This window comes from Monodon monoceros, unplaced genomic scaffold, assembly GCF_005190385.1.
Source record: "Monodon monoceros isolate NGI ecotype Baffin Bay Population unplaced genomic scaffold, NGI_Narwhal_1 Super_Scaffold_18, whole genome shotgun sequence".
NCBI lineage: Eukaryota > Metazoa > Chordata > Mammalia > Artiodactyla > Monodontidae > Monodon > Monodon monoceros.
Genome location: NW_021703774.1, coordinates 92,375,914 through 92,448,002, shown reverse-complemented (window position 1 = coordinate 92,448,002; position 72,089 = coordinate 92,375,914). Strand labels below are relative to the sequence as shown.

Genomic DNA, 72,089 nt, shown 5'->3' with positions numbered 1-72,089 from the left:
ACACTTAGCATGAATTTACACTTAACGCACTTAGTAAATGTTTGGATAACCAGTGAGTAAATATTGTAGACAGCAGTGGATACACAAGTAAGGACTGGGGACAGGTAAACCAGTAATTTACTGTTTATTACAGAAGACATCTCAGCTTTTCTTTGGCATTTTTGCACACATAAGTGAGTTTATATTCACTTTGGCCATTTTTTTTTTTTCAAGTAGCCCTCTAAGCTAGCTGCTCCTTCATTTTAATACAGGAACAGTGGAAATATCGAGATGTTTTCCATTTTGCATGCTGTTGGACAGGAATTTCGTAGAACTGGGACTGTGGAACCTGGGTCACTTGAATTTTTATATTTTGTATAGCCAAATGAGAAACCACACTCTCCTTTGTTTTTATAGAAAATTGCCATATTCCTATTACTTTAAGGACCTGTGTATAACATTCTATTTCATTTATCCCAGATGTATTTTCATCTAAAACTCTTTCAAAGGTATATCTTGAAGGTACTTCTATAAAAACAACACTACACGTATTCATTAAGTGATTTAAACATTCCTAAGATAGTTTTTATCTTCTCTGTCTTTTCCCCTCTAAATACTAAATTTCAGTAGAGCTTCTCTTTATTTCTTTACTTATTTTCCATTTCTTTTCATTGCTTCTGCCAATGTAAAACTTCCCTTTTTCACTAGTGGAAAAAAAAAAGCTTTATTTTGAATTTTAGTATTTGAGTTTTATGTATCATATATCATGCATCGATTAGGCTCAATGAAGATTCTGTTCTGAACTAGACATATCCTGTCAAGAGCTTGCCAAGTAATCATCTCATTGCTTCCTCTAATAGCAAATTCAGTGATATCTCTGCCCAAGTGATATTTTGCCCCAACATTTGTGACTTTGATCAATACACAGAATGGGTCTTTTATATCAGAAATACTGTGAATGAAAAATTGCCACATCCTATTCTAAACACCCCTACAACTCTTTACCTCCCTGTCTTTAATGGTTTCTAAACATATGGCCAAGTTTGAATTTGGGTTTGATTCCTATGGTGAAGAGTATGGCATCAAAACATTTCTAAATAAACGTTTGAGTACAAGGCTAGGTTGGAATGTCAAAGACTATGTTGTAATTTGGTTTGAATATGCTAAAGTGAGCAATTATGATTTGCCTAAGAACAACACAACAAATTCATAATGTATATTTCACTTTTTTCTACTTGAAGACATTCATGTATATATTTTGTTTAACCTCAGATGTATTTAAAAAGAATGATAAACTATTGTATCAAAATTCTTCCAATAAAATTTCTGTTTAAAAATATTTACCTGAATTGTGTCTATTAGTTTGATGAACTGAAAAGAACACTGTGAATTTAACAGTTATTGGAACAGATTCTGGAGGACTTAAGGAATGGAGGGGAAAGAATGATTCTCAGGGCCCAGAAACAGCAAAGTTGATCAGGAAAGAGGAGATGGCAGGAGACTTGGAAATGTCTTGACATTGTGAAGATCCTCGTTGTGGATCCTCATACTCATTATTTTACCTCATAAACAAGTCTTAAAGTATTTCCAGACATTACCATTAACCCCAAATTGTTCTCTCACCTCATTCCCTATGATCTCAGCTTATAGGAAATGAAGACCAAAACCATCTGACATGAGCCTCCATTATCCTTCCAAATTTTTTCCCTCTAATCAGAAGAAATTCTTTTATTTCAGTAACTTCTCCACAAAACCCCAGATCCCACTCATCCCACTTTCTGAAACATACTCTTACAATGCAATCTTTGCCACACAATGAGGGCTTCATCCTCAGGGTGTCTGTTGTCAAGCATCTTACATGTGGTCTACATGTGCTTCTTCCACTTCCTTTCTAACCATTTCTGTAGCTCCTAGTACTATTGCTTCACTCCTCCCTAGTTTGTGGAGTTAATCAAAGGCCATGGGTGGCTTGATTCTTGTCACAACTGTGGCATAACTACCAGCATCTCAAATTCAACAAAAAGAAAAGAATACATTTACCTTTCCCACTCACATCTCTTTTGAACTACCATTTCTGTCAGAATTCCTTACAGAATTCTTAGAAATCTAAACGTCGCCTTTGCCACACCCCCGTTTCCTGAATCCCTATCACAAAGTCCTCCTCATTCTGTTAGGGGAAACACTGACTGAAACCGCCCACCCTGGCCAGGTATCACAGCAACCACTTGCATGAGTTTTCCTACAACAGGAGGTCCTGGTAAGGAACGCGGAACTAACAAGCTACCACCAACCGGAAGAATTCGGGAAGGGTCAAAAGGAGAGAGGAGATGCCAGTCCGTTTATGTCCTACCACCCTCCCAGAATCCTCCTCGCTGGAATCCATCTTGGCTGAGCGATGCACGCGCCACCAGGAAGGACCCTGAGGCAGAGTGACTGGCCAGAGACAGCCCAGAAACTAAACTAATTACCGTAAAACCCGAGCCGGCAAGCCACGTAGCAGAGCAGTTCTCCTGGGTTCCCTTACCCTGCTGCTCTCCACCCAGGCGCCCCTTCCCAATAGTCTCTTGCTTTGTCAGCACACGTGTCTCCTCGGACAATTCATTTCCGAGTATTAGACTACAGCCCTCTCTCGGGCCCTGGAAGGGGTCCCCCTCCCTGCAACAATTCTTTGCAAATCTTTTAAATTCACCTTTCCATTCCCACTGCCCTACTCTAGTACTTCATTGATAACTGTACGCAGAGTCACTCTGAGGAACTGTCTGACTTCCCATCTATTCCATGCCCAGCTCTAGCCACCTCCATTTCAGCACACACACACACACAACACACCACAAAAACAATTCTGGCCTTAGGCAGGAAGACAAGGAATTTCTGCTGAATCAGACTCCTGTCCAGGCCCTTTAAAAACATTTCCCCTAACCTGGTTTCCTGATTACCTTCTGCTTGCCCTTCTGCATAGTGGACTTTGACCTGCTAGAGCTACAGCACCTGCCAGGGACTCCCTGCCCTGCCTTTCCTGTGTTCTCTGGAATTAGCCTCTGGCCTAGTGGAAGTCCACAGTGGCCTATCAACGCCCCTTTAGAGCAGCCTCTTCTGTTTACATACAGGTTTAGGCAAGTTATTTACTAAAATAGTTCACTACCCAATCTTTCTTTATCTAGAGTTTTTGGCTTCCCTCCCCCCAGAAGCCACCCTGTGTTATACTAACAAAGTAAGCTTCCCAGTTTCCATTGTGATTCCTTCAGCTCAGGAATCGAGTGGCTGTCTAAATGCTCATCAAATACAAATTCCTCTGAACAACTTTAGCAACTCATAATGCTTTGCCTTCCCTCCTTATTCAATCTCATTTCCCATGATATGGCAATAAGCAAACTTTTCATTACTCTAGACCAGAGAAACAGCAAAGAAAGAGAGAAGCAAGCAGGTCTAACAGATGTAGATAAAATGACAGCAATTTAGTATTTTTCATTCTGTATGCAGAAAAGAAAAAGAAAACATCATTTTAATAGGATTCAATCTCATTCAAACAATCTGTCAGCTCATCCAGCTCTACTTCCAGACTTAAAAAAAAATCTACCATGAAGTTCAGGCTTAGCACAAGCTACCAACATGTAAATGAATAATTCTACTGTATCTAATAAATTCCTATAACCAATAGGAGTAATAATGGTAACAGTGTGACAATACTCAAAGGCATCAAGTCTGGCACCGTTTAAACAATCAATATTTATTGAAAACAATGGATGAATTATGCTTACAATATAAAGGTTAGCACCTTTTTGAAAAATGGTTCTGTATGGATTGTTAAAGTGAATTGTACTCTTTGAAAGACAGTCCCTGCTAAAGTCAAAGGATTGAAAACAAAATAATATGAAAACAAAAGCATTCCCCAAAGTATTTCCTGACTTTAGGTACATATAATATTTTAAAAGGGTGACACTCACTGTACAAGTAAACAAGAAGTTAAGATTCACATCCTAGCATAGGTATAGTTTCACAGCAATTAGAACCCTACCATTTGGCCTGGACTTCTGAAAACATTGTAACTGCTTCTAAAATTATAAATAAGGTCTGTCTGATTAGCCATCACTGTTTTCCACCCTAGGCATTAAGTTAGATCAGATTGTTGTTCAACTTTACAGGGGTTATCTGTCCTGTATGTGCATCATACTACTTCCCCTTGAGCAATAATTTGTACACAGGTCATATTGATTTCCTCGGAACTTCAAATCAAGACAAAGTTACTACATTTGTAGTTATATCATTTGGAGCAAAGGCTTCCCATTGGCTTCCAAAGACTTCCCCTAGACAATCCTGTAGTAGTGGCCAGCAACTATGGAAACCCACAAGAACTACAACTGAGAGATGAGAATTTTTCTGTTTGACAGAGTTATGTTTCAAGAGGGTAGCGAAAACCTCTCTTGCTTTTTTCCTCTATCCCCACTCCATATAGGTCAGGATGTAGGCCCAGTCATGAAGGTATGAGACACAGAACAACAGAGTAAACAGAACTCCAAGTTTCTGGCCAGAGGACTAAAGAAAGGGAGCCTAGGGAACCAGGAAGTAGTGAGGAGATCATAGAGAGGGAGGAAAGCAACGTTGTGAAGTTGATTATGAACCCCAAAGTTCACTCTCAAGTCACTAATGCTTGGATCTGATCCTATTTAGCATACCAAAAGAACTTCAGAACTAAACTATCCAATTGACTAGGTCCCAGATTGCCTAGGTTCCAGACCAGGTCACATAAATCTTAGATCACAAGAACTGCAGTTCTTGAAAACTGAACTGACACTGGAACCACAGTCCATAGAAGGTGGACTGGTGACTGCATTCTGCATCTCATCAGGTTCATTGCCTGCTAAAACAAAAAGAATGCCATTCACCATAGAATCTAAACAAGACCCAGAATCTCATGATACAATATTCAAAATGTCCAAGCTACAATCCAAATTACTTGGTAAAGTGACACAAAAATTTCAACTTCCAGATGAAAAACAATCAACAGATACCAAGGCTGAAATGACATCAATGTTGGAATTATCCAACAAAGACGTTAAAGCAGCTATTACAAAAATGCTTGAACAGTCACTTACCTTGCAACAAATGTTAAAATAGGAAATTGAAGGTATAAAAAAGAACCAAATGGAAATTTTAGAACAGTAACCAAAATAAAAACGTACAAAATGAACTCAACAGCAGAATGGAGAAGACAGAGGCAAGAGTGAGTGAATGGTACTGCCACAAAACCAGAAATATAGATCAATGGAACAGAATAGAAAGCCCAGAGATAAACCCACACATATGGTCACCTTATCTTTGATAAAGGAGGCAAGAATATACAATGGAGAAAAGACAGCCTCTTCAATAGGTGGTGCTGGGAAAACTGGACAGGTACATGTAAAAGAATGAAATTAGAACACTCCCTAACACCATACACAAAAATAAACTCAAAATGGATTAGAGACCTAAATGTAAGACCAGACGCTATAGAACTCTTAGAGGAAAACATAGGCAGAACATTCTATGACATAAATCACAGCAAGATCCTTTTTGACCCATCTCCTAGAGAAATGGAAATAAAAACAAAAACATATGGGAACTAATGAAACTTAAAAGCTTTTGCACAGCAAAGGTAATCATAAAAAGGATGAAAAGACAACCCTCAGAATGGGAGAAAATATTTGCAAAAGAAGCAACTGACAAAGGATTAATCTCCAAAATATACAAGCAGCTCATGCAGCTCAATATCAAAAAAACAAACAACCCAATCCAAAAATGGGCAGAAGACCTAAATAGACATTTCTCCAAAGAAGACATACAGATTGCCAACAAACACATGAAAGGATGCTCCACATCACTAATCATTAGAGAAATGCAAATCAAAACTGCAGTGAGGTATCACCTCACACCAGTCAGAATGGCCATCATCAAAAAATCTACAAACAATAAATGCTGGAGAGGGTGTAGAGAAAAGGGAACCCTCTTGCACCGTTGGTGGGAATGTAAATTGATACAGCCACTATGGAGAACAGTATGGACGTTCCTTAAAAAACTAAAAATAGAACTACCATATGACCCAGCAATCCCACTACTGGGCAAATACCCTGAGAAAACCATAATTCAAAAAGTGTCATGTACCACAATGTTCATTGCAGCTCTATTTACAATAGCCAGGACATGGAAGCAACCTAAGTGTCCATCGACAGATGAATGGATAAAGAAGATGTGGCACATATATACAATGGAATATTAGCCATAAAAAGAAATGAAATTGAGTTATTTGTAGTGAGGTGCATGGACCTAGAGTCTGTCATACAGAATGAAGTAAGTCAGAAAGAGAAAAACAAATACCATATGCTAACACATATATATGGAATCTAAAAAAAAAAAAAAAAAGGTTCTGAAGAACGTAGGGGCAGGACAGGAATAAAGATGCAGACATAGAAAATGGACTTGAGGACAAGGGGAGGGGGAAGGGTAAATTGGGACGAAGTGAGAGAGTGGCATGGACATATATACACTACCAAATGTAAAACAGATAGCTAGCAGGAAGCAGCTGCATTGCACAAGGAGATCAGCTCGGACCTTTGTGACCACCTAAAGGGGTGGGGTAGGGAGGGTGGGAAGGAGACGCAAGAGGGAGGGGATATGGGGATATATGTATATGTATAGCTGATTCACTTTATTATACAGCAGAAACTAACACAAAATGTAAAGCAATTAAACACCAACAAAGATGTTTTAAAAAATGAAAATAAAGAAAGAAAATATATCAATAAAAATTATCCACACTAAATAACAGAGAAAATAGCTTGAAAAAAAAAAAAAAGAACAGAGCTCAGAGACCTGTGGGACAATAAGCAATGTCTTAACATTTTGTTCTCAGAGGCCCAGAAAGAAACGACTCTGCATACAGTGATGAAGCATACATACACTGCTGAAAAAATATTTGAAGGAATAATGGCTGGTAACTTCCTGAATTTGGTGACATAAACCTACAGATTCAAGAAGCTGAGCAAACCCTCAAAGGATAAACCCTAAAATATCCACATGAAACGCAACATAATCAAATAATTACAATCAAAATTCGCAAGCTTTATATAGATGTCAAGAAGCTAATTCTAACATTTATATAGAAAGGCAAAAGAACTGAAACAGATGCAATTTTGAAAAAAGAAAGAAACTAGAGGAATTACACTAGCTGTTTTTTAAGGTTTACCATAAAACTAAGAAATCAAGACAGTGTAGTATTATAGAAGGGAAAGAGACATAGACTGACAGAATAGCAAAGAGTTCAGAAATAGATTCACACAAATATGGTCAAAACAAATATGGCCAACTGACTTTTGACAACAGGGCAGAAACAATTCAATAGAGACGGGCTTTTTAAACAAATGGTGTTGGAGCAATTGAATATCTATATGCAAAACAAAAACAAAAAGAAACAAAAGATGAACCTTCATCTAAAACTCACACTTCATAAAAAAATTAACAAAATGTATTACAGATCTAAATGTAAGCTGCAAAACTGTAAAAATTTTAGAAGAAAACATAGGATAAAATCTACATGTCCTAGAGTTTGGTGATAGGTTCTTATACATGGTAACAGCAACATGATCTATACAAAAAAAAGTAATAAACCGGATTTCATCAAAATGAAAAATTTCTGCTTTGCCAAAGACATGGTTAAGGGAATGAAAGGACAAGCCAGAGATTGGGAGGAAATATTTGCAAATCACAATCTGACAAAGAACTTGTATCCAGAATTTATAAAGTACTGAAAACTTGGGACTTCTCTGGTTGCCCAGTGGCTAAGACTCCACGCTCCCAATGGAGGGGGCCTGGGTTCTATCCCCAGTCGGGGAACTAGGATCCCACATACTGCAACTAAGCCGGCACACCGCAACTACTGAGTCCACGTGCTCTAGAGCCCATGCTGCAACTAGAGAAAGCCCGCACGCTGCAACTTGAGAGCCCATGCGCCACAATGAAGGGCCCATGTGCATTGAAGAGCCCATGTGCTGCAACGAAGACGCAACGCAGCCTAAAGCAAGAAAGAACACTCAAACTTTAACCATAAGAAAACAATTCAAATTAAAAGTGGGCAGAAGGCATGAACGGATGCTTCATTAAATAGGATATAAAATGGTAAATAAGCACATGAAAAGATGTTCAACATCATTAGCCATTAGGAAAATGCAAATTAAAACTAAGATGACATACCACAACACACCTATCAGAATAGCTAAAATAAAAATATTGCCAATATGAAGTGCTGACAAAAATACAGAGCAATGGGCATCTTACACTGCTTGCAGCAATGCAAAATGACACAGCCACTCTGGAAATCATTTTAGCAGTTTCTTACAAACTTAAATGTACATTTACCATATGACCCAGCAATTGCACTCCTGCCTATCTTCTCTAGAGAAATAAAAACTTAACGTACACACAAAAGCCTGTATGTGAATATTTTAACAACTCTATATGTAATTGCTAAAAATTGGAAAAACCCAAATCTCGTTCAAATAGTGAATGGATAAACTACAGTGTATCTATACATGAGACTACTACTTAGCAATAAAAAATAAAAAAGAATGAACTTTTTATACATGCAATAACTTGGATGAATTTTAAAAGCATTTTGTTTTGAAAGAAGCCGGTTTCATTTATATGACATGCTCAAAAAGACAAAACTATAGAGAAAGATCAACTCAATGGTTACAAGGGATTATAGGTGGGTAGAGGGGTGAATATGAAGGGATAGGGTGAGGGAGTTTTTCTGGGTGATAGAACTATTCTGTATCTGGATTATGAGAGTGATTTCACTGTATGAATGTTTAAAATAGCATTAAAAATAATAGTATTAATAGTATTAAAGGGCTAACAACTATTAAACAAACAAATGATTGTAGTGTTTAGGTGTTTCAACTTTAATGGCCAAAACACTGGGATTCCACAATAGTAGAGACCAAAACCAGTAACATTCATCCTTTTTCTGCTGATGAATAGTGTACAGTTTTCATTTTACAATTTCATTTAAATTGAGGTTAAATTATGTACAGATTAGAGTTACCAGATTTAGCAAATAAAAACATAGGCACTCAATTCAATTTCAATTTCAAACAAATAATCTTTTTTTTTTTTTTTAGTATAAATGTGTCCCAAATATTGAATGGGACATATTTGTATTTAAAAAAATTATTCATTGTTTATCTGAAATTCAATTTAAATGCATACCCTGTGTTATCTGGTAATCCTAACACAGAAAAATGCACAGATCCTAAATCTATATAACTGAGTGAATTTTGATAAATGTTTATACCCATACAACCAAAACCCCATCAAGATACAGAAACTTTTCATGACCCTGGTTCCTTTCTGTCCCCTTCCAGTCACTCTCCACTCTCTCCATAAGTAACCACTGTTTTCTTTTAATTAGTTTTGCCTGTTACTGTACTTCATATAGATGGAAGTGTACAGTACAATTTTGTGTCTGGTTTCTTTCACCTAACATGTTTTTGAAATTCACTCATGTCTGTGTGTGAGTCAATAGCTCATTCTGTTTTATGGCCAAGTAATATTCCGTCGTAAAACACACAATTTTTAAATGCATTCTCTTGTAATGGACACATGGCTTGGTTCCAGTTTGGGGCTATAAATGAATAAATATACAAAGTTATAAACATTCACAGACTATTTTTTGTCAGTGTGTTTTCCTTTTTTTTTTTTTTTTTTTTGCGGTACGGGGGCCTCTCACTGTTTTGTCCTCTCCCGTTGCGGAGCACAGGCTCCGGACGCGCAGGCCCAGCGGCCGTGGCCCACGGGCCCAGCCACTCCGCGGCGTGCGAGATCCTCCCGGACCGGGTCACGAACCCGCGTCCCCTGCATCGGCAGGCGGACTCCCAACCACTGCGCCACCAGGGAAGCCCTTCATTTCTTTTGAGTCAATACATAGGACTGGTTTTGCTAGTTCAGGGAGCAAGTGTATGTTTAATTTATAAGAAACTGCCAGTTATTTTCCAAAGTAGTTGTGCCGATTTATATTCCTACCAATACTGAGATTTTCAGTTACTCCATATCCTGGTAGCTTTCACTACTGTTAGACTTTAAAAATTCTGACATTCTATTGGCTTTAATTTTCTTTACTGTTTGTCCATTTCCTATTTCACCAATTTCTGCTCAGTAGCAAATATGTTCAGTATTTGCTTCCTTCTAGTTAGTGCTTAATACGCTTTTCTTTTTCTAGCTTTCTAAAATGAAAACATTATTGATTTTAAAACTTTCTTTTCTATTCTAAAGCAATAAATTTCTAAGCACTGCATCTGCATAAATTTCGAAGGTCTGCATCCCACAAATTTTCACATTTTATGTTTCTGTTTTTATTCAGTTAAAAATAAATACTGTTTTATCTCCAAATATTTGGGACTTTTATAGACATCTTTTTGTCAGCAATTTAAAATTTAATTCCATTGTGGTCAATGGCCAAGCATATGGTCTACTTTGGTGAATGTTTCATATGTGCTTGAAAATAATGTCTAGTACCACTGTTAGCTGTAGTGATCAGTTTGACCCAAATTGTTGGTGCTGTCCAATCAATATTTTTACTGGTTTTGTTTACTTCTATCAGTTGCTGAGAGATTGTTAAAATCCCCAACTTTGTAGATTTGTCTATATCGTCCTTCAGTTTTGTCAATTTTTGCCTCATGTATTTTCAAGCTGGTATTCAATGCATACACGTTTAGGATATGTCTTCTTCATGAACTGCCCCTTTCCTCTTTATGAAAAGTCTTTATCTCCAGTATACTCCTTCTTTTGAAGTCCATTTTGCTTTATGTTAATAGAGCCCCTTGTTTTCTTATGCTTACTGTTTGTATGGTCTATTTTTTCCCCATTCTTCTACTTTCATCCTGTCTTTATATTTCAAGTTTAATGCTTAGAGACATTTAGTTGAGCCTTTAAAAAAAAAAATCTAGTCATTTTCATCAGACTACCTAATTTACATTTAAGCAATTATTGGTTTGTTTGAATTTAACTCTACCATTTTACTATTTGTTTTCTCTTTGTCCTGTGTTTTTTGACCTTTATTTCCTCCTTTCCTGCCCTCTTTTAGCTAACCATGCATCTTTCAGTATTCAATTTTAATTCCTCAATTTTTTTTTTACTTCTGCCATGTGTGTTTTTGATAGTAGTTGACAAGGGATTATAATACATACCCTTTACCTTATCAGTCTACTTACAGTTAGTATTCTACTACTTCAAATAAAATGTAACAACCTGCATAATTATAATGATGCAACTGTATAATTCCCTTTACCCCCTGCAACTTGTGTTATTGTTTGCATATATTTTACAGCTACATATATGCCACAATGCTGTTAAATTGTCAGTTGTCTTTTAAAAACATGAAGCAAAGAAAACCTGATAGTCATTTATACTTACATACTTATTATTTCCTTCCTTCTAGCTGATGTCATTTACCTTCAGCCCAAAAATTCTCCCTCGGCTTTCCTCGCAGTGCAGGTCTGCTAGTGACAAATTCTGTTTTCATGAAGATTGCTTTATTTTGCCTTTATTTTTGAAGGAAATTTTTACTGGGTATAGAACACTGGATTGATAAGCGTTTTGTTTTGCTTTTGAATTTGTGTAAAGATTTTGTCTTTCCATTGTCTTATGACCTCCACTATTTCTGATGAGAAGTAGTCAGTTTTTGTTATTCCCTGGTGGGTTCCCCAATACCACTTTTGGTGGCTTTTAAGATTCTCTCTTATCTTTGGTTTTCATCAGTTTTAACTATGATGTGTTAGGTGTGGTTTTCTCTACATTTATTCTGCTTGGAGTTCACTAAATTTATTGGATCTGTATATTCATAGTTTCACCAAACTTGGGTAAATTTTGGCCTTTACCTACTTGTACTTTTTCTACCCTATTTCCTTTCTGTTCTTCTGGGGATCCAGTTACATCTTTGTTGGACTGCTTGATATTGCCCCACATGGCACTGAGGTTCTGTGCTTTTGTTTTCTTCCCTCTAACCTTTTTTCTTTATTCCTCAGATAGATATCAATAATTTCTATTCATCTATCATCTGCACTCTGTTGTTAAGTCCAACCATTCGGGGATTTTTGTTTCCAATTCTCTGCTGAGCGTACAATTTATATTAATTCATTACAACCACTTTTCCTTTTCATCCTCAAACATAGTTTTAATAGCTGCTTTGAAATCCTTGTCTGAGAATTCTAATATCTGGATTATGTTGGGATCTTGTTTTACTGTGTGCTTTTCTCTTTTTGACCATAAGTCATATTTTCCTGTTTCATTGCATGCCTCATAATATTTTATAGTATTCTAGGCATTGTTGATAGATTGATTCATTTTGTTATGCTCCGGAAGTAATAAGCTTTGTTCTAGCAGGCAGTTAAATTATTGGCTAATCACCTTGATTTTATGGAAGCTTGATTTTACATTATGTTAAAGATTTTGTCTTTAGTTTTAGCACAAATCCTTAGTGCTGGGCACAGCCTTTTCTGATTAATACACAACCGTTCTAGGGATTTGAGGGAAAGCCTAAGGTACTTACCAAGCCTTCTAGCTTGTTGGGATTCAAATTCTGTTTTCTCTTGCAACCGAGAGCAACAATCTCTGCTCAGCTTTTTCAGCCTTCCAGCTATGGCTTTCCACCTGGTTCACTAGAATCTTCCCTGCACATGCACAATGCAGGAGTTAGTCAAAGACTTAAGAGGAGGGCTTCCCTGGTGGCACAGTGGTTGAGAGTCTGCCTGCCAATGCAGGGGACACGGGTTCGTGCCCCGGTCCGGGAAGATCCCACATGCCACGGAGCGGCTGGGCCCGTGAGCCATGGCCGCTGAGCCTGCACGTTCGGAGCCTGTGCTCCGCAACGGGAGAGGCCACAATAGTGAGAGCCGCGCGTACCACAAAAAAAAAAAAAAAAAAAAGACTTAAGAGGAAATCATATGCAGATTGGAAGTCTCCTCCATCAGTGCCACCTTCATTTCTAGAACTTCCTCCTTCAATTTACAGCTCCTCAAGCAGCCCCCAATTCCTCCAATACCTCAAGTCATTAAGACTGCAACTTTCTCTTCAGTTCTAGTCACCCCCTCACCAGACAGACTGGTGAATGCCCTGAGGGAAAAGTCATATAAGCATAGTTCTCAGGCTGCTTCTGGTCACTCCCCAGTGCCTTTAGACAGTTATTTATTATATTTTTCCAGTTTATAATTGGGAGGGTTTGTACATTACAAGCTATTCCACCACTACCAAAACCAGAAGGCCTTCACTTTATAATTCTTCATTGTTTAACACCTTAGAAAAAAAACAATACAGAACTGGTACTTAAATGCCCTTGTTTCTCTCCTCTTTTTCGTCCAACATAGTGAAAACAGAATGTTTCACATATATTAAAATATCTTTTATCTCAAATGAAATGAAACAACTCAAAATAATCTCTTCTTAATTGATGCTTTCAGAAAGTAGGGAAGTAGTTGCTCAACTTCCTATGAATCTACTGAACAAAGAGTTCAGATACGTTGATTAGGCCATGAAAACACAATTGATTGACCTTGAACAATGTTGGGGTTAGGGATACTGACCCTCCATGCAGTTGAAAACATCCCTGGTTCCACATCCATGGATTCAACCATCTGAGGATTCAACCAACCATGGATTGTGTAGTACTGCAGTATGTATTTAGTGAAAAAAAATCTGCGTATATGCAGACCTACACAGTTCAAACCTGTGTTGTTCAAGGGTCAACTGTACTCAGAGTTAGACCAACTAAACTAACATGTAGCAAAGCTATTTCTGTTATAAACTGACAAAAGTATGAGACTTCATAGTCATGAAACATAGTAAATGGAGTGTGATTTACAACTAGGAAGAAGAATGTGGCTACTTGCATACATACAGAGGCATATAAACTGTTAAGAGATATGATAAATCTTGACCAATCCACTGTTGTTTTCAAACGTAAATTTTTAAAGATTTTATTTTGTAGTCAGCAAGTTTTCCATTTGTCAGCTTGGATGTGAAAGATGCTACTTAAAACCAAACAGCAACTGTACATGGCTGGCTGAACATTTATAATTCAACAATTATATAACCTCCAAAATAGCAGAATATGAGGCACATAATTAGGACATCAGCTAAACAAGACAAGGCAATTCAAAAGGATGTCATGTTGTGGCATGTGCTCAGCTGAGCTTTAAGTAAGTAGGACTGTTGGGTAGGGACTTATTCTTCCTACCTCTGTTTATATGCATTAATACTGTCAGGACAACTTATCTTGCAGTCAGGACATCTGACTTTTTAAGAAAGAAGAAAGTTCCACCTTGTATCAACTGATTTCACAAACAAAAATTGCTTTTAAATGATTCTGTCGATGGATGTCTATCTCTAAGTTTTCCAGCATGGTCTGCTCCATGTATGTACATCCTGAAAAACTGCCAAAATAGCAGCAAAAACTGATGACATCATAGGGAAAAAACTCATTGCCAAAGGAAACCAAGCACTGTTGAGTCAGCATCTTTCTTCTTGGTCACTCGTTTTATACATACTAGGTAAACCAAAAGACCTGTTTGATTTGTTATACAAATATGTGTATGTGCATATATAACTGAAATTAACATCTAACAATAAAATGCCTATGTTCAGAGTCCATCAATGCTTTGGGATTCTGAGCTCTTTTCTGGGATGGAAAACAGACTTAGCATCTCCATCTCCAGTGGATGCAAGCTGCCTCCTGTGATAATCAAGGAATGTAATGGTCCTCCCAAGTCCACAGTACACATTTGCTGCAAAGTGCCTGCTGCAATTTTCTGGTCTTCAGCTCCAACCCTGGCTAAGCCAACACAGAGTGTCTCCTCGGTGACTGCTATTAAAAAAAAAAAAGATACCACCATTCAATTCAGCAAATGCATTATCCTGAATCCATTCAAACTAACACTAGTACCAAAGTACATTTAAAGAAGACCCAAATATATTACATCTCCTTAATCACTCATTATGGACACACTATCTACTGATTTATCTAAGGCTTTTCTAAATTATTTGTACTACCTGACATACTTTAGTAGTAGTACTGCCTAACTTTACCCTTTCAGAATTCCAAAGACTTACCTTAGTAGTACTGCCTAACTTTACCCTTTCAGAATTCCAAAGACTCACCTTAGTTTAAATTTTTAGGACTTGAATAATTCCTGTATCCATACTCTATTGCATAGTGTTTGTCTTCAAGTTCCGAGTGAACAATATTTATTACATGTTTTTATTTATTTATATATATATATATATATATATTTTTTTTTTTGCGATACCCGGGCCTCTCACTGTTGTGGCCTCACATGCTTACATTTTAAATAAAATGTTTGAGATATATTCACATTGGCCAAGATATACTGGAAAAACCAGGGTATTATAAGCTAAATACACAGATTTGAGTCTGTGCTTGGCCACCTAGCTATGTAACAAACTTCAGTTTTTTCTTTTTCTTTTTTTTTAGTGGAATACTATCTGTCATAAATGGTGGTTTAAGGGCTAAGATAATAGATATGAAAGTACTTAGTAAACTACATAGCCCTTAACAAATAATAGGCATTATGACATTCCTTATGCTTTTTTTTTTTTGCGGTATGTGGGCCTCTTACTGTTGTGGCCTCTCCCGTTGTGGAGCACAGGCTCCGGACGGACGCACAGGCTCAGCGGCCATGGCTCACAGGCCCAGCCGCTCCCCAGCATGTGGGATCTTCCTGGACCGGGGCACGAACCCGTGTCCCCTGCATCGGCAGGCGGACTCTCAACAACTGTGCCACCAGGGAAGCCCCCTTATGCTTTTAAGTTCAAAATAACCAACACTAGTGAACTTTAGTATTATTCACTGTGGCCTGACAGCTGAAGGGCTGACGCTCTTGTGGTTTTGTTTAGTTGGGAAAGCTGTCCTGATTGAAAAATGGTCAAAATGGGGCAAATGATTTCTACAAGGACAAGCTGGCATGTAAGGAACTCTGTGCATAGGTATGGATATAGAGCACCCTTGCAGATTATTTGTTTCATGACTTTAACAAGGCCTACTGAGGCCAATGTTATTCAAGAATCTCTTCATGTATCTTTTCTATCAAGAAATAGGTGCTCAAAGCCAGTCAGCACCTTACAACAGAATATAATGACAGATTCATTTAAGAACGTCTCAATAAAAACCTACTGACAGTGAACATTTCATGATATACCACATCTATTAATACTATGTCTAGATATTAGGAATATAAGGATAAATTCTCTTGTCTTTATCCTGAAGAAAACTATACCTGGTCTCATTGCTGAAAATGAGAAAAAGTAGAATAAGTATACTTTTACAGGACAGAGTTTACCATAGATTTGGGCTAAAATGGAAGTTCTGTATTTTACCAAAATATTTATATGTTAACATATTTACATAAAAGCTGATTTATAGTTAATTTGTAAAAAATCCTTACTTTCTAGAATGATATTAATTTTACTAGAAGGAACTCCATTATTTTTCTTTCAGTAGAACATTCAGCTTATGAGATTTAAGGTAATGTTGAAAAAAAGTGACATGGAAAAATACAATGCAAACACACTGACTCTCACTTCAGTGGTGTTGGTATATATATGTGTGTGTATGTCAGACGTTACATACACATCTCAGTGTAACAGTAGGGGAATACGAGAGCCCTTTTAAGGTTCTTCAGTACCTGGTTCTTCTCCTCGTATTCGCTGATTCTGAACAATCTCCAGAAGTTGCTGGGCTGCTTGGTTTACACTCATATAACGAGGAGGTTCATAGATCTTTCTTCCCCTGTAAGTGTAAAACTAGATGCCACTGTTCTTAGCCATGAAATTACACAATACATTTTTAACACAGTTACTCCCCCAGGTATACTCAATTACCATAGTCTACCTTATGTTTGAAGCGGTCGCTTGTTACCCACTTTAAGTATACATTAAAGCACGGATACAGTGATCATTTATCTTAAGTTTCTTAAGCTTTCTTCATTGTTCTACTTCAAATGCCCTCTCATCTCACTGAAATGCTGGCAGAAATAAAAGTCCAACAACTTAAAAGATAAATGTTTAAATCAAAGTTACTTTTATTCAAAGTGATACTTCAGGCAAAAATAATTCAAAATAAGTGGCAATCTGTTCTATACCTTAGTTTAATCAGGTTCTATAGTGTTCATTTTTATTACCATGTTTAAACCACATATTCCTCTTTTCACATCTTCCTCTAAAAAAAGTAAACTAAAGAGATAAATATCTCAAAATCTTGGAGGATAAGATGTTTACTTCCATATGCCTCAAAAGCCCACCACATTTGCCCAATGATCAAAATAAAAACAGCTTTTGCAGTTTACAAAACAGTTCATATAGATTATTTTACTGACTCTCAGAACAATTCTATAAGTCAGCACTCTCCAAGAGGAATATAAAGCAAGCAGTAAACATAAATTTAAATTTTCTATAGACTCTACATTAATAAAAGTAAAAAAAAGAAAAAATTAACTTTAGTATGTTTATTTAACCCAATAGATCCAGAATGTTATATTTCAACATTTATTCCTATAAAAATTATTAAGGATTGCTTTTGTACTAAGTCTTTGAAATCTGGAATGTATTTTATATATTAGCACATCTTAATTCAAATGTTAAATTTTCATTGGAAATACTTGATCTGTATTTAGATTTCATAAAATTCATGGTTGTAAAAGTAGATTTACATACTGAATTGTTCTAAATATACTTAAATGTTTTCTATTAACTAAGTTGAGTATGTTTTAATTTAATTAAAATTAAATTATAAATTCAGTTCCTCAGTTACATTAGCCATACATATTTAAAGTGCCCATTAGTCACACGTGGGTAGCAGCTACTGTATGGGACACTGCATTTACAGGCAAAAGGGGTTAGTACTCGCATTATACAAATGAAGAAAATACAGCTCAGAAATGGAAGTAACTTGCCCAAGAGCACATAACCAGAGGCCAACTCAAGACTCAAGCCCGTGTCTTCTGACTCCCAATTAACTCATTCCACAAATATTTACTGAGTGCCTATCCGGTGCCAACCACTGTTCTCAGTACTGACCCAAGAAATCTATTGCTATTTCCACTCTATCTATCACACTGCTTATCATTTCATAAGATTGAAAGTATTTAATTTTGCACTGTTACTGAAAACTGATTTTCAACAATCTTTAGAACTCATGTTATTTAAGTAGAACTTATTGTTCACGGAATTAAAGTAGATGTAAGCATTCTCAGAATAACTTACTTGATTAGATTTTCCAAAGACTGCTCCTTTACTTTGATGTCTGTAGGAAGTAAAAAATAGTTCTCTTTTAATTAACTACTTTATCCAAAATCCTACGTGTAAACTTCAACTGAGTCACCTAAGTTTGTGGTAGACATTATTCTCAAGTCTCCAAAATGCTAATTTGATTGAGTCTATGACAATCGTTCTTCACACTTGTATCTGGCCACTTTTTAAAGGAAATATGAGGAAGAAGGGAAGCTTGTGGTTGTGTAAACGTCATTAGTTAGAAAACAAACATGAAGTTGGCCCTGAGACCATCCTGAAAGGATCGAATTTCCTCTTGGAAAAGAAGACACAGGAAAGAGTTAGATAAATATTGGCATATACACTACCAAACAGCTAATCAAAATTTTTGTGTTCATTTCTATTAGGTGGTAACTGCATAGAACCAACTGAAAAGTCTTGTTATGTTCCTCTTCTTACCTATTTTTCAGGCACTAGAATATAAGCTTCAATGCATGTAACATAAATAAAAGAAAATTCTTACCACATTTTGAAAAGAGACTTTTGCTTTCTTGTGAATGGTAAGACATGCCTAAAAACTTATGAATACTTTAATACCAAGTATTCATACTTTAATTGGGATTTCCTGAGCACTGACTGGTAGCCAGGTACAGGGCTACCACAGTGGCCAAAACCCACGTAGTCTTTGCTCTAATAAAGCTTGACAATGCAAGCATCACAAAGATTTGATCCTTTACGCTTTTTAATCACTGATGCTCAGCTAAACAATTCGGTAGAAGGTAAAAAAGCAGAATCACTCTACATCCTCACAGGAACTCAGCACACAACAGCAAGAGCGACAGCTGCTTCCTGTTCTACATGCTGAAAACAAATGGTTCAGTCAAAGTTTGTTTTTGCAAAAATAAATATAGTGCAACTGAGGGGTCTTTCTGATAGACTTCTACAGCTTTCCCAAGTGATTATAAAAGTTTTTCTCATAAAGGATACTAAGTATTTGCTTGGAAAATACTCCAGAGATAATCCTTTACATGTATTGCTAAATGTTCTTGGAACCAGCAGTGAATATATTTTTCAGGTTCGAAATATCATTAATTATTTAATATTTCCAGTTGTCTGGCACATATAGGAAAAAATGTATATCTATTATTGAAATATGGCCTGCAATACAATTAATGATATATAAGTCGACTTTGAGCTCCTTTACACAGTAGTTGTAATATTTTTTAAAAATTAAACACATTTATTAATGTATTCACCTTGAGCTTCTGAAATGTTGTCATACTTAAGTTTTTAATTTAATATCCTCAATATATTTACTTTTTTACTGATATGCTCCACAGAATTTGATTTTAAAAATTAAGAGGGTTGGGGAGAATTTTTACAGGCAAATGCTTTTTAATTGAACATAAGACTGCATTAGTGAATTAATCTCAAGCCAGACCTATCTTGATACTTTTCCCTTGTCTTCACACAGGCCATAATTATTCCTTTCTACTTCTACTTGCTAGTATGTAAGCCTCTCCTATTCATCTTAGTACCAGCACCTAGCATAATGCAAAATACCTAGTAGATACTCCATAAATTCTACTGAATAAATTTGTTCACATGGCTCTACTACCACCAGCCCATCTTAAACTATCTACCCTTTAAGTAGAGTAAAAGTCCCAGCTCCTTCAGAAAGTGTTTACTGACTTCCTCTTAAATGCTCTTTGTCCTCTGAAATATCCATACAATTAATGCTGTATTTTATTAATCTCCAATTACATTATATACAGCAGTCTTATCCTTCCAAGTAAATTTTAAATTCTCTATGGTTTCATACCATGACATAATCCCTACAGTGCATGGCCCATAGCAGGCATTCAATAAATAGGTACTAATTTGAATAATGAGAATTCCAGGTGATTAAATGATGAGATCTATGGTTTGAGAATTTGGAATCATGATATCTTATACTTCACACCTTGTTCCTGTTTTTGTTAATGGAGCAAGGAAGATATATTGTTTAACCTTGTTTGTCTTTTCCCAGGAAAGCCAAGAAAAGAGGCAGCTCTTAGAGAGAGTTCAAGAGCCAAAGTTCTGGTCTGTCCTTCCTGCCTCTCCATACAATAGAACTTAACTGTTCTATAAACTTTCATGTACACAGCACATTAGTTCCAACTAGATTTCAAAACCCTGAGGGCAGGACCCATGTCTAATACTTCCTTAGTATTCCAGAAGAACCTAACTCCACATTGGGCATACAGTAAATACTCAATAAATAGTGTAAACTGATTTTCTGTCCTTCCAAAGCTTCCAAAAGATAAATCCTATTTTTCCTCCTTTCCCCCATTTTTTATGATACATGAAGATGTTATCAGGTAGCTTGCCTCTTAAGACTACTTTTCTCCCCGTTCTGTTTTAAAACCTCAGTTCTGTTGTAAAACACACACACACACACACACACACACACACATGCTTTTTAGTACCTGAGTTCCAATGAATCCTTGTTTTTTATCCCTCAGTTGCATATACTTCTACTTCTGCCTTTAATAAAAGTCCATTTAACAGCTGTCCTTCTCACATCCTTCTAGTTTGACTTTCTACCATACTGCTGGCCTTAATTGGATCTAAGTTTAAGATAACATGATGGATATATCTAATGGCATATTCCACATGAATTAACAAGTGTGTTACAGTCGGCCTGCCAGTAGGAACTACAAAAAAAGGAAAACTAGTATCTTTCCACATGGAAAATCTAAACACAAAACTATAAAGCTAATTAATAATGAATTACTAAACTGCCCTGATAATAAACTAAAATAAGAAAACATTATTATACCAGTTAATTGTGGGATATAGCCATAAGCCAAAAAAATGTTAGAGAAGCATGCATGGCCTGATCTAGATCTAGAATTAATTAGATGTCAATGTTAATGGAGTAAAAGGAATGTATTCTAGCTGGAACTGAATGAGCTAGCAAGACTTAAGTCCCTGCTCTTATGAAGTAGGGAAGAAAACCAACAAGTTAATAAAATAATTCAGATGGATGGTAAGACTTAAAAAAAATAATACAAGGTAATGGGAAAGAGAATCACTGGGGGATACAGGGTGTACCACATCTGATTAGGTAGAATTTCACTTTAGATCAGGAGTCAGTAAACTTTTTCTGTAAAGAAGTAGGTAGTAAATATTTTAGGTTCTGAGGGCCACAAGGTCTCTGTCAAAATTACTTATCACTGCCAGTGGAGCATGAAAGCAGCCACAGATAATACATAAATAAAGTAGCATGGCTGTGTTCTAATTAAACTTTATTTATAAAACAGGCAGTAGGCTAGATTTGATCCACGGGTGCTAGTTTGCTAACCCCTGCTGGATAATTTCTGATTTCTACCCTATAAGAAATGCTAACCATTAGTAAAACTTTTCTACAGTCTTCTCTTTTAAAAGAGACATATTGATTGAGGTTCTGATAATGTACAAATTATATATCATTGAATAATAGAGAACTGTCTATATTATACAAATAACTTAAATGCCTTTGGCAAATAGGAGTCTTTTCTAATGTTCTGAATATCTGTACTTACTACAGAGGCCAAAACCATGGGTTCATTCTTTGCCCTGATTCTGTGCTATGTGGCAGACATTCTTCTGCTGTGACTTCACACACAGTATCACTAAAACAGTGCAATTCAATGTATGATCTGAGGACTGATGCCACTATGCGAGAATTCTGTTCCCAATAAACGATAAAAAAAAAAACTACAGGAGTAAGAATAAGTGTTTACAAACACCTACAGGAATTTGACTTTGACACAAAAGATTAGAAACTTAAAAGTAAATAAATATATGTATTTTTACATATATTTATTTTATGTATGTGTGTATATACACACATATCTACACACACACACATATATAAATAAAAGAACAAAAACTTGGTCCTTCACCACAAATTGAGAAGTACTGCTCTAAACACTTCCATGAGGCAAGAAAAGATTATTCCTATTTGATAAAAATGAAGGCAAAGGTAAGGACTGTTGACAATATTCTCTAGCTAGTATATAGTAGCACTCAGATTTTGTCTTCTGATCCCAAGTATAAGTGTCATTTCAAAGTTATCAAAGATGCCAGTTATTTCTTTTCTGTTGACTAGCCACAGATTATAGCTCTGGTTATAGCATTTTTACAATACACACTGTAGAATAGGAACTGATAGCAAATGTGAATCAGTACAATTCCAGTACCTCTGCTGACAAACGCAGCCCATCCCTTCTGAAGCTCTATCAGTACCACCAGCTTAGTGTACAAAGACAGTGATCCCAGCCATTTCCACACTAGGTAGGAAACAGAATTTGGCCGCATAATACAGTGAAAAGAGCTGTGAATAACAGGCTATCTGGATTCTACGAATTCTGCAACTAATAATCTGGGTGACAGTGGGAAAATGATTCAATATCTCTGGGCCTCAACTTCATCTGTAAAATAGGGCTTCCGTAAGATGATGTCAAGAGTCTCTTTCAGATCTATAATTCTGTGATTCTGATAGCATTAATACTGCAGTATTCAAAGGACACCGTAAGGAAGACAGGGTGGAACGTGGTAAGAATAAATGCTCAATATGTCTACTGAATTGCTGTAAATTGACCAGAACAGGGTCTTAATGGACCAATGGGTAAAAGATGGAATGCTGGCGAGGATCTATTAGGGCGTAAGTAGGCAGCAGCACGAACTATGGCACGTATGTAGGAGTAGCCATGTCGTATTTGAAACAGAAAATTCATTTCTCCACAGAGTACGGGGAAGAGCATGCCATGCATAGAGTAGCTAGCCTGTATCCCACAGAACAGTTTCACCTTCACACAAAATCAAAATGAGAACAATATGACAACTCCACATTGTCACCCTAAAGAAACTCCACAGCCCTTACCTAGTAAGCATAACGTGTGCATGCCGTTTTGTCTGTTCTTCTTCACTTTGTCAAAAAAGCTTTCTGGTCTCCAAGTGTCTGTCCAAAAAACAACAGACACTGTCTCTCCAAACCTATACAACTAGAAAAAATAAAAACTAAAATTAATTAATGATGGAACAATTCACTAACTACTATTTCATAGACAACAATAAAAATAAAAAGCGAGAACCAAACTTGAGATGGACTGGGTATCAAGTCTGTCACACACACAAAAAAAGGTAACAAAAATTCTCTTTGATCCACAGCAGCTGGTGTCATTCTGATGCCCTTTCAGTTAGAGATTTCTACTATTTCTGCATTCAGTATGGGAACATATGTAACCACTTCATGATTTAGCTAGGTAGCTGCTAAAAATACTGAAATACAAAGAAACCAGAAGGAAGCCAAAAAAAAAAAAAGACTTTTGAGCAGTCAGAGCACCGTTCACAAAGTTAATATTATCCTCACTTTACAGATGAGCCCACTGCCAAGATCAACTGACTTGCCTAAGGTCACACAGCTAGTTAGTAGTGAAAAAGAAACTCAGACCTAGGTCTGAGGAAAAGCTCCTTTCTACCATGACGTCTCAGTAAAATTCATGCACTGTATACTCACTGCAGCCATATCCCCAAACCTACTCCCTTACTTTACCCACTGTTTATTCCCTCACTACAGAGTTCAGTGATAGGCCTTTTCCCAAACCTCCTCCTTTCCCCCCAAGAGGCCCACCCACTCCACCTGACCATCACACAACCAAGAAGCTTGCTTTGTTCCAACTTGCTTCCAGGCTGGCTGCACATCTCACTTAAGTGAGTCCAACTCCAAATCTTATGCTGAGAAAATCAAGTTTTGAATTTTGGTTCCTCAACTTGTTAGCTGTGTGACATTATTCTTTCCAAGTCTTAATCCTTAAAATAGGAACAGTGATAACATATGCCCTTCCAACCCACACGGTTGTATGAATCAAATAACATGTAAAAAGTTATTCAAACTGTGAATAATATGCTTATATTAGTTCTTATCTAGGTACTGCACAAAGGATTTTATTTTCAAAGACTTAATACATGGTAAAACATAACACTGAAGTTGTTATGTAACGATTTAATTATTCAATTTAAAGAGTGCCTGAAAGAATTTTTAGTAGAGCTGGAAAGCACTAAATGCTGGAAATTACATCTAGTCCTCTGCTGTAAATTAGCTGTGTGATAGAAACAGCTGTGTGACTTCAGGAAATCACCTAACTTTTCTAAGCCTAAAATTTTTCATTTGAAAAATGAAGAAACTGGTCTGGAGAAGGGATTATTGTCCCCAGGCTTCTCAGTTTTCAGAAGCTGCTGCAAGACGCATATAGGGAGGAAAGAGAGAAGCTAGGACATTCAAAGTCCTCCATCCCCCCATCACTGAAGAACCTCAACTTTTCTCAATTTTTATATGTTCAGGTCTTAAAAACTATCACCGATATTCATAATGGTGACTTTGAGATCCCAAGGGAAGGTTCATCGTATTCCTCATATGGCCACAACCTCCAACCTACCTACCAATAGGCTTTATTCCCAAAGTCCATTTGAAAATTGTCTGAAAAGGTATTTCCCCATAGAAGCCATGCTATCCAGTGGCAGTCGAATTCATAGTGTACAAAGATGCATGTAACTCTCAGAATTCAGTCATAAACCTTCCAGCCACACCTAACATGGTTTCTCTGTAATAAATGTATTTAGAGTTCCAATGTAAGATCCCTGGAATACATGCACCCAAGCTACAAGGACTAAGCCTAGCTCTGTTGAGGGCTTCTGTTATTGTTGTTGTTCTATAAGAGGCAAATCTGTCCAACAAATATTTTATAATAAATTTATTATAAATCATCCACTATGTGCCAGGCATTATGCTATGCACAGGCATAAAGTGAGAAGCAAAGCAGAGCTCCGGTCCTCATGAAGTATGCAGTCTCACTTATACCTTACATAGCAGGCAAAAGCTCTGGAGTCATGGCTCTGGTTCCTACTAGTTGGATGATCATGGTGACTAGTTCGGTGACTTTCCGGAGGAACTCCCTTGCAAAATGGATATAATAATTATAAACCTAATAATGTGTTTTGTTAAGGATTAAATGACATACTGTATGTAGTGCCTAGTGCCATAGTAAAGACTCAATAAATGTTAGGAATTTGATAATATAACAACGATAATGTTTATAATGATGATATGAAGATGTTCTAAAATGCTGTGTTGTGCTATAATCCAACTGCTCTCCTTACTGGAGTGAGCTCAAAAATATTACCAAACATTTGAAACTATGTTTATGATTTAATTCTGATAAGTTCAATCGTTTACATTCTTAAAAGGATTTTTGGCATCTCTGATCAGATTTTAAAATATTAACATTACTCTATTAAAAAAAACTTTAAAGGAAAACCATTAAAGTTAAAGAAAATTTCATATGCAACCATATATAAATACTTTAAATAGCTTTTCAATATTTTAAGAGTCATGAAAATATAGTCATGGAGGTAAATTCTTCATTCAGAAAGAAGGGGATAGATGATTTAAAAGAGAATTGAGATGCTAGTCACATATAAACATTAGTTGAAACACTTTATGTAAAAGCGTCTTTCAATTGTCTAATTTGGGGGATTAAAGAAAACCTCACATAAGCACTGCTTTCTAGGACCCTGATTTATAGACTGTAACCATTTCCATGGCTGTGGTACAAACTTCTTCAATGAATTCTGGAACATTATGCAAACAGTTTCGCCATTTAGATGTCTGTACCTCAAAGAACAGAAGGGCCAATTCCTTTGTGTTTCACAATTCAAGGACTTACCAGTAAATTACAAAAAGAAACTGGAACAAAATCATACAGTGACGAGAACTGAGGTTACAGAAGCCTAAGCACCTACCATCCTAAAAATGTAAGCCTTTGTGCTTGTGATCATTTTCCCCCAAACCATTATTGATGCAGATCTACATTTAAAGATTACAAAAAGAACTGTTTTCAAAAACAGTAGGTAAATACAGGCTTTTTGTGTGTGTTTTAACCTAGAGTAAGTTATAAGGAAAGCAGTTTATCTAACTTGATACTGGATCATGTTTTTTATCAATTGAAGACAAAAACTCAATTCAAAATGATTTACTTAATTATATATAAGGCACTAGTTACGAGTGAAAAGATGCACAAGAAAGACAAATATGAGGTAATAAATACTAATAAAAAATTAGATATAAATTGTGTAAGAGTTCAGCATTTCCCCCACCGAGAGCGCACCTGAAGGTAACTTCTGAATAGGATATAAGCTGGACCTTAAAGGATGGGTAAGATTTAGCCTGGGGAAGTTGAACATGCAGAAGAATGAGATGATGTGAACAAAGTAACAGAGGTGGGAAATCCTGGGCAGTATTTACAATGGCATTAACCAAGTATCTAGAAATAAGTATTGCCTGACTTTGCCTCTAACAAGTATCTCTAATTCCTGACACCTTACCAGGTACCAATTCCTGTCAATTCTAGCTCTACAGTTTATCTAGAAACTATTAATTTCTTTTTCCTCTACCTTAGTTTGAGTTCTCAGTACCACCTGCCTGAATGACCTTAATAGTCTTAATTCCTCTCGCTGCCAGTATTTCCTTTCTTTCAGAAGCACAGGTGCTATGAAAACTCCATTTTATAATTAGATTTTAATGCTTTGGTATTTTATATTGAAATGAAAATATTTTGTGATTTTTAGATTAAAAAGTATCTTTTCTGGATATGGAAAAATTAGAAAATTTAACTTGCTAAGAACTCTATCAAGTCCCACATGTATCTTTTATATATGTATATCCTAATCAGATCACTTAAATCTGTGAGGTAAAAGAAAGCTGAGCCAGCAGTTGTCAAAAAATGTACTACAAAACCATATAATCAAGAGTTACTAGTTTTTTATATAGAACGCTTGTTGTTTTTAATCTTCACATGCATTTTGCTTAACATTGATAAAACACTGACTTTTGCTAACAGTAAGAAAGATTATACACATGGCTATACACTAGGTACACAGATAAAGCTGAATGACTATGTAGACAGAAGAGCAGCTAGATTTATATTTTCACATATAAATGAGAGAACCACATACAAATTAAGTGAAAGAATTACAACTTAAAGCATACAATTCCAAAGACAAGATCCAACTTGGGGTAGGGGGTGGGAAGGGGGGAATAAATAAGCAATTCAACTGAGCAAATATTTGTTACACATTATTTGTTACACATTGATTATATGTGCATGGCACTGCAATAAAGTACCATGGAAGATGTGAAGATAAGTAAATTAAGGAGTTTATAATATGGTAAGCACATAAACATATGCAAGCAACTGAATGCTCTTATAGGATAGAGATTTACCAGGATTGTTTGAGTAGAAGAACGGCACAATCAGATCTACGATTTAAGCAGAAAACTATAAAGTGGAAGAGAATGATGGGAAGGTGGCTATTAAAATAGTGACTAAAAAAAGGAAATGGAAAGGAAGGAAAAAAATTTTAACATGCTCATGATTTAACAGGTGGTCAAAAATAATTCCAGTGACTAAAAGAACAGAGAACTTATTAGATGAATTCTTCTAAGGTTACATGGTAATGTAGAGCTCTAATACCTTTATTACCTAGTTAAGTGTTCTTTGTACTCATTAGGTTTTATCATTTCTACAATAGTGCCTGGACAACAATGAAAGCAATTTAACGCTTCTGAAAACTAACAGTAAGAACTACTACAAGGTCAAAAATGCTGACTATCACAATGAGTGTTGTGTTATTTAAAAAAAAGGAAGGAAATGAGTTCTTATTTTTTGAAAGTAATATACATTTTTTCCCGAAGTAGATATGTATTATATAAACAGAGGAACATATGGCAATAGTCAAGGTCGCTCATGCAACAGTCAGCGAAAGCGGAAGCATTTCATAATGATGAGAAAATTATACAACCTTTTTCCCTGAAGTCAGCCACAACTGATAATGCAGTTTTCAGTGCAGAAATCATTGCTACCTGGTTTCAAACTGTCTTACTTATCTTTCCTTTAAAAATGTCTCAAAATCATTTCAGTCACCAAACTTTTACAAAATAATTAACATATTCTATCACACAAATGGCTAACAATAAATGAAGTACCATGCAAAAAAATTATCTTAGGATCTGTAATTCTTTTTTAGCCTGTCAGATTCAGGAGAATGTACACACAGTAAGTGCTAAGGAAAAAGACTGAAAGAAAACATACCAAAATGGTAACTATGGTTACCTTCAGGTGGTGAGACTACGGATGCTTTTATTTTCTTCTTTATACTTACTGTATTTTCCTGATTTTCTATGCGTATATATGGCATTTGTTATCAAGAAAAAACGTTATTTTGTAAGTGGCTCTTCACAAGCAGCAACAATAATAAAAGCAATTCTGATTCTGCATGATTAAGCTGCTAAATGCCTAACTTGAAGATTTCAAGAGAAGGACTTGTTCCTCTTGTCTTTTGTGTACTGAGAAAAATCCCTGATTTTTCATTATCAGGAATGTCTAAATACAACCACCTTGCCTGGCTCTCGACAAATAAATGGATTTTTCTTTGACTAGAAAAATCCTCAAAATACAAATAAGTGTTAGAAATATCTGTTACTTAGGAATTTCAAGTAACATGATTTTAAAGTATACATGTTTATAACTAATATTTTAATTGCAAAAAAATCTTAAAATTAACTCAATGAAAATTTGAGTATCTAACATATCTTGGTCTACGTATCCTTTGCCTAAAACTGGAAAACAGGCCCGCTTTTTTCTTTTAATAAATCTTTTTTTTTAAAAAGTATTTATTTTTGGCTGCATTGGGTCTTTGCTGTTGCACGCGGGCTTTCTCTCCAGTTGCTGAGAGCGGGGGCTGCTCTTTGTTGCGGTGCACGGGCTTCTCATTGTGGTGGCTTCTCTTGTGGCAGAGCACGGGCTTTAGACACGCAGGCTCAGTAGTTGTGGCACGTGGGGTCAGTAGTTGTGGCTCACGGGCTCTAGAGCACAGGCTCAGTAGTTGTGGCTTAGTTGCTCCACAACATGTGGGATCTTCCCAGACCAGGGCTCAAACCTGTGTCCCCTGCACTGGCAGGTGGATTCTTAACCACTGCGCCACCAGGGAGGTCCCAAGAGTCCAGCTTTTTAGCTTCCAAAACTACAGGATATTAGAACTTAGCTAGTTTAGTATTCTTCATACTTTTTAGTGACAAATCTTTTTTCCAAATGAATTCTTATATAGAACATCACTGATGCTAAAAATTGAGTTAAAGATAATGACCTGGCTCCTCAGGGATTTATTCTTTGTGTTTTGGTGTCAATTACTTCATTATCTTCACAACCCTAAAGCATCTTCATAAATCATGGTACACTCTGAAAACCACTAGTTTTGTCCAACATTCCTCCCTGTTCCTACCTCATCCCCTTGTAGTTAAGAAACAAGATCCAGAGCAGTTAGATGACTCCTTAGTTACCACCTGAGTGAAAAGTAAAACCAAAACCTTTTAATTTACAGTTAAACACTAAGCCTTTTCCATTATATCCATTATACCTTTCCTTTACTAATTCTTCCCAATATGTAGTCAGTTTTTACCCAACATACGTACTGTAAGTCTTGTGTTAACTAATCTCTAGATAGCCAAGGTTTCTGTGGTATGTATGTATGGATTCATTTGTGTTTCTGTAATACCTTGCAGATGCCCCAAAGTGCCTCCATGACTCTCTAACTCTACCTTTCTCTCTTTTGGGAATGTCTTTTAACTTCTTGTCCGTCTAGAAAACCCCTTATAATTCCTTTTCTAAACCATTTTATTGAGGTATAATTATCATACCATAACATTCACCCATTCCAAGTGTACATGAAATGATTTTTAGTAAATCTAAGTTGTGCAACCATCACTATATCCAGTTTTAGAGAATTTTTATCACTCCAGATCCCTTATGTCCATTTATACTTAATCCTGTTCTCATCCCCAGCCTCGGCCAACCACTAATTGCTTTCTGTCTCTATAGATTTGCTTTTTCTGGACACTTTATGTAAATGGAATCATAAATTATGTGGTCTTCTATGTCTCACTTCTTTCACTTAACATACATACACTTATTATCTATGCTGGGACTACCAATTGTTCATAAGAGAAAAGGAGATACTTCAGGGAAACATCATGCCTTCGAGAGTCTGGGAGTAAGACAAACCCAATCCTATTCTTCTACATAATCAGTTCTAAGATTGATAATGGTCCTGAAAGCATAGGAAGACTGGCACAGGGTTCTTAGGACAGGAGGCAACTTCTCTAGAAATGACAAATTAATACAACCAACCAAAAAGAGAAAACACCTGGGCAATGGTGTTAGAAGGGTCCAGCCCCGTGGACAAGTCTATGGGGGTAAGGACCATGATAACTGTGGTAGTGAGATGGTAGGATCCATTAGCATACAGAGTCCGTTTCCTTTCCTAGGATTATCCGTAAGGCACAAATGGCTCTCTACATCTCCCTAAATCTCTATTCTCTTAATAGACACTGCTCCTATGTATCTACTTCTTTTAATCGTCTATTGCACCCTACCCTCTCCATGAAGTCCAAGCCCCCATCACCTCTTCTCTAAAAGACTGCAATAAACCTACTAATTGATTTCCTCACTTCTAGTCTTCCCTGGCAGAAATTCAATCCCCACATACCAACCAGATATATCTTTTTAAAACACTTACCAGATAAAGTATTTGCTCTGTTTAAATCCCTCTAAAGGCAGTTAGTCTATATCACTTAGAATAAAATCCAAATTCCTGACAGTGTATTAGCCTAGTGATCCAACCCTACCCACCTATCCAGCCTCAGATCACTCTTCTCCTTGCCTACTACTCTCCAGTAAGCCTTCCTTTGGTTCCTTTAACAAGCCAAGCTCATCTCCGCTTTAGGGTCTTTGTCCAAACTGTTCCTTCTGACTGGGATATGGTTGTTCCTTCTTGATTAATATCTAATCTTAAATGTTACCACCCTGAGAGACCTCCCCTGACTACCCAACTACAGTAGTGACCTAGTCACTCTCTAAACTAGCAGTCTACTTGAATTTCTTATACTTACCACTACCTGACTTTATTTTTTAAATTTGTTATTGCCTCTCTTTCCTACTAGAATGTAAGCTCTTTGAGAGCAGAGACCTTCTTGGTCAGCTTTACCACCATATTCAAAGAAACTCAGTAGGCAAACAATAAGAAGACAAACAGTATTTGTTGAATAAACGGATCACTATTCCTCTTAATGATGTCTAACTTGGCAACCTCTAATATACTTTCCATATAACAACAACAACAATTTCATTAGGTATATGAGGTTTGTGGTAAGGAAGTGTATTTATGGCTTGCCTAGAATAGAATGCATATCAACTGGCTAAGTATGTGCGTGTGTGTGTGTGTGTGTGTGTGTGTGTGTGTGTGTGTGTGTGTAGAAGTGTTAGTCTATGCAACTACTTACCTTCATAGATACTGATAATCAAGAATCTTCTGTTGGTTAATAAACTACAAAGTTAATAAAAAAAACTCAATGGTCGATTCTGAACTATGCTGCTTTAGAAAACAACAAAAACAAAAAAGATAGTTCAAAAGGAGCTGATAAATGATAGCTAAAAAAACTGTACCCATTCTCAGGTTAGGAATTTCATACTACTCCTCTTTAACCTAAGGTAAAGATGTTGGAAAAGTATATACCGTTCAGGTCTGTAATCTTACCCAAGTAGAACTTCTGTTTAACAACTCGATGGCCGTTTTTCAACTCATAGGAAAGCTCTTTCACATAAATGACAGAATGCCTTTTGAAAGTGGTGCCCACTTCCCTTTTAGAAAATTGAGCAAGAGAGCATGGCAAGGTAACCTGTTAACACTCTACATTTAGCAAGCGTATTTCTGGGAACTAAAATCTACTTTTCCAATTCTGCCATATTAAAAGAATGACAGTGCAGTTTTTAACTTTCTAAGAAATTTTTTACCTTTCTAGGTTGATGAATCTCAAAGTGTGGTGCCTGTACCAGCAGCTTCAGCATCACCTGAGAACTTGTTAGAAGTGCAAACTCTCATACCCCTACTCCAGATATACTGTATCAGAAAATCTGAAGGGAAGGCCCAGGAAACTCTTTAATAATCCCTTTAGGTGATTCTGATGAATACTGAAGTCTGAGAACCACTGGTATAGGTTATTGTTTTTCCATAAATGCTAGTCCAAAGAGTAAAGAGAAAAAGACGAGCTATTATAAGGAAGGGGACTTTGCCAAAATTTTTGCATTATGCAGGATATCCATATACATTTATTTTAAAATTTAAGTGTGCTATGCATATGATTTTTTTTATGTCTTTTATCTTAGAAAACTATACAAAGGAATCAATAATTACCTCCTTCTCCTGGGATAGGAATACCTTGGGTGGTACAAGAATTATACTTCCATAGAGATTTCATAAATACAAAAGACAGAAAATAGAAAGGTACTTCCTGTTTTTCACACTAGTAGTAAGTCATTTCATATCCAGATTAGGGAACAGAACCAAGATGGGGAAATAGTACTTTGTGGCTGCTTAGAGAAATCCCATATAAAACTGAGAGAAAGCTAAATTTAAAATAATAATAATATATGTAAATGTGCATATGATCTTGGGGGCTTATATGTATGGAGACTGTCAATTCTCATAGTAAATTCCCTCTCAAATACCTTCACCCATTTTAAATATGAGAACAATAATACTGTACTTCTTTATCAGTGTGGGGATCAGAGGGAAAGGGTCACCCTAGTCTACCTTTACCCAGTCTGGATAACAGATTTACATAATAAAGACAAAGATCTTTTAAAATATTTATGCCTTATACCCTGAGAAAACCATAATTCAAAAAGAGTCATGTGCCACAATGTTCATTGCAGCACTACTTACAATAGCCAGGACATGGAAGCAACCTAAGTGTCCATCAACAGATGAATGGATACAGAAGATGTGGCACATTTATAAAATGGAATATTACTTAGCCATAAAAAAAATGAAATGGAGTTATCTGTAGTGAGGTGGATGGACCTAGAGTCTGTCATACAGAGTGAAGAAAGTCAGAAAGAGAAAAACAAATACCGTACGCTAACACATATATATGGAATCTAAAAAAAAAAAATGGTTCTGATGAACCTAGGGGCAGGACAGGAATAAAGACAAAGACACAGACACAGAGAATGGACTTGAGGACACGGGGAGGGGGAAGGGTAAGCTGGGACGGAGTGAAAGTAGCATTGACATATATACACTGCCAGATGTAAACTAGAAAGCTAGTGGGAAGCAGCTGCATAGCACAGAGAGATCAGCTCGGTGCTCTGTGACCACCTAGAGGGGTGGGAGGGAGACGCAAGAGGGAGGGGATATGGGGATATACATATGCATATAGCTGATTCACTTTGTTATACAGTAGAAACTAACACAACACTGTAAAGCAATTATACTCCAATAAAGATGTTAAAAAAAAGTACGCTTAAAAAGCAAAAAACTCTAAATAATAGATTATTAGAAGATAATTTAGAGCAAAATATGATGGAAAGGGGCTAACTAACCTTCTTCACCAGAAATAAAATTAAAACCAATATGAAAAAATATATATAGTCCCTTATATATAGTCCATTAGCTTAAGATTTACACATTTTTGTCTATCACATAATTTATTCCTCTCTTTTTTTCCTTTCTCATGGCAATCATTCTTAAAGGATTAAAAGATAGCATGTCTAGAGGAAAGAATATTGGACTGAGAATCACTCATGAATCTGAGAGTCAAGAATTCAATTTATTCCAACACAGAAATGTTGGGAAAAAATTTTAAGTGTAAAAAAGACTGAATTGGCAAGGTTTTTTTAAAGTATGCATTTTATTAGAAGACAAAACAGACAGCAAAGTTCTTTGCCAATTTAGACGTAGTCATAACTAAGAGGAAGTAATGAATACTGAAAGGTGAATCATTTATACTTTTTCTCTGGTTCTTCAGAACCAAAGGCAGTATTTCTGGGATGCCTGGCCAGGATTAGTCAATTAAAGTGAGCTACTCTTCACAGGTAATACAGAAAATACAGGTCCCTCTAAAGCCACAGACACAGCATTGGGTACCAAGGCTAATGTAGCTTCTTGCTGTAAACAGCTACTTTTTTTTTTAATGGATGAATTAAATAGCATTTTATTGACCCTCAGAACAAAAGAAAAGAAAAAGTGTTTTTTGAGATTTCCTATATATACAACTAGCAATTGAATTCAGAGTCTAGGTGATCCATTGTGCGCTGTCTCTTTGTGCCTAATAATCAGCAGCTCTTATTCTGTGTGGTATCACACCTTTAATTTGGGACATCTAATTAGTGTGTAGAAAATTAAAAACTGCATTTATCAGAATAATCATGCCAGTACTTCATAACTGATAGTAGCTTTTATCCATGGGCTTCACTAAAGCATAGAAGTATTAATTAAATTTTATGGGATTATATTTCCTTTAAAATACCTGTGTAGAAAGGATCAAGCTATCTTTATATTTCCCAAGAGATTAGAAATACATAGATGATTCCCAAAAAAATCTTTACTATTTTTTCTTTTATTTGATTTTGAGAATATCTGAGAGACTCTTGACTACTTTTCTAATGGACTCTCCATATATATGATCAAAATATTTAAGATTTCATTAGAATAAAATGCCTGTTTCATATTCCCAGAGAGGAAACCAACCAATACAGGCCGATAGTTCTCAGTTCATGCTGTCCCTTACTTTGTAAACAGCTATTTTAAATTATGCATTCCAGGAAGATATACTGGGAAATACCTATTTCATAGATTCTAAGATGCAAATTTTTTCCTGTTATAATACATCTGAAATAGGAATGTGTCTTAACAATCAATAAAGTCTTAAAACTACTGTTGGCCACAAGCAGTCACAATTGTCATGGATTATATATGTGTGAACATCAGAACACAGATATCAAACTTGTAAAATGAATGTCAGCAGCCTGGAAGAAAATATTAAACACAGTTATGGAGTGCTCCTTTAACTCCTCAGAACCAAGATTTCTGGGTCAAAAACAACTAACTTTACATATCAATAATTGCAAAGCTGGCTTAAAAGCCTAATATCCTGGCTTTTAGCTCTTTCATGGATTATTTTAAGAAATGCTGCATCACCGTGCTCTTAATAGCACAGAAAACAATACTGGGTGGAAAAACATGGGTCTCAGCAATGCAGAGTAAGTCATTTGGAATAATTTTAAAAGGTTTTAGGAATACTTAACCAATTTAATTTGGTTATATTCCCTTTTTTGTATATTACAATTCGGATATAAAATTAAAATCTTTCTCTAGCTAAATTTCAATGATCTATTCCAGTGAGGGGAAAAGAAGTCTAAGCTATGGGAAAATTATTATAAAAAAATCTAGTATTAAAAAACTTAATACACAGTCTTATATAAAATAATAATGTCTTATAATTCATGAAATACAATAAAATCTATGGAAATTTGTAGAAAACTAAAACATTTTTGCTAAATACCATAAAAAAAAAACCTGTTCTTTTGTAGTATTACCTGTAAACCGCAGCAGCCTACAGCATTCATTATGGAAGCATTGTGAATAACTCGGTAAGGGATTCCCAGTTTTGTTGCTCTCAGAATAAGATCACTATGTGTTGTAGCTCTGTAGTGAGAAAAGATCAGGTTGGATTAAACTAACCACGGCTGACTTTTTAAGACAGTAAAGCCACAGCATTTCATGAGCTCAAGTCAATCAAAGGGTCAAGGACACTGCTTTCCCTCAAATATTTCGAGGCACCTGCATAACACTTTCATCTGGGTTTCTGGGCAAGAAAAGTGTAAGTTTACACAGGCCCTGTACAATGTTGAACTGCACCTTTAACACTCTTAAAGCAGCCTTGGCAGCTACAGAAAAAAGGGAACTTTTAACTTGCTCTTTTCCTCCTGTTAACACCTGCAAAAGACATCTGTGGAATATTACTCAGCAACTGAACTCCTGAGTAGCAATTCTCAAATGTTTTGGTCTTAGGGTCCCTTTAAACTCTTAAAATTTCTGCTACAGAGTTCCAAATTATGGCACTAGACTTCCTCCTTGATTTCTGCTCTAATTTGAAGGCTTTGTTTCTGTATAAGGCACAATTTACAGAACATTTTCACAGCCTGTAGATCAGAGTTCTGACTGATATATTCCTAGTTGGATTTTATCTGTCTAGCAGTCATTTTATTTATAACTGTTTTCAGCCTGGTTGTTACTGTGCATAATTAGTATGTGTAAGGGTGTGCCTATTCTGCCTGCTGCCTTCCCTTTTTTGAGATAGATCTAACGATTATAATTAGATAGATTGTGGTAAGAGAGAATACATATAAATATAAATATGGATACTGTGAAACTTAACCTCATATCAATTTAGAACTGCATTATTAACGGCATTTTTCCCCCTTGATGAAAACTCCAAGCCCTACTGGGGAAAGCAACATTAGCATGTTTGAGAAACTACATACAAACAAGCAGAACCTGTCAACTGGTCAATGCATACCAAGTAGGAAGATCAAGGGCTTTCACCCCACAAGGCAGTCAGAAACAGATTAAAGAATGCCCACCAGGGAAGTCTGTTTTAAATCACACACATAAAATACAAACTACTATAAAAATAATCCTTAATTTGATTTAAAGTAAGCTTTTAAAAAATAATATAAATGCCAGTTATAAGTTTTTAATATCACTTTCAACAGAATTTCACTATTTAACACTAAGCTAAGGGAAAACTGAATTAGTTAGTTGGTGAGTTATTTAAATAGATGAGCAGAAAGAAAAAACTGGTTTAAAATTATTCTCTTTTTATCACAAGTTCATTTAAAATGACCAGATGTGGTTGGTGTACTATGAAGATTTAATGACCTGGCAAAGTGGTTTGATTTTGTGAAACTGATATAAATGTGATTAAATTAGCCTTTCAGATTTCTGCTATGAAAAACTGTGATAAAATTGGTATTTTATCATCACAATTACCTAGATTATATTGCTTCAATAAAAAAAAAGAACTGTACGAACCATGGGCTTAACACCCTTATACTGGGCATTCCTCCAGGTCCATGGCTCATGAAAATGTTTCATTGTAGTGACTGGGAAAGTGTGTGCGTGCGTGTGCACGCGTGTGCACTGCCGTGTGTAAAGACAAATTTATTACTATTTCTGGGCATGTGGCTCTATCTAATATCATATATACTTATATACACACACATATAGTTCTAGATAGAGCCACATGCCCAGAAATAGTAAATGTTTCTTAATATACTTGGAATTGCTCTGAAGGCAATTTCAAAAGAGGAGATTCAAGAATGTTGTGATCGGGCTTCCCTGGTGGCGCAGTGGTTGAGAATCTGCCTGCTAATGCAGGGGACACGGGTTCGAGCCCTGGTCTGGGAGGATCCCACATGCCGTGGAGCAACTGGGCCCGTGGGCCACAACTGCTGAGCCTGCGCGTCTGGAGCCTGTGCTCCGCAACAAGAGAGGCTGCGATAGTGAGAGGCCCGCACACTGCGATGAAGAGTGGCCCCCGCTTGCCACAACTAGAGAAAACCCTCGCACAGAAATAAAGACACAACACAGCCAAAAATAAATAAATAAACAAATGTGGGGTTTAAAAAAAAGAGAATATTATTAAAAAAAAAATGTTGTGATCAATGGAATTAATAAAATGAAATTCATAAAGGTGACAATTTGAATGTATAAGGCCTAGTATGTCTATTTTAAATTTTATTTTATAATAACATTAATTTGCAGAATGGAAGCAATTAAATGATCCACGTTAAGGCACATAGGAGACAGGTGAATAAAGGTATATTTGTGTGTGTGTATGTGTGTGCATGTACCATGAACATATTACAGAGCATATTAAAATGGCAAATGGAATAAAAACAGAACCATCTTTAGAAAGAATTTGTTTTTTTGTTTTTTAATTTATTTATTTTTGGCTGTGTTGGGTCTTCGTTGTTGCATGGGCTTTCTCTAGTTGCAGTGAGTCAGGGCTACTCTTTGCTGCAGTGCATGGGCTCTCATTGCGGTGGCTTCTCTTGTTGTGGAGCACAGGCTCTAGGCACATGGGTTTCAGTAGTTGCAGCATGCGGGCTCAACAGTTGTGGTGCATGGGCTTAGTTGCTCCGCAGCATGTGGGATCTTCCCGGACCAGGGATCGAACCCGTGATCCCTGCATTGGCAGGCAGATTCTTAACCACTGTACCACCAGGGAAGTCCAGAAGGAATCTGTTTAATGATGACCCTGTTCAACTGCTCTTTATGGGGACAGAAAGCTTAAGACTGTCATCTCTCACATGACTGAGTCAGGTCTACGGATGCAGAACATTTTTAGAGTCATTTACATTATTTATGTGATTAACTTCCACATTCCTTTTAATAACCTAGATTAAAAGGGCAAAGATGAGAACTACACCAACTGACTGAACTTACTTTCAATTACCTTCTCCATGAATTTAAGATTGCTGGAGATAGACGGTGCTGATGGATGCACAACAATGTGAATGTTCTTAATGCCACTGAACTGTACACTCAAAAATGGTTAAAATAATAAATTTTTAAATATTTTAAAAATATTAGAAAATTTTTAAAAATTAGAGAAAAGAATTTAAGATTGAGTAAACAGTTTTCCCTTCTTTTTGAAATTTTTATTCAAATAAGTAGAAAGGGGCTTAAAGTTAAACAAAGTACATTTTTTTGGTCATATATATACATGGAAGAATTTCAGTGCCTTGTTGCATTCTGTATTCCCTTCCTGGTTTATCCATTTAATTAATTCAAATTCTAATTCTTCAAGGCCCAATTAAAATTTACACCTTCCTTACCACCCTGTCTCCAGCTACTATATCCCAACAGTAATCCAGTGGATAAATGAAAAATAACTACAGTTACAGTAAATATTACATAAATCCAAATATAAGGTTATATATGATTAGTCACTGACATAGGGAAAATTAACTGGCTAGAAGTTTAAAAAAAAAAAAAAGCACTTACTCCTGAATAAAATAAGGGAAGATTCATGGAAGAGGTGGCATCTAAGCTGGGTCTTAAAGAATCTACTATTTCACTAAATAAAAACTAGGAAGAACAGTCTGTTTAAGGAAAAAGCACGAGCAAAGACATGGAGAACGAATACTGCAAAACATTTACAAAATGGCAAAGTTATACAATTTGGCTCTACCATAGTCAAAAAGAAGAGTAGCCAAAGGAAGAAGTAGATAAACTGTTAAAAGATTTAAGGCCACGAAGTCACTGAAGGATTCTGAGCAGCATCACAGCACTTTCTCTGGGCCTCAGTTTTTTCATTTACATTGAAGTTTCCCTTCCACCCCAACCGCCCCCCAATCCTACCCCACAATCTTACCTCACAATCTTCAACTATTAAACCAGACCTTGCTCAAGCACCAACTCCTCCATAAAATAAAGCCTTTAAGTTTACACACACTTTTCTATCCTCATCTTCTACTTAACCTTTCAGCAGTACATCAAAGCTGACCACTCTTTCTTTTCTAAAACATTCTCTTTTCTTGGCTTCTGTGACAGCACACTCTATCGGTTTTCCTCCTCCTCTGCTCTTGAGAGACCATGAAATGCCAGTTTCCTAGGGATTGATCATCCTAGGTCTTCTGTTCTTGCTCTTGTTCCTTCCTAATGTGATTCCATCCACTACTCAGGTTTTAAATACCATCTAGATACTGATGACTTCAAAAGTCATATAACCAGGATAAATCCTCCCTTGAGCTCCAGTAGCAGATATCAAACTGTCTATATGACATCCAAAACTTAAAACATTTCCAGAACCAATTCTTGTTTCTCCCAGCCCTTTTTCCTGCTGGCTTTCATCATTTCAAAAAATGGCATAATCAACTACTCAGTTACTAAAGCCAGAATCATTGAAGACTTACTTCTTTCCTTTTCCTCATCTACTATATACATCCGAGCATTTTTCCTTCTAAATTTTTCCCAGTTTGTCTTTTTCTCTCTTCTACCAGAGCCACCCTTGCCTCCCTAAAACCCATTCACCCAAGCATTTAGAGTGATCTTTTAAGAATGTCAATGAGATTGTGATTATTTGCTGCTTATAATCCTCTAAAAGTTTACCACTGTACTTCAAACAAAATCCCTACTCCCTCCAAAGCCTTACATGTCTGGATCCCACCTATCTATTTAACTCCTTCTCAGGTCCCTTTTTCCTTCACTCATTGAGCTCCAACCACTCTGGCCTTTCAGTTACTTGAATACATTCTTGCTGTTCCCTCTGCTTAGAATGTTCTTCCCTTCTGCTTTTCCTTTTACTTTTTAGATACCTGCTTGAATATCACCTCCACATGAAGGATTTTCCATATGACCCTGCATAAATAAGTCTGTTCCTGTTAGTCTCTATTTTTTTTCCTTTACAGATTTATTGATTTTTTTAATTTATTATTTTTTCTTCAACTAATGTCAGTCTCCCTTACTAAACTGTAAACCCCATGAGTTATCATCTAATATATATCCAGCACATAGGAATGCCTGTCATAAGATAGCCTGTCATAAGATAGGTGCTCAAAAGATATTTGCTGAATGGATGTCAGTCCAAATACACCTGGTCCTCCTTCGTCATGACCTCAGGCAAAATATTAACAATTCTTTCAATTAATATTTAATTGATATCTACTATAAGCTCAGTATTGTGAAGGAAGCTAGGGAGATAAAAATGTGAAGGGGAGCCTACAAATCTAAAGAGTAAATATACAAATAAAAAAATACTTTGTGAGGTAATATATGAAAACTAACATCAGCAGTTAGGAAGAGATATAACTTCTGGTTGGGTTAATTAGGAACTATATCACAGAGAATGTGATGTTTGAGTTGGGCTTTGAAAAATGAGTAGGTTTCTGACAGTCAGAAACAGGGCAAAGGGCATTACAGATGAGGAAAACAGTTTGAACAAATGCATGATGGTGAGAAAGCATGACGATCAGGGAAGGGCAAACTGGTTGGCGTGAGCGTGGGTTTCAGTACAAGACTGGCAGGACACCAGTAGAAGAGCAGGCTAGACAGTATTTTTCATGTCTGGCCAATGATGGAGGTAATAATAGTCTAATTTTGAGCCCGGGTGAGATTTTAAAATTGTGGATCTACAAACATGAATTTGATCACAGCATAGGTAATGAGTTAAGAATCTACACCTGGACCAGGTAAAAGGCTACTATATTAAATTAGTATAATGAGAGCTTGGATTAGGTAGAATAGTGGCTGCCACAGAGGAAAGGAATGAAAGGATATGAAAAACATGGTAAAACAAAAGTCAACAGCAGCGCTTCTCAAACTGTGTGAAAGGCCAATATTTTTTGAATTCTAACTTGTCATGGAACATTAGTTTTGTAAAATGCAAAAAAAATAACTATTCGAAAAATAAAATATAAAATAATACAAAATACAAGCTCCAAAGTTTTATTATTAGTTTCAGCAGAGATAAAATTATTTTGTAAAATTGCTATAAAAGTTTCTAAATGCCTACTTTCAATTTCTGTAGTTATCTCATCATGGACTGGTAAGTTTGTGGGCTGGCAATAGCCTGCAAATCTCACTTCAAGTAGCATGGGTTTACTGGACTTCATCAGTGACTGGATACCATTTGCAACTAAGTATCATAATGATACATAATCTCTGGCACCTCATATTGATATAAATTACTTTCTTTTTGACAGACACATGCACATGTAACTAACATGCACAAAACAATTACATGCACATGTAATTGTTTTGAAAAATATCCTTGGTGGTGGGTTCACAGTGATTTAATTGTCCTTATGTTCCTTAAACCTGTGACATAAATCCTGGGTCACCAGCTGGAGAAAAAGAACTGTTCTGTTTGGCTTGACATTAGAGATTGATGATGCTTGACTAGACAAGTATAAGCCCATCTTTTTAGTAATGGGGAAGAACAGAGCTCCCAGTGGATATAAGAAATTGAAATCTGAGGCTTGATAAACGATAAATTCAAGGCAAGTAAAGTGACAACAGTATTGCTAAATAGTAGATGATTAAAAAAGAAAAAAAAAGCCGAGGACAAAGCAAGCAGAAGATACTTGCACTTACCTGCAAAATAAATGGCAGGTACAACTCTTGATAATGTAATATACTTATTTAATAATGATATACTAGTTTAGGTTATTTGATGCCCCAAGTGACTTTCTAAAAAAATAGCTGAAGCAACGATATAAACTTTAGAGTTGACACTTGATAATCAATGTAAGTGATACATGATGACATCCTTCCCAAATAAATTTTCTTCATTAATCTCAAAGATAATGAAAGTTTAAACTACAAAATTTTAGACAGAGCCTAGTTAAACAGTCCCCTATCAGGACCTGGAAGATAAAGTTTTAAATGTAATAAAAGAATTCTTAATGATTAAAAAAGTAAATAAATTAAAACTCAAAATATCTCCTTTGACTTACCCAAATGGATCACCAACTACAAGGAATGCGACATCACTGATATCAGCATCCTTTAAAATATTATTTGCTTCCTGTTCCACTTCTTCTCTATCAGCGAGAATCAATTTTCTTCCATAAAACTCTTCCTATAGATTTAAGTCCAATATAAAAATGAGACACAGGTGACCATTTCAACACACACACACACACACACACACACACACACACACACACACACCCCTCTCTCACACACACAAAACAGTCTTTGTCTGGGGCCTGTGCAAATCTTGGCAACCATCCAAACAGATCATTGACTACAACTCTTCAATGAGCTAGCCCTCTGTATCATGTTGCAATTAAACTCTGTCTTTGGGGCTATCTTAATATCCCAAGAGGAGGTAGACCTCCTAACACCTCAGGCTCTTTGCATTTTAAATTAACCTCTAAATTTGGGTCTAATAGACCAGGCCAAACATTGTAGGATGAATAGAGAACATGTATGCATAAGCCTGACTTCAGAAACACAGTACTGCAGAATAAATATATTAAACAATAATTATACACATACATGGTAGCTGGGTTTGATTAAATTTTCCTTGGGAAATCTATGAGACCTTGACTAAAAAAGAAGATAATTTCAATGAGAAACAGTAGAAAATTAAGATTTAGTTGTTTACAGAACCAGCAAACATTCCTGCATAATTGCAGGAAAGACTAATTTAAAACTGTATTTCCTAGTTCCTGCTAAAAAAGGCAGAGTTGCAGGAGCAAGAAAAGAATTCTAAATATATAAGAATTCTCCAAACAAACTGCTTTGTGAACGAATCCGCAGAAGTTCAACTCTAAAGCACAAACCCAGGAGGGTGACCTTAACTGGAATGGCAGCATGGAAGTAAGAGTGTGCTAGTTGTCATGGGGTAGTGGTTACAACCTATTATGCAAGATCATGAATCTTATAACTGATTTCCTGTGGAGTAATATATCGAATATGACTCAAATATAGTAAAAGTGGATGCACAGATAAATAATACTATTTCTTACATGCTGAGAAGTTTATTTTTGTCATAAGGATTATATCATATGTCAAAAGTTATAAGGATTGCTGTAATGGAAGAGTATCTGCTACTCAGTAATATTTGTCAAGCAAATGAGTAAATGAACAAATGATTAAGCATTTGCAGATAAAGGCTACAGTTCCAACTGCGATAATTACTTCCTAATACTTAAGTAGAATCTGTTCCTCAAATGTGAAAAAAGATTCTTTCCTTTTCTCTGAATATCTTCTTAGAGATAACGTTCCAGAAGTTCCCAATGACGATGTTTTCAGAGATGAAAATGTTTTATTTTCACTTGTACCACATATTTTTTCTTAATCCTTCATTTTTATACATCTTACTTTTATTTTGTAAGCCCAATAAACTTAACAGTTGTAGAGGGGACTTCCCTGGTGGTGCAGTGGTTAAGAATCCACCTGCCAATGCAGGGGACACGGGTTCGATCCCTGGTCAGGGAAGATCCCACATGCTGTGGAGCAACTAAGCCCATGCGCCACAACTACTGAGCCTGTGCTCTAGAGCCTGCAAGCCACAACTACTGAGACCATGTGCCACAACTACTGAAGCCTGTGCACCTAGAGACTGTGCTCTGCAACGAGAAGCCACCGCAATGAGAAGCCCGCACAATGCAACCAAGAGTAGCCCCCGCTCACCACAAGTAGAGAAAGCCCGTGTGCAGCAACAAAGACCCAATGCAGCCAAAAAACAAAACAAAACAAACAAAAAACAGCTGCGGAACATTTATATTCACATATGTAAGAGAACACACATATGATTATTGAAAACTGAAGGAAACAATGTTCTTTTCTGAACTTCTAACATTTCTTAAAAATCAAGGAGTCACATGTTACTAGGTTAATGCTGGCAGTAATCCTATCCAATATTTTATAAATGACTTAACAACAGAAAATCCACTCTCTCCTCAAGACTTTTATCATGATCACTTCATATTTATCACTTACCCTAACCAAGAAATATTTCATTATCTAATTGAAACAACAGATTATTTATTTTTTTAAAACATCCTCCTTAAAGAGAAACACACATTAACACCTCAATATAATCAAAGGTTGATCCTCTTTAAAAAGAATGTTTAAAAAAAGGAAGAGATTGCTAAAGCAGAAATAGACTGGTACTACACTATTTTTATCTTAACCACTTATTTATGTATTCGTTCAACCACTCATTTGAAAAATATTTCTGTGTACGACCTCCATGCCAAGCTCTATGCATGATGTTGGGAAACAGTGTGAATGAGACACACATGACCTCTGCCCTATGGAGCATAATGTCTAGCAGGGAATTAACTACCACATTATATGTGCTATAGGAACATCAAAGCTAGTCAGGGTCAGGAAAGGAAAATTTAAAAAACAAGCAGCACCGTTTAACAAATGATTTTAAATTTATACTATATATTATCCAATGATTGATTAGACAGTTTTCGTATCTCAGCCCTAATCTTCTCCATTCGTGAAAATGAAGGTAAAACTCAAAATTAGTTCTTAGTTTTCCATTGGTGGGTTTTGTATATAGGGAAGAAAGTAAAAACTAACAGCTAAAATTACTTTTGGGTATTTCTGGAAGGATACACAAGAAATTAGTAATGATTGCCTCCAGAAGGAATAACTGGGATAGAAATCTTTTGATGTATATATAGCTTTTAGTATCTTTGAGTTTCAAACTATTTAACATATTACCTAGTCAAAAAGAAGAAGAGTAAAGGCTCAAAGTAGCATATGGAAACAAATGCAAGAAAAAAATCTTAAAAAGAAAACAAAAACACTAACATTTAAAGTAGGAATGGAAAAATAAGGAGCTTACAAAGGGGACCGAGAAAAATGCAAAAGCAGGAATAAAACCAATAGAGAGCCATGTCTTGAAAGTCGGTTTCAAGGAATAGTCAACTATGTCAAAAGAAGTAAAACAGACAAAAATTCAAAACTATCCTCTGGAGTTCTCAGGTACTAAATAATTGTTCAATAAACAGAGAAGTATTTCAGAGAAATGGAATTCAGCTTGTAGGAGTCTTGAGACATAAGGGGACGTGGGGGGACAAGAGAAGTATACTGCTTTTTCAAAAAGCTTTGGAAAAAGGAGAGAGAAACAGAATAATAACTATGGGGAAAAGAGGTTTAAAAAAGGAGAGTTTTCGGAATGGACAATACACTTGATCCTTGAAGAATGCAGGGGTTAGGGGTGCCGACCCTTCACAAAGTCAAAAATCTGAGTATAACCTATAGTCAGCCCTCCATATTCGTGATTCCTCCATAACCGTGGATTCAACCAACCTCGAATCAAGTAGCACAGTAGTATTTACTATGGAAAAAAAAAACCAAATATAAGTGGATCTGTGCAGTTCAAACTCAAGTTGTTCAAAGGTCAACTGTATTTGACCCTTGAGAGGACAAAAGGATATTAATATAGATCGAACATAAAGAAGAAAGAATAATTGACAGGAGTAAGGTTCCAAAGGAACGGAGAGAAGACGTTTGAAAGAAAACCCATCTAGATGGCATTAGACTTGAACAGGAAGAGAACCTCATCTTACAAGTCATTTTCTAAGACTGGAGGGAGGACAGATTCAGATTTAGGGTAAGGATAAATAGGAAGCTAATAAAGGTCATAGCTGATGGCCTCATTTTTCTCAATGCAAAGTTCTTTACTGTTCTCTCCTATCCCTCCAATCTCAATCCACAGCAGTTAGATAGGAGGACAAGGAAACAGAGTTGGCTGGTATACCGAGGTGAAGTATGTTAGGAAGAAAGGAGAAGGAACAATGATAAATATAATTAACACTGCCGTACTCTACGTATGAAAGTTGTTAAGAGGGTAAATCCGAAGAGTTCTCATCACAAGGAAAACAATTCTTTTTCTTTTACTTTGTACCTATGTGACATGATGAATGTTAACTAAAGTTATTGTAATCATTTCATGATGTGAGAAAGTCAAATCATTATGTCACTTATACACTTTAAACTTTTACAGTGCTGTATACCAATTATATCTCAATAAAACTGGAAGGAAAAAAAGAGGGAAAAGATACACCAGAGGAAAATGAAAGTTATTTTGGTGTTGCCCAAGAACAAGTTATAGCAAATATTTGTTTTTCTCCTCCCTGCTTTTGCTCACTATTATTTTTTCTTCAGCAAGGAATGTTCTTTCTCTTCCCCTTACCAAATCTTATCTATAGTAATAACTGTCTCTTGCTCTTTCCCTTATCAAATATCATCTATAATAACAATATCTGTAATAATACATTTACAATGGGCTTACTCTGTGGTCAGGCACTCTTCTAAGAACTTGTGCATATGAATTCATTTAATCTTTACCACAATTTATGACATAGGCACTATCTTTATTCCTGTTTTACAGATATGAAAGAGAGCAAAGAATTTAAATGACTGCCCAAGGACACAGAACATTAGTTGACTGCAGGACTTCACAGAACTGCAAATGGGGCATAGACAAGCAGAGATGAATGATCTCTGCTTTATGCAGGGTAGCTAGGGCCCCAAAGTTAGTCCTCGCAGGCCATGAGCAGCTTCCTCCATTTATCCTGAAGAGCTATACAAATATTATCATTTTGTATTTGGACCATGATTTAAACAAAAGAAACAAAACAAAAATAAAACAATTGAGATGTGTCGTTTGAAAACATAGCTCAAATTCCATCTGTTCCATAGTATTCCCTGACCAGCACAGCCTGAAGTGACCTTCTCTCTTACATGTACCTCAATTGTAATTAATACCTAGTAGCTATCTGAGATAGCTTCTACTACTTAATTGGTGAAAAAGTGTTGGCTTAAATAAAATAATCAAGTTCTTGTCAGAAATATAATTTTATAGTTTCTCTCTTCCACTACTGTCATGAATTGTTATTTACATCTTCCAGTATTATTTAAGTTTTCCTGGGTAAACACAGATGAATCATGACCCACTTGAGAATGAAGATCATAGCTTATATCTCGTTGTATAACGTATATAGGTGCGTTATATCAAATCGGCACATAAGATAATAATTTAGCCACAGAAAGTGCCTAAAGAAATCCAAACTGTATATACCAAAACTAAAAGTCTTTCCTGGATTCACTGTCTCTAGTTTAATTAACTTCTGAATAATAGGGAATATATAAACGATACTACCCATCTGGCAATTTGAAAATAATAGCTTTCAATGTAAGAACAGATAAATTCTAGATTTCTTTAGCAACATCCATGTGGCCCTTTTTTAAAAAAATTATTTTGTGTAATTAGTGATAAAAGGAAGCATATATTCATTGCAGAAAACAGAATTTTCCCATCTTTTTTTCACTGTATAATAACTATCTAGAGTTATTGAGACCAGATTGTACGAGCACATCTTAACAACTTTTTTAAGTAATTTGTTTAAAAAAGAAAGAAAAGGTAGAAATTAAAGGAAGAAAGTGGCTGAAGATAAAGTGGTTCTCAAATTTTACTGGGCAATATAAGGCATGATTGTATTTATTTATACCTTACTTTATTCCAGAAAGGATTCATTTAAGCTGGCTGATGTATGGAAAGTTGTTCAGGGAAGAACATGAATTGAAGACCCAGAGGGGCTCACGGAGAGCAGATCAGTGGAATTTTGTGACGGGGGGGATCCAGGATCGACCACTTTACTTGAATTCTAACTTCTCTGTAGGTGTTCTGTGACGTTATATTTTGTGAAGCTATTATCTATCCCTAAGAGTACAGAGACACAGTATGGTCAAAAGTGGTGGATCTCAGCTGAGGACTGCTTTGGCCCATATTCTGGCTCTATCATTCACTATCTGTATGGCCCTGGACAAGTTTCTCTGTGCCTCTAAAACTGCGAACAGTAATTAAAGAGTAATAATCCTGTTCTACATGTTAAGTGTTTAAAACAGTGCATAATAAGTGTTCTAAAAATATTAGCACTTTTTATTGTTGAGAAATAGAATTCTAGTACCTTAACAAAGTACATATAATTTACCTGTGAGGTTGAGCTCAGCCCCAGATCTTGACCCTGTATGTAGTAACTCTACAAATATGTTTTTGGAAAAAAAAAAAAATACCTAAAAAAAATCATAGCAACCAAAATTAACATTTAGCTAACACTTAAATTTGCAAAGCACTTTCAAATACATCATCTTAATAAATGATATAATCTTAACAGCCTTCCAACTGATTATTATCTCCATTTGACAAATGAAGAAACTGAGGTTTAGACACATTTGGAAATGCATCTGTTAACAACTCATGTTTTCTGAACACTTTTGTGCCAGACGCTATGCTAAAATCCTATAAGGTAGGCATTTTTGTCCTCTTTTTACAAAGTAAGAAACTATAGTTAAAGGGCTTGTCCAAGGTCACATGTTAACATGTGACAGAGCAAAGACATAAAACCACGCCCAATTCTATAAAACTACTGATTTGTCTATATTCTCTAAAAAGATTTTAAGTTCATTCTAATTGTCCTTTATCACTAATTAGAGAGGAACATTTCTATCATCTTGAGCTTGGATATTCTGGCTCCATCTTAATAAACTGGAGCCAACAAATAAAAGCTGTTCATTAGACACAACTTTTATTTCAATGCATGGCCAATCAAGTAGCAGTCCTTCTTTAAGATTTTAAAGAAACTCTGAGACCTTCAGAATTCTCTGGGCTGTGAATCTGAGAGGCCAGAAGACCTGAAATTCTCTAGGTCACCTTTTTCTCTGGAAGACTTGATAGACCAGACAATCCTAAAATGTTCTCCCTCCTCCTATAACATGTCCATCAATCTTTTCATCTTAATTTACACTGTATTTGAAATTTGACAATGAACCTGAATTTGACCCCTCCTCCAAAATTTACTGAGCCCTTAACCAAAGCCAGGTAAACGTATGATATACTAGCAAATTCTACGGTTACTAAGTTCCAGGCTCACTCAATACATCCAAGTGTATAGGTATAAGCCTTACTGGGAGATGTCTATTCAAAGGTTAGATCTCTCTGGATATGATACAGACAGAAAGGCGATTACCGTTCCCTATGGAAATACTTCAAAGGGGGGAGCTTTTCAGCTTGGTTCCTGAATACATTACCAACTCATTAAGGCTTGTCAGCACCTCATTAGCACTCAACTCAGAAAGGATTTCTTGTCTATCTCATGAAATACGAGATTCTGATAATTATCCCCAGGAGTGTAAAATAACTTTCCTTTTTAATGGAGAAAGCTACACAATTAGATTTGTAAAGTAAGAAAAAGCACCCTTTCATTTTCCAAGTCACTTGGTTAGTGTGCTATTTCCATTCTTGTACTCCTCAGATTCTTAATAATAAGCAGGGCATGTGTTTTAAAGGATTTGAACCAACAGACCTGAAAAATTCGGTTCAGCTTGGTGTAATAAAAATCAGCTGTTAAATATCGTTCTTCCCAGGAGGCTGGAAAGCCTTAAGCACCTACCAGAACTTCCTTCCCTACAGTCAGGACTGAGGTATAGGCTTCCAGATACACTCGACTGCAGCGTCTTAGAACTTCCAGCCCCTTGACTGTGATGTCCTTGGCATCTCCCAGGCCCAAACCGATCATGTAAAGCATTTCAAAGTCCAGGGGGAGGGCGACTGCAGGACGAAATGAATAAGAAAATCAAGTGTCAGCTACATGGAGGATGCCTAAAATCTAGTGATGAACACTTAGACGAAAACCAAAATAGCACGAGGAGGGACGGCATGTCACAAGGAGGGAGGTTTAAGAACCTTACTTCAAGGCTTTTAAATAAGGACTGTACTGTTTATAAACAACCCTACCCACTTTCTCTCTTGTTACACAAACCTAGGATCAATTACCCTTTGAGAGAATCGTAGCTGGGTCACCGTCCTCCCCAAACTCCTATCTGCCGCGGTTTCCCGGAAGAAGTTGCCCACCCGAAGGATTTGCGCGGAGCGAGGATCCACGCAGCAGCCTCACCTACGGTGCCGCAAAGCGCCGGCGCTGCGCTTTGCGGCGCTTTACGACTAGCTGGAAGTGATGGCTCGTTCCGTCAGCTGGCTGGGCGACCTTGTCCCACCGCGACTAAGAATGATACCCAGGCTGCTGGGGCGGAGAGGCGAAAGGTCAGCCGGTCGGAGGGAGTCTGACCAGTGCCCACAGCGTGACCTTTGGGAACGGACGAGGCCTGCCCGCGATCCCCTATGTTTAAGCCCCCAGCCTGGGACCGGCTAAGTGCCGGAGCTCTTCGCCCGCGAGGAGAGCCGGCCGCGAAGTTGGCCCGAGGAGCCCCACGCCCTCCCCCTCTCCTCCTCCGGACGCACTAGGGGGTGGCGGGTGGAAGGGGTTTCCCTAGTCTGCCCCGGGATTGCCGAAGTGCGCACGTTCCCATCCTCGCCTTTTCATTCGGCCGTAGTTTCACCAGCTGCCTCCCTCGTGAGCTGCCAGCTTGGCGAACCCGTTGGTGAGTGTTAGTTCAGATTTCCCAGCGGGGCGGTGATTCCTTGGGCTTGTCCCCAAGACCTCATTCTGGAGTGCCCCAAGGGGCGTGACGGGAATCTGTCTCAGTCATCGTCAGTGTCGGGAAGGCCAGCACCCTCCTGTGCCCCGAGAAGTGACCTTTAAGAATGCTCAGGCATTTCAGACCTCGTCCCAATGCTTCCACAGGGGGAATTCTTAAAGTGGTTGGTTAAATGAAGTTTCAATGTCGAAATGATTTGTTTTGACTGAATATGCTCTTCCTAAGGTCACTAATGACCTCATCCAAGTTCAGAAGACAAGTTCCATTGCTTATCTTAGTAGACAGTGTTGATTATTCAGAGTTTTCCTTGTGCTTCTCTGACAATGCCTTGTGTCTTTTTTGCTCAACTCCACTTCCTTTAGCCTAGGTTTATCTTTTCTCCCCGAATTTCATCCACCTTTTGGCCTTCTCATTGTGTACACTCTTAGTGGTTGGTTCTATCCACTCACATTATATCAATCCATTCCTCAATAAACAAAAATAAACTCAAAATGTCTCATAGATGTAAGTGAAAAACTTGAAACTTCCAAAGGAAAACAGGAGAAAATATTTGTGACCTTACTTAGGCAAAGATTTCTTAGGTGCAACACCAAAAGCATGATGCAGAGAAGATAAAATGAAAAAATTATACTTAAACAAAATAAAAACTATGGTCTTCAGAAAACAGTGAAACCACACACAGGGAGAAAATATTTGCAAAGCATATATCTGGTAGAAGACTTATATTGAGAACATACAAAGAACTCTCAAAACACAATAATAAGAAAACAAATTAATTTTTTAAATGGGGAAATATTATGAGCAGACACATCCCCAGAGAAGTTATATGAATAGCAAATAAACATTTGAAAAGATGCAAAACATCATTAGGGAAATAAAAAATAAAACCACCATGAGCTACTACTACACACCTATTGGAATGGCTAAAATCAAAAACAAAAACAAAATCCTGAATATTCAGTCTCACGATTTCAAATATCTCTATGTTTTGCTGACTCAAATTTCAACCTCCCATTCAGACCTCCTCCTCAGCATCCTGTATTTAACTTCCTTCTGGAAATCACCTAGATAACTGAGAGGCATGTCAAATCCAACACATCCAAAGCTGAATCCATCAGCTTTCAACTTGGCTTTTCCTTCTGTGTTATCTACTTTGATGGGAAGACCTTGTTATCTATTGACTCTTATCCAATCCAGACACCTGGAAATCACCTCACATTTTAATCCGACAATCTGCTGGTCTTTCTCAGTAGAAACCATACCTACCATCACAATCTTGATTCAGGTCCTCATTATGTCACTCCTGCAGCTGGTCACCATGTCTCCCTCACATTCATCCTTCTCTCAGGAGCCAGGGAGATCTAGCTAAGATACAATCTGAAAATGTCACTCCACTTCTAAATCCTTATCAGGCCAAGAGAAAGTCCAGGCTCCTTTATATATCCCACAAGATCATCCATGATATGACAACTGCCTACCTCCATAGCTTCATCTGTCTCCATTACATACCATGAGCTTTTTCTCTAGCAGTACAGTTCTGTGCCCACAACATGCTGCTCTGTGCCTTTAGTCAGGCGGCCACCTCAGCATAGAGTACCCTCTCCCATTTTCTCCTGCCTAAATCACTGCTACCCATTCTTTAAGACTAAACTCAGCAAGCAGTCCCAGAGATCCCCCAGCTAGGTTAGGTATCTCCTTTTTCTTACAGTAACACTCCACACATATACTTACTGGTCAGTTTAAGTGTTTTGTAATTGTGTATCTTCTTTACCAAATTGTAAATTTCATGAAGTCAGGGACTGTATTTTATTTATATTCTCATCCCTAAGCCTTAGCCCAGTGTCTGGCACATGGTAGGTATTCAATAAATCTTTATTAAATAGGTCATTATCCACTACTAGCTGAGCAATTTCTTTGAGATGATGTCTTTTTCTGTCTGTACGAAATACAGGGAGTGATATGCTTTTGATGACTACCAAAAAATCATTGATAGAATTATCAAACATAAAGATGCCTTGCTTATGACACTTTAGAAAGTCATTTATGTTGAAAGGCTTATGACACATATCATATATACTTTATATGCACAAAACATACATACCTAAGCATATAGCTGATTAAATGATATCATATTTAGTATGTAAATTTTCCGATGTACTGGTCATTTTTTAACATGTTTTTGTTTTCTTTGAGTGATTTCAAACAGCTTCATAGGGAAAAGGCATTGCCAAAAAGAATAATTAGTAATCCAAAGGAAGGTATACTTTATCTCCTTTCAGGAAATCTATATTGAAAATGAAGTTATTCTGAGTAGGTAAAGAAATATTGTATTTTTAGATACAGAAGTAATTTCAAGTCTTACTTTTCAAAATTCAGTTAAAGGAACTTACTTTCACTATAGAATTCTTGAACAAACCAACCTTTCTGCCTGCCTTCATTTCTCAATAGCAGTGTGAATTTGGATGACTTTTCTGGAGGTAGTTTGATAAAGGTGTTATGGCAGTCATTTTCCTCCTCAACTCAATATAAGCAGCAAAAACTGGTCTCATCTTTTTTTGCAGAATTATTCTGTGTGATTTGGTTTCTCCCTTGCCATGTAAAACAGGTTTCAAGTATGATTGCATTTTCCCCAACAATTTATCGTTAAAAATTTCAAATATATAGAAAAGTTAACACAATTTTACAGTAAGTGTCCATACAGTGACCTCCTAGGTTCTACAGTTTTAACATTTTGCTGTATTTTTTCAATCATATATTTATCCACCCACTCAGCCATCAACCCATGTTATTATTTTGTTGCATTTCCAAGGGAGTTACAGACATAAGTACACATATGATTGCATTTTGCGTGAAAGATAAACCCCTCATCTAGGTAACAGATTAACAGAACATACATATCTAAGCATATAGCTGATTAAATGATATCATTTCTTCATCTAATTTCAGCAGGGCCTTGAGAATTTTGCTTTAAAACAGTTTCAAATTAGTTTTTAATCAACACTGTAACATTATTTTGATGATAATGAAAGCAAATAGCATATTTATTTCTAATGTCATAGCAAATATGAAATTTCATACGTAGCAGAAGACAGGGGCATGGTTATAGAGAACCATTATTCTAGGGGAAAAAAAGGGGGGGTAAAAGCCTTTTTAGTGTAAAGAATAACAAGGATCATGGGGGGCCTGAAGAGTTTTCTGCTTTCTATTTCTGCTTTCATGTAGGACAATAGCAAATCATCCCTGAGGGTAAACATTCATGCCTTTCCTGAAAGATCTTTAAGATGCTCATTTTTAGTACCTTCACTGTCAGAAATTCTTCTTATAGCTAATCTAAGACCTTCAAGCAGTAGTCATAAAATGTGAAAAAGAGATGCAGATAGTCATAAGAAGTTAATACTGATGGGTTTTCCATTCCATTGTCATAAACACATCATATAGTAGTTTTATATTAAAGTGATAACACACAGTTGAGACACTGCATTACATTATGAACAAATTGTAATTACCTTACATCTGAAAGGACTCATCCATCAATTTTCCTATTTGAGTTCATTGTGTGTCTTCTGAAAAGAAGATATCAGGGCTACTGAGTAAACTCCATCTGACCTTATTGTGAATAGAGAGTATTATTTTACTCTGAAGCTGTTCCCAGAGATTGCCTCTTTGTTAGAGGGAATTTTGATTAATATTCGTAGAGCTTAGAAACCCTGAATTGATTGTCATTATTTTCTAACAATTCACAAATAAGTTATAATTAAAGATAGCATTGCTTCAGAAGACAGAGTTATATTTACTAAGATCAAGAAAAGTTCTGAAGTTACATTATTGTGCATTTGCTTACTCAGGGGGAAAAAAGGTAATTGTTTATTCAGTGATCTTGCTCATCTACACATTTTATATGATGTGATCATGTAAAATACACAATAATATATATTTTTTAAAAAACTCCATATCCATAGTGATTTTCTGTGAAAAATATGGAATTTTTACTGTTATTTTTAACCCTAGCTTAATAGATTGAAAGAGTAACCATGTGGACTGATTGTAAGAAAATCACTTACAACCCTATATTTTTGTGTAAAGTAACTCCCCAAGATGTTTCCTTGTGTGTGTAAACTTTGTTTCTTCATTTCTAACCCATTTTTATACTTGGCAATTCCTTCCTCCAAAGAATATTGCTAAAAAGGTAGAATCAGGGATACATAGTTTCACTCTTTCTACGCTTAAAAAACTACATCCTGCCCTTTTAAAATTTATTTAGGGAAACATATCTCAATTAGCCAAGATTTGGTGGGAGAAGGAGGGTGGTTTCCCCTTCACTCAAAAGCCAAAGTTCTTAAAAGTAGTCTATCAACCCACACACACCCCCTCACTCTACTACTCTTGTATTTCTCTTACCTCACTTCCTGCTATTCTCCCTACCACCACCACCATCCCCTCCACAGATATCTGTGTGGCTCTGGCTCCACTTCCTTGAAGTCTTTGCCCAAAATTTACCTCCTCAGTGAGGCCTAATCTGTATAAAACTGATACTTCCAATCACTTCATCTGCTCTTTCCCCCCAGAGCACATGTTCATCTTCTAACATAACTGTGTAATTTACTTACTTATTACATTTATTGTCCATGTTGTCCTAGAATATAAGCACCACAAGGGCAGGGATTTGTTGTTCCATTTGATTTACTAATGTGAAGGAAATACCTAGAACAGTGTTTGGCACATATGCTCAATAGATGTATGTTGAATGAATGAGTGTATATCTACATATGGTAATATATTATAAATACATTTTTTATTCATAAGGGAAGAACTGTGCAGAGAGAAGTTTGCATAATTATTAAGAACTCAGGTTTTCGTGTCACTCAGACCTTGGTTTAAGTTTAGGTGTTTTCTGTTCAGTAGTGTTACTGAACCAAACTTGGGTCTGCTTACCTGTGCACAATAAAGCCAATCTACTGACAATGAGTTGTGGTGACAGGAAGTGCAGCATTTATTGCAGGGTGCCAAGCAAGGAGAACAGGCAGCTCATGCTCAAAAGACCCAAACTCCCCAATGGCTTTCAAGGAAGGGGTTTAAAGGCACTGTGAGGGAGGGGACTGCAGGGTACATGATCAGCTCATGCATAGTTCTCAGATTTGTTGGCATCAAGGTAAAGTTTCAAGCATCATCAACCTTTGGGTTTCAATGGGTCTAGGGTCTATGTGCATGTGGTCAGCATTTTTACATCTGATGGGGGTCTGCTTCCTCTAAAAACAACTTAGGAATATGTGTCAGGCCTTTATATCTTTTACGGAACTTGGAGTTCGGTGATTCTGCCACGTGGCAGATTTATAGTCTAAACCGTTACCAGTTTCCCAGCCCAATGGCTATTTGTCTCCACATCTTCACATTTCCTAATCATTAACTCTTGAGTCAGCCTTTTGAGACTCAAGGGAGGCCTGGGAAACTAAAGCAAAAGCCTTTTACTTCCAAGGACAGGGACACAGGGGCTTGTATATGGTTTCAGTAGTTCACTCCCTTTCTAAACCTCAGTTTTCTCATCTGTGGAAATAGTGATAATAATACCATCCCTCATAGGATTATTGTGAAGATATATGAAAGAATACATATTAAGGACTTAGCATAGTGTCAGGCAATTAGTAAAGATTCAATCAACACTGGCAGATATGGAGTTTGAAATTAATTTTATAGTAATCTACAGTGTCCATCAGATTATGAGAATCAGCCCTTATCTCCCACCTAGGTTGGTTCTCATTCTTTTCCTCATTCACAATAGTTCTCTGAAATCATCACATAGTTCATTATAGACCAGTCCTCTAGATGGACTATTTTATTGATTCACAAAGGGTCATCTTAAGCAAACATTATTATTATACTCTGAGGTACTTTCTGAGAAAAACTTTGTTTCTATCATTTAATTGAGTTCAGCACTGTAAACTTGATTGGCACCAAATAAATATTGCTTGGCAATATGTTAATACTTAAAATAGAAGATGGCTAGCATGTAGATGGACTTTGTTTCTTAGTATTATAGTAAACAAAATCTACTGATGAGCAGAGAAGATGTTCACTTGGGTTTGAAACAATTTTTAAAAATTTTAGATACTCAACAACAATTAAAAAAGTAATTGTGGTACATTCATACAATACAATACTATACTATACAGCAATGAAAAAAATGAACTACTGTTACATAAAACAACAGGGATGAATCTCAGGATCTCAACATAGATAAGTAAAAGAGTACCTTGGAAATGGGATATAGCTTACATACAGCAAAGTCCACAAAATCTTAAGTGTACAGTTTGATAAGTCTGCTCTGAACATTGTATCTGACTTTTGTTGGACATAAGCACTCATTTCTCTTGGTATATACCCAGGAATTGGAATTGCTAGGTTATAGGATGCATGTGTTTTTACTTTAGTAGTTGGTGCCAAACAGTTTTCCAAAGTGTTTGTACAATTTACATTCTCACCAGCAAGAGACGAGAGTTCCTGTTCCCCCATTTCCTTGCCAATACTTGGTATGGTGAGTCCTTTGAATTTTGGTGAGTGTGTATTGTTATCTCATTGTGGTTTTAGTATGCAGTTCCTTGATAATTAAGATGTTTATCACCTCATATGTATTTTTTTTCTTGAGTCATTCTTTAATTTCTTTATTCTTTAATAGTTTTAAATAAATGTATTTATTTATTTATTTTTGGCTGCATTGGGTCTTCGTTGCTGAGCACAGGCTTTCTCTAGTTGCAGTGAGCAGGGGCTACTCTTCGTTGTGGTGCGCGGGCTTCTCATTGCAGGGGCTTCCCTTGTTGTGGAGCGTGGACTCTAGGTGTGCAGGCTTCAGTAGATGTGGCACACGGGCTCAGTAGTTGTGGCTTGTGGGCTCTAGAGTGCAGGCTCAGTAGTTGTGGCACACGGGCTTAGTTGCTCCATGGCATGTGGGATCTTCCCGGACCAGGAATCAAACCTGTGTCCCCTGCGTTGGCAGGTGTACCACCAGGCAAGTCCCTGTTTCCCTGTTTATTCTTTAATATTAAAACAATATCAATTTTTGTATTGGATGAAAGTGGTTTTTTGTTTGTTTACTATATGATTCCATTTATATAAAATTCTATAAGAGGTAAAAGGTTAGTGGCAGAAAGATCAGTGGTGTGGCCAGGGGCCAAAGATGGGAGAAAGCATTGACTGCAAGAGGCATGAGGGAACTTTTTGAAGTGATGAAAATACTGTATATCTTGATTGTGGTGGTGGTTGTATATTTGTCAAAACTCATTGAATTGTATACTGAAAATTGATCAGTTTTATTGTATGTAAATTATACTTCAGTAAAAAGCTGATTTAAAAACTGAAGTAGGTAAATATAGTTTGCTCATGAAAAAATAGAAAATGTGATCTTGAAAGAGAAAGGAGGAACATTCTATTACAAATCAAAATAGATCCCCTTTATAGTTTATATATTTCACTTTCAGCTTTTAAATAGTCAATTTTCCAGCCTCATCTCTTATGCTGAACATTAGTCTCTAATGATACCAAACCTGGTAAGAAGTCCTCCATGCACACTATATTGTTTATTTCTTTGCTGTCATTGGCTTATACTGAACACTTGCCTGGAACAGCTTCCTCTCTTGTCCTCCCCTGAGACTCCCACTTCCTCTCTCCCTCACCTGGCTAACTCCTACCTACCCTTGAAGACTCAGTGTGGAATTCACCTTGGATGAAAGTATTTTTAAAGACAGTATTAATTGAAAACATTTCTAAGCAAGTTTATTTATTTTTAAAGATAAACACTGTCATTTTTTTAATCTCCTTGCTATACTTAAACAAGCAATATTTTTTCTAGCTCATTGAGGTATAGTTGACATATAACATTGTGTAAATTTGTGTACAATAAATTTACTTGTTGTTTTAAAGCATAAGTATTTATTTCCCCCATCACAATGTTATTTAAGTGGTGAATCTGTACCTGTAAGTAAGTAAACCAATTATAAACTAAGATACTTTTTTTCAGTGAGAATATGTGTGCACCAATGACTGTGTGTGCCTAAATATAATTATTCCCAGAGAGAATACCTGTGGTCAGGATGCCCATTCACTCTGGCTCTGTTGCCAGTCACTATGTGAATTTGGACTGTTTTTTTTTTTTTTTTTTTGCGGTACGTGGGCCTCTCACTGTTGTGGCCTCTTCCGCTGTGGAGCACAGGCTCCGGACGCGCAGACTCAGTGGCCATGGCCCACAGGCCCAGCCGCTCCGCGGCATGTGGGATCCTCCCGGACCGGGGCACGAACCCGTGTCCCCTGCATCAGCAGGTGGACTCTCAACCACTGCGCCACCAGGGAAGCCCTGGACTGGTTTTGCTCTCAGTGAAATTGATGTTTTTAGCTAGATGATTTCTAAGACACACTCCAGGATTCAGAAACTTCCTTCTGTAGAATAAGCAGGTTAGAATGGAAAGAATACTAGACCAGGGATCAACCTGGGCTCTGCACCTGTGGGCCTTTGCTTCATTTCATGGTTCTAAACCCCAGTAAGTTTCTTTGTCATCGTACTCTTTTCCTACCTTCCCTCCTTCAACAGATTCTGATATAAAACAGTGAGCAATGCAGTAATTCCTTAAGCCTGGAAATTAGCATAACCAGAATATAAATTTTTTAAAAACCGTATAAGTTGTTATTAAATGTGTACACTAATAAACTGTGTAGACATTGAGTTATTCAGATTCAGTAATACGGTCACTTATGATACTTAGAGTGTTTTTTTTTCCTATGATAAATCTAGAAACTTTTTAAACAAAAATTAAACCCCTGGGGCTTCCCTGGTGGCGCAGTGGTTGGGAGTCCGCCTGCCGATGCAGGGGACACGGGTTCGTGCCCCGGTCTGGGAAGATCCCACATGCCACGGAGCGGCTGGGCCTGTGAGCCATGGCCGCTGAGCCTGTGCGTCCGGACCCTGTGCTCCGCAACTGGAGAGGCCACGGCAGTGAGAGGCCCGCGTACCGCAAAATAAACAAAAAGAAAAAAAAACAAAATTAAACCCCTGTCTATATCAAGTTGCAGAATTTCCACAAAATTAATTTTCTTGGAATAGATTTGGTTTGCATTTTCTGGATCCTAGGCAGGCATAGGATATGATTCACCCTAACCTTATTTCCTTGCATTTTACTTTATTTTATTTGTTTTTTTGCTTGTTTTACAGTAGTTTTCTGCTGTAGCTGAGTATCATTGTTTCTTTTCAGCAATTTTCATCACCTCACTATCAAAGCCCATTAAATTTTCTGAAAATAATGGCTTATTGGGATCCAGACTCAAGTAAGATCTATTTTAATCTTATCTTTGCTTCTGCTTGTTGCTCCTCTTTGGACATTCATTAAATAATATGCACTTGATGAAATTCTAACAATAGTATCAAAGATATTATTTACTCCTTGAATACCAGTTGTAGAAGCAGTAGAAAGCTGTGAGTAAGAAAGAGCTTGGGCTTTGAAGTGAGACTACTAGACTCGAATTCTGGCTCTTTGTACTAGCAATTTGACCTTAGGAAAGTTCCTGAATCCTCAGATATATTATGTGTAAAATGAAGATAATAAAGGTACTTATCTCATTGAACTGTCTTGTGGGTTAAATGAGGTAATACTAAATGTAAATTGCTCTGAACAGTGTCTTGTACTTAGTAATCATTCAGTTCTTAGCTGCCATTATAAATATTACTACCTTTAGGTTTTTTTGTGAGGATTAAATGTGATCATGTATGTAAAGTGTATATGAAAGGCCTGCAATGTTGTAAGCAATTAACATTAGCTGATATTATTACTAAACGAAGATTTTCTCTGGCCAGTTGGTTTTACACAATTTCTTTTTTTTTGATTAATTAATTTTATTTTTGGCCGCGTTGGGTCTTCACTGCTGCGCGTGGGCTTTCTCTAGTTGCGGCGAGTGGGGGTTACTCTTCGTTGCGGTGCACGGGCTTCTCATTGTGGTGGCTTCTCTTGTTGGGGAGCACAGGCTCTAGGCGCGTGGGCTTCAGTAGTTGTGGCACGCAGGCCCAGTAGTTGTGGCTCGCAAGCTCTAGAGTGCAGGCTCAGTAGTTGTGGTGCACGGGTTTAGTTGCTCCGTGGCATGTGGGATCTTCGTGGACCAGGGCTCGAACCCGTGTCCTCTGCACTGGCGGGCAGATTCTTAACCACTGTGCCACCAGGGAAGCCCAATTTTACACAGTTTCTATGTGTCCAAGTAAAACTGCACTTTAGGACCGTTCTCTCCCCTCCCCCCACCCAAAAAGTGAATGTGCCATTAATATATTTGTACTCTGAAAACATACAGATTTCTAGGCTAAAGCTCCAAGTTTTTAAAAATTATAACATAGCTGAAATATTATTTGTAATGAAAGGAAGCAAACATGGTATTAATAACCATAAAAATAAATAAAGGCTTAAACATTTTTTTCTTAAATAATGATGTGATGACATATTTTCCTTCCTAATAACTTTGTTCTATGGCCAATTAAACTCCATCAGTAAGTTGGGGGTGTTTGGGGGCATTGTGGTGAGAGACTCTGGAGCCAATCCTTTTCTTAAAGAAGCTATAAGAATTCTTACATAGAAATTACACTCAGAGTCATACTATCTTGATACATTGCTTATATCTTGTTCCTAAGGTATAAGGACCTGCATCTCTATCTTGTTTCAAGACTTTGAACCGTACAACTGATTTCAGTCTTCTGAGAGACTTGATTTCTTGCCCTCTGACCCATCTCTACATTAATGAGTTCCCTTCTGCAAAGCTAGACCCCGGCAAAGTTAATTACTCACCTGTCTGAAACCATCAGGGTTACTGAGTACTTTTGAACAGGTCGCGCACTGAACAACTTTAGAAAGTGCCATTCACATAGACTACATACAACTGTACAACTGCACATGGTGGCCCAGTGACCAGTTTTCTATTTCTTAAACTATTGTTCACCTGCTATGCCCCTGCCTGCGTAGGTACCCTGAATCTTGCATTATTTGATTTCTTTGTTTGTTTTTGTTTTAAAGTAATATTATATGCCATATCATTATGTACTAGATAGAATAGCACTTTTAAAGAGTGGTCTTCATTAGATAGCATGTGCTGAGTTTCCTGCCCAGTGTTTGTAGTCTTTAATTATTTGATCTCATCTGCTTTGTATGTTGCTTCTGGTTAACTTGCCTCAACTTTCACAGCCACTCATTGCTCAGTGCTGTTGCATCCACCTGGAACACTCCTCTACTTTATCCCATAGGAATCTCATCCTTTAAATTGTAGTTCAGAAGCCGCTCATCTATAGTATCTCACCTGAGCTGCAATTTTTCCTTTCTTCCTCTTCTGATTTCCTTTAATGTTTTACTACGATTGCATGTTACTTCTCTAGTTAGACTGTAGATTTGAAGGGCAAGCACAGTGTTTTACTGGTCTTTATCTTCTCTATAACACCTATATCAGTGCTTTGCTCATAACAGGTGCTCAATGAATATTTGTAGAGTGTCTTGGTGAGACTGCCACTTAACAAGAGCCATCAAGTAGATATGCTTAATGGAACTGAGAGGGGAGAGTCTAGAAGCAGGGAAGTGATTTGGTAAACTCTTGTAGTGATTTGTATGTGAGGTGATAATCAATCTTGAGTCTACTCAATGGCAAAATAAGTTGAGATTCACTGATTATATAAATCAATGTGGATGACCATGAACATAATTAAATGGGGGAGGGGAGGACAGGGATTGATTAAAATCTGTTGTTGATGCAAATTGGAACCTGTTTCTTATGTTTAGAAGTTTATGTCAGATGTCAGGAGAATAAAAATAAATTCAGATCTAGGTTAACAGTACTCTGCATTCACTTTCGTAATGGTTAAAACCACCAAGAAATGTATCCTTAAAAAACCTTTGTTTAATCTTTCTAAGGCTGTCTTAACATTTGATTATTTTAAATATGAAATCCAGTTTTTTGTGAAATTCAACAAAACCAGAATGTGCTGTGGGATTTTTTTTCCCACTTATAATCAGCTGGACACAGGAATAAATAGGCATAGTGAGAGTTGAGATTATTACTCATTTTGGCAAATTATTTGGAATACTTTTATGCCTTTCTCCCCAAAAGCCCCCAAGAGCTAGACTTACTCATATCTGGAGGATCACATTTTTGACAGATTCTTGCACATTCATGAGTGTCCATCACATGCAGAGATTTAGCTTAATTCCTTTCACAACTAATTTGAAGCCCTATAATACCTAATTGACCTTAATTGTGCCTGGTTCAATATAGCAAATATTTATTGAGTGTCTGTTGTGTGTAAGGCTATGTGTCCTGTATTCTTAGGGAAAAAGAAAAGCATAAGTTACTATCTATGCTCTCTAGAAATTATATTCAGGTGGGAAAAACAGCATAAATAGCTATGTTCCATAGTGATAACATGATAATTGGCAGTGATACACATGCTATAATAAAGGCACAGGCAGTGTACAGTGGGAGAACAGAGGGAAGAAGGGATTAATTAAACTGGATACTGCTCTAATAGCTTGGTCTAATTCTGTTCTTTTTATAATATCTAGGTAACACAAGGAAGCTCTTTCTGGATGCTTGACTGGTCTCCAGGTAAGCAGAGTTTATTTATGTCACAGTTTCGGGAAGACTGTATTGGTGGGTGTTGTCCAGGGAGCCCAGCTAGTTGCAGATGAACTTCAGCCTTGCAAACATATTAACTGGATTTTCCAGGTTACCCAGAATACCAGTTTCTTAGCAGTGGGCTAAAACTAACTACATTTATCTGTTTCGGACATACAAAAATATGGGTGTCAGTTTGTCAACTTTGTTAGTGTTTGGGGAGAGGTAGGGGATGTATATTCCTAATTTGGACATTCCTTCTTTTGGATACCACCTTGAAGGTTACTTGATGACCATACAATCCATACAGGAAAGTGAGTATTATTACCTAGATTCCGGGAAGACGTAAGGAAATATCAATCTTCCACACAGTATACAGGCATAATGGGATTCTTGTGAGTCCCATTTTTATAAGTTCCCAGTCTGAAGCCTGTTTCCTGGACATAAATTTGAATCAGTTGCCCTGAGGGGTTGGTATGCAGAAATGAGTGACTCACCTTGTGAGGATTCTAAACAGTTAAGTACCACCATCATTTCAGAGTGTTTTGTTGTTGTTTGCATGAAAACTGCCAAAGTCCTATTGAAAAATTTCAGTTATAGGATGAGTTCAGTCAGCTTTTGTGGGCTATTTTCATGACTCTTTTCATAGAAAAATGAGTACTAGTGATTACTAGTTTAAAGTGTTGTAAATACACCTCAACAATATGGCCATGCATTCTGCATACTCAGCAGAAACAGAATATCCACTTATGTATCTATTTCAATAGTTAATTCCTGGGCTTCCTTGGTGGCACAGTGGTTAAAAATCCGCCTGCCAATACAGGGGACACGGGTTCGAGCCCTGGTCCGGGAAGATCCCACATGCAGCGGAGCAACTAAGACCATGCACCACAACTACTGAGCCTGTGCTCTAGAGACTGTGAGCCACAACTACTGAAGCCCGTGCGCCTAGAGCCCATGCTCTGCAGCAAGAGAAGCCACCACAATGAGAAGCCCACACACCGCAACGAAGAGTAGCCCCAACTCACTGCAGCTAGAGAAAGCCTGTGCGCAGCAACAAAGACCCAACACAGCCAAAAATTAATTAATTAATTAATTAATTTAAAAATAGTTAATTCCTGGCTTCCTCAAGAAAATGAAACATGGCACAACATACTTCTTATTCTTTGAGCCTGATATTATGCATAGCATTCCTCTGTAGAGAATGTATATAAATTGTTGCCTATTTTGTATCATTTTGAAAGATTAGCAGGCTCAATAGGAGCCATTGTTAGTGAGTTTCCTGTCCTTGTAAGTAGTTTGAGTTGTAACTTAAGTTTTCTCTTTGTAGTGCCATCCCTACCATTGTTTTTTTTTTCCTACTCAATACAGTATTCCTCATATTGTTTGTTGAACATGTATCCCTCTACCCCTTCTCTTAATCTCTTCTCCCACATTCACAGAGCCCTTGCTTCATCCATTATGCTCTTTCCTAATTTCACTGCTTGCTTTTTCCCTTCAGCATATTAGAGTGTACCCATCTTAAAAATAATCAGAACAACCTTCCTCTAATTTTTGCCCCATCTAGCTATTATCCAATACTTCTTCCCGTCACACACCATGTTTTGAAAAAATAGCCAGAGGTCATCTCAAATTCCTCATGCCTGCTATTTTCTTAATCCATTTTATCTGATTTTTCATCCCTTCTACAATGAAACCATGGTCTTTAATGACCTGCGTTACCTTCTGCTGCTGGATCTCTGTAGCTTTGTTGATCCTTCCTTGGTTTGTGACACCATTTCTCTTCAATTTCTATGTTCTGATTCCATCTACTCCTCAAATGTTGGTGTTCTTGGGATTCTTTTCTTGATCTTATTCTTTCCTTGCTCTACAGACTCCAATTTGATGGTGTTATTCATTCCTGTAGTTCCAAAATCATTGTTAAAGTTATAACCTTTAACAGTGGTCATATTTTCACTTGCAGTAACCTTCCTGAGCTGCCATCTCATATATTCAGCCATATATCTGCTATACTTACTTGTTTCACAGTATCTCAGTATGTACAGAACTGAATCCTACTCTTCCCACCATGGATGCTTTTCTTCCTGGATTCCCTTTAATGAAGAGAAGCACCATCCAGACCAAACCCTGATGCCTCCCTAAGTGCTTCCCCCCTCAAAATCAAATGAGGCTAAGCCAAGTTTACCTGCTTATTGTCTCTTGATTCTAATTCCATCTTTCTATCCTAATTCCAAAGCCTACTGTTTTTGCCCAGAATTACCTCATCACTTCTTAAGACTGATTCCAATCTCATCTGATATTTATTCTATTTATAACACTGCTTCAATTTTCTTTTTCTGAAACACATCTTTTATTATTTTATTCCCCTTCTTGAAATCCTTCAGTGCTTCCCCATTACATTTAAGATAAACTCCAAACTTCTTAGCGTAGTACATATAAGGCATTTTATGTTCTGGGCCCAGTGTTTCTCTCTAGCTGCAACTCTCACCTCTGCTATGTGCAGTTCAACTTTGTGTCCGGTGCCAGAGGTCACTCCACTCTCCACCTTCCACGCTGTCCTCTTTCCCCTTTTTACCCTTCCTTCTGGCCATTCCCTGCCCAGCTCTCAAACTTCAATCCTAACAGCACTTCTTCCAGGCCTCTGCTTTTCTTTCTCACCTACTCATTTGGCATTACCATGTTTCCTATTCATGTTTCTTTTATCACACTGATTAATTCTACTGTAATGGTTTGTCTGAGTCTTTCCTAGACCTACACTCCCTAGCAGCAGGAATTATGTATTATCTTTGTATCCTGCTAACTAGAATGTACCTATGGAATATACTTAATAAAAGCTTGTTGGATAAAAATGTCTGATGTCTGATTTACTTCAGAAATAATCACTGCTATCTACAATTACAGTTCTTTTTTTAAAAATTATGTAATGCATAACAAGTTTACTCTTTAAAAATGGTCACAGTTTCTCTCTGAACCAAAGAACTTAGAGATAAGGGAAAGTAGCTCAGGAATACAAGTGGCAATAAATATGGTAGAGGCTTTGCAATGCAATTCTGACTCTACTCATAGTTAGGCCAAATTTCATAGGTTAAGGGCACAATCTTCCACAAGACTGCCCTCATTTCATTCACCAGCTGCAAGCTTGTGAACTCCCACAGCTACCCTCACTTCTGACCAGCTGATTACAAATTTGGAAGGTTCACATGACCCGCTCAGGTTTGATTATTCACTAGAACAATTCACAGAATTCAGGAAGGCACTAAATGTAAATTATAGTTTTATTATAGCAAAGAAGATTCAAACCAGAACCAGCCAAAAGAAGAGACTCATAACGTGATGTCTGGGAGGGCCCAAAGTGTGAAGTTTCCGTGTCCTTTCCCCATGGAGTTAGCTACCCACCTTACACTGATGTGTGACAATGCTTAGTGTATCACTAACCAGGGAAGTGCATCTGAGCTTCAGTGTCCAGAGTTTTTACTGGGGTTTCATTACGTGAGCATGATTGACTAAATCGTTGGCTATAAGGTTGAACTCAGTCTCCATCCCCCCCACCCCTTCCCAGAGGTTGTGCTGATATTATATGGCTCAAGGTCCCAGTTTTCTAATCACATGATTGCTCTTTCTAGCATGTCTCTCTCCCATCCTGAGTCATCTCATTAGTATAAACTCTAGAAGCCACCATGAATAACAAAGCCACTCCAATCACTGGCAAAATTCCAAGGATTTAGACGCTACCTCACAGAAACTGGGGACAAAGGCCAGCCACATTCTCTAGCCAATAGTCTTAGACCATCTAAAATTAAAACAAGTCTGGCCACCAGAAATGAAGCTTGTGCAAAACCTAAATTATATTGATAATCTAGAATTTGTATTCATCTGTCCTTTTAATCATACCAGGAAAGGACCATGGTCTGAAGGAAATGAAAACAGAATATTGAACAGATATTTGCACTCCTGTGTTTATTGTAACATTATTCATAATAGCCAAGGTATGGAAACAACCTAAGTGTCCATCAACAGATGAATGGATAAAGAAGATGCAGTGTATGTGTGTGTGTGTATATGAATATATTCCACACAATGGAATATTATTGAGGCATGAGAAAGAAGGAAATCCTGCCATTTGTGACAACATTGATGGACCTTGAGGGCATTAGGCTACATGAAATAAGTCAGATGGAGACAGACAGATACTACATGGTATCATTTATGTATAATCTTTTAAAAAGTTATACTCATAGAAACAGAGTAGAAAAGTGGTTTCCAGGGTCTGGGGATGGCAGGAAATAGGGAGAGGTTGTAAAAGGTTACAAACTTTCAGCTATAAGATAATAACATCTGAGAATCTAATATATAACATGGTGACTATAGTTGATAACACTGTATTGTATAATTAAAATTTGCTAAGAGAGTAAACTTAAATGTTCTTTAAAAGGGGGTGGGGCAAGGAATTTGGCATTCATGTACAGGTTAAAAGTCTTAATGTCACTTAAAAACTAAAGTGATAGCATAAATTTCTATTTGGCAAAGTCTGTTAGAAGCTGTCCATACAAGAAAAATTTATCAGAATTAGGAACTACTTCTGAATTAGATTACACAAGGTGTAATTAGATTACACCTTGTTTAGAGAATATGTTTCAGAAATTGTGCTAATGTGTATGTTAAGAGCATATAAAGAGAATAAAACTTGAATGATCCTTCTTATAAAGCTGATGGTCTGTGAAATCTTGTTAGGTTCTGCATCAAACAAACTAGATAGAATAGACAAAGAAATCTTCCCTGAAAAAGATTTATTTCCTCCATTTGGTATTTCTTACTGATTGAATTTAATATTTTTACCATATATAATACATCAAAATTTTGTTTATAAACAGGAATTAAATCTTGATTAAGGTTTCTGCCTACATTAGAGGTACCTTAAGTAACCAAACAACATTAAATCTATTTTACCAGTATTGACACTCTTTCTTAAGAGCTGTTAGCCTGGAGTGAAGTATAACCCCTAGGAAGAGGATCTCTGTTTCTGCAGAATGGCAAAATATTCTGACTAGCCCTCCTACTGATAACAGCAATAAATGATTGGTAAATGTATAACTGCGTTGACAAATTTTAAAAATTCACAGGACAAAAGCAAAATGAATACAGAAGCCCAGAGAGCTAAAGTAGTGCTCAAGCTACCTTTTGTCCCAGGGATTTATGCAAAAGCATTTTGACCCTGAGCTTCATCTGCACAACTCGGACTATTGAGGGCAGGAGACAAACTCTGCAGCCTACCAAAGTAAAGCAATAAGAAACCTCTGCTGTAAACAGAGCTGTCCTCAAAGGGCTATACCTTCAGTGTAAGGGTGAGCCTAGATGTAAACCTGTCCCACAAAAGGGAACAGCAAGGAATATTAATTCCCTTGGTTAGGGATCAGCAAACTGTATATCTCAAGACAAATCTGCCTGCTGCCTGCTTTTGTATAACCTGTGAGCAAAGAATGATTTTTACATTTTTAAATGGTTGAAAAAAATCAAAAGGAGAACCATATTTCATAATGTGAAAATTATACATGAAATTCAAATTCCAGTGTCTATAAAGTTTTATTGGAACACAGGCATGCTCATTCATGTACATATTGTCTGTGGCTGCTTTTGCACTGGGACAGCTGAGTTAAGCAATTGCAGTAGAGACTATGCATGGCCTGCAAAGCCTAAATTATTTACTATATGGAGTTTTACAGAAAAAGCTTGTCAACCCTTGGTTTAGGATTTATGATTAGAAATCATTGAGCTTTCTTCAGGTGCAACTCATAACCCATGTGATACTACATAGTCCTTTAAATAACAGAATTAAAAGAAATAGTGATTTGAAGGCAAAGAAATAGAACTTAAATTACTTCAGCTCTGCCATTTTCTGTGACCACTTTGGTTTATATTTGAAACTTAATGAAACTGTGCAAACTATGAGAAATAATATCTTACTGAATTTTAATATCTTTAAAATTGAAATATATTCTCATTTACTAACTGTTAATTTTTTAAACTAAAGAACAAATCAGGAAAATAATTTCTTATAAAAGTCCCCAAAAGCACTAACCCTAACCTAAAAGCAATTAATAAATGTAAACTTCAAAATTAAAATCTTCTGCTCATCCAAAGACATCATTAAGAAAATGAAAAGTGATGTCACAGATTGAGAGAAGACATTCAAAATACATACATCTGGATAAATAAATTAAATCCTGCAAAGAGGTGAAACTCCCTGTTTCTACTTTGCTCTTACAATACGACCACACTACTTCTGTCACTAGACGTGTGGAGTTTTCCCACAGCAACAAATTCTCCAACACCAGCTCAGTGTTGTACAATTCAATTCAATTCTGAAACTAACCAGAGTTAGCACAGACTCCACAGGTTAAGGGCTCAGTCTCATGAGACTGCCCCCAACTTCAGATGCCAATCACAAGTAGTAGGTCTCCAGGTTACTGTTTGGTGTGTTTTTTCCAACACCAAACAATTCTCCATTTCTCAGCAGATACTTACCAGGTGTCCCACAAATTTAACTCAGTTCTGACATTATCTACTTGAAGATAGTGTCAGAACCCACAGGTTAAGGGCTCAGTCCCACAAGACTGCCCCCACTTCAGATGCCAATCATAAGTCCAGGTTGTTACCTGTGCTGCTGACCAAGTGGCTGTAGGTTGGAGAGTATCACCACCTTGTCTTTGGGCTTGATTAATTTGCTAGAGTAGCTCATAGAACTTACTAGATTACTAGTTTATTACAAAAGGATATAACCCAGGAACAGCCAGAAAGAAGAGAGGCATAGGGCAAGGTATGCGGGAAGGGTACTGAGCTTCCATGCTCTTGGCTTGCGGAGTTTCTGAGAGGCTCCATTAAACAGGCACAATTGATTATATCATTGGCCATTGGTGATTGATCCAACCTCCAGCCCCTCTGCCCTCTCCAGAGCTCAGGCGGTAGGATTGAAACTTCCAACTGCCTAATCATGGTTAGTTCCCCTCACAACTAGTCCCCATCCTTAGGGGATTTCCAAAAGTCACCTAATTAACACAAATTCAGATGAAGTTGAAAGGGGCTTGTGAATAACAAGACACTCCTTTCACCTTTATGGCTCTGGAGCTATTTCAGGAACCAATGACAAAAGGCCAAATATTATAGCAAAAGATGCCCCTACAGATCTTATACAGGGAATTGCAAGGTTTTACAAGCAATGTGCCAGGAACAATGGACAAAGATCAATTATGTATTTCTTATTGTAAAGCACAGTATCACAGCATTATCCACAATGTCTGTCTGGCTTAGCTGCAAATCAAATGTTCACATGACCCCCTTCTTGGATTTGATCATTTGCTAGAACAACTCACAGGACTCAGGGAAACACTTATGTTTACCAGCTTATTGTATAATAAGAGATATGTTAAAGGATACATATGAACAGCCATATGAAGAGATACATAGGGCATGGTCTGGAAGTGTCCTAAGCACAGGAGCTTCTATCCCTGTGGAATTGGTGTGTACCACCCTCCTGGCACATAGCTGTGTTCACCTACTCAGAAACTCTCCGAAGCTCATACCATTGGGGTTTCTTTGGAGCCTCAACACATAGGCATGACTGATTGTTAACTCCATTTCCAGACCCTCTCCAAATCTCCTCCCTTTGGATCTTTATGGAGGCTCTATTACATAGGCATGGTTGATGATTACATTCAAGAGAAGGGAGTGGGGTGGGGCTGATGGTTCCAAGATTATGACTTGATCTTTGGTGACCAGTCCCCATCCAGAAGCCCACCAAGGGTCCTTATTAGAACAAGATACTCCTATCACTCAGGAAATTACCAACTTCGTAGTATCTCTTTGTCAGGAACTCTGGTCAGAGACTAAATATTAGAAAAAAAGATTCTTCTAGTACCCCTATTTACAAGGGTTTTAAGAGCTCTGTGTCAGGAACTAGGGGCAGAGATCAAAATATACATTATATGTATATAACATGTATTTTATTATTTCATGCTACCATTCAAAAACAAGACAATCCAATTTTTAAAAATGACTTGAATAATACTTCACCAGAGAAGATTTATTGATGGCTAGTAAGCACAAGAAAAAGTACTCAGAATAATTAGTTATTAGAGAAACACAAATTAATATTAACAATGAGATATAACTTTACACCCATTAGAATGGCTAAAACATTAAAAACTAACACTACCAAATGTTGGCAAGGATGTGGA

The 72,089-nt window shown here is 36.9% G+C and overlaps 1 protein-coding gene across 3 annotated transcripts; it reads right to left on the bottom strand.

Annotated features, from left to right (window-relative positions):
* Nucleotides 1-13,893: 13,893 nt before the first annotated feature.
* Nucleotides 13,894-70,592, bottom strand: DPH5 (diphthamide biosynthesis 5). 3 transcript variants are annotated; one of them, XM_029230743.1, is made up of 9 exons: nucleotides 70,512-70,592; nucleotides 65,581-65,758; nucleotides 50,199-50,356; nucleotides 42,729-42,853; nucleotides 35,802-35,910; nucleotides 23,195-23,315; nucleotides 18,280-18,319; nucleotides 16,704-16,807; nucleotides 13,894-14,866 (listed from the first exon to the last, which is right to left on the bottom strand). In XM_029230743.1, the coding sequence occupies exons 3-9, from the start codon at nucleotides 50,331-50,333 to the stop codon at nucleotides 14,643-14,645; spliced, it is 858 nt and encodes a 285-aa protein (XP_029086576.1). In that variant the 5' UTR covers nucleotides 50,334-50,356; nucleotides 65,581-65,758; nucleotides 70,512-70,592; the 3' UTR covers nucleotides 13,894-14,642. The 3 variants fall into 3 exon arrangements, with proteins under 3 accessions (XP_029086576.1, XP_029086575.1, XP_029086574.1); XM_029230742.1 differs by lacking the exons at nucleotides 65,581-65,758; nucleotides 70,512-70,592 and adding an exon at nucleotides 50,660-50,701; XM_029230741.1 differs by lacking the exons at nucleotides 65,581-65,758; nucleotides 70,512-70,592 and adding an exon at nucleotides 50,582-50,684.
* Nucleotides 70,593-72,089: the final 1,497 nt, after the last annotated feature.

Excerpts from the sequence above, each read along its gene's own strand:
- DPH5 (XM_029230743.1), bottom strand. The coding sequence starts at position 50,333 with ATGCTTTACATGATCGGTTTGGGCCTGGGAGATGCCAAGGACATCACA. Across the intron at positions 35,911-42,728 it reads GTAGTTGGTGATCCATTTGG|AGCTACAACACATAGTGATC; the intron begins GTAAGTCAAAGG and ends TTCTCACTACAG. Across the intron at positions 18,320-23,194 it reads GCACACGTTATGCTTACTAG|ACATCAAAGTAAAGGAGCAG; the intron begins GTAAGGGCTGTG and ends TACTTCCTACAG.